The 70,960-nt window shown below is 46.4% G+C and overlaps 2 protein-coding genes and 1 non-coding gene across 6 annotated transcripts; 1 reads left to right on the forward strand and 2 right to left on the reverse strand.

Annotated features, from left to right (window-relative positions):
* Positions 1 to 3,492: 3,492 nt before the first annotated feature.
* On the reverse strand, positions 3,493 to 28,984 carry NSUN2 (NOP2/Sun RNA methyltransferase 2). 2 transcript variants are annotated; one of them, XM_074356019.1, is made up of 19 exons: positions 28,643 to 28,984; positions 28,379 to 28,536; positions 27,112 to 27,216; positions 22,295 to 22,400; positions 19,522 to 19,593; positions 18,681 to 18,765; positions 17,351 to 17,543; positions 15,441 to 15,515; positions 14,230 to 14,360; positions 11,270 to 11,343; positions 10,568 to 10,698; positions 10,152 to 10,248; positions 9,163 to 9,341; positions 8,731 to 8,823; positions 7,840 to 7,975; positions 7,038 to 7,118; positions 6,601 to 6,739; positions 5,571 to 5,610; positions 3,493 to 4,428 (listed from the first exon to the last, which is right to left on the reverse strand). In XM_074356019.1, the coding sequence occupies exons 1-19, from the start codon at positions 28,751 to 28,753 to the stop codon at positions 4,146 to 4,148; spliced, it is 2,289 nt and encodes a 762-aa protein (XP_074212120.1). In that variant the 5' UTR covers positions 28,754 to 28,984; the 3' UTR covers positions 3,493 to 4,145. The 2 variants fall into 2 exon arrangements, with proteins under 2 accessions (XP_074212120.1, XP_074212115.1); XM_074356014.1 differs by having other exon boundaries at positions 8,731 to 8,862.
* A 181-nt stretch (positions 28,985 to 29,165) lies between these two features.
* SRD5A1 (steroid 5 alpha-reductase 1) lies at positions 29,166 to 50,493 on the forward strand. 3 transcript variants are annotated; one of them, XR_836417.3, is made up of 6 exons: positions 29,166 to 29,647; positions 39,607 to 39,773; positions 43,074 to 43,175; positions 44,836 to 44,986; positions 48,781 to 48,919; positions 50,279 to 50,493. XR_836417.3 is itself a non-coding variant. In XM_045506910.2 (5 exons), the coding sequence occupies exons 1-4, from the start codon at positions 29,367 to 29,369 to the stop codon at positions 45,006 to 45,008; spliced, it is 723 nt and encodes a 240-aa protein (XP_045362866.1). In that variant the 5' UTR covers positions 29,166 to 29,366; the 3' UTR covers positions 45,009 to 45,050; positions 48,781 to 50,493. The 3 variants fall into 3 exon arrangements, 2 of the variants coding, with proteins under 2 accessions (XP_045362866.1, XP_010968668.1); XM_045506910.2 differs by having other exon boundaries at positions 44,836 to 45,050; positions 48,781 to 50,493; XM_010970366.3 differs by having other exon boundaries at positions 48,781 to 50,493.
* TRNAS-GGA (transfer RNA serine (anticodon GGA)) lies at positions 32,824 to 32,895 on the reverse strand. Its single transcript has one exon. It is a non-coding gene; the product is annotated as a tRNA-Ser (tRNA).
* Positions 50,494 to 70,960: the final 20,467 nt, after the last annotated feature.

Genomic DNA, 70,960 nt, shown 5'->3' on the forward strand with positions numbered 1-70,960 from the left:
GAAGGGGGGCTACAACAACCGTGTTGGGCTGAAATCAGAGGTGGTGGTGTGACATGTGTTAATTTACAGGTAACACATACAGGTGTATAAACGTAGCCTGTGCACACATACACCTTTTATTTCCTAGTAGCAGTGAGCACACCAAATGCCAGGTCTTGGCTTCTAACTACCAGGCTCCACAAAAAGGACCAGGGCTCCGGGGGTGACCTGAGGGCTGGAGCATCGCGCATGAAGTAGGATGGTGGGGACGTGCAGAAGGATGTTGGAACCAACCAGAAACAGCTCTCACCAGCCAAGTCTAGGACAATGAGGACCAGAAAACAAGTGACGGTAACAGACACTTTACTAAATAAAACAGGAACCCTTGAGTCCATATGATATAAATAACTGAATGAAGAAATGGAGCAGAGGGGAAAGCGCTTAATGTAGACGGCAAACCCGTAATGCAGAGGGGCAGTAAAATTGGAAATTAACATCTGGCAACTCTCATGGTAAACTGGTCCAGGCAAAAGTTGCCAAGAGATGCTAAAGCTGGTAGCTCAAGTTCGATAAGAGACATATATACACTCTAAAAGTGTCTCCCTGCAGAATACCTATTAAGCTTTAAGTGAAGGGATGTGGAGGCAGTTACACTTAAGTAGAGTTTCACTTCACTAGGAAGGTGACAAATCCACACCACGAGCCTCTCGATGTGCTCCAGTGAAACAGAGCTCACCACTGTAGCACCCTTGTCGAGATGTGTAAACCACGAGGACACATCAGATAAACCCAAACTGAAGAATGTTCCATAAAGTAATCGACCTGTCCTCCCCTGAATATGTCACAGATCACAAAGGACAGACTGAGAACTGCTTCAGTTGGGAGTGAACACAAACGCCATACAATGAAACACAGCTGACCTGTGAAGGGCACTGCTGGGCCACCTGGCAGAATGCGGTCGGTGGGTGGAGGGAGCCTTGTATCAATGCCTATACTTGGGCTGTGATTTCAGAAGAGGCGGGTTTCCAGCAAAGATACGCTGAAGTTACGGGATAATGAAACACGTCTGCAACTAACTCACGTGGTTCAGAAAAAAAATCAGTCACACACAGGAATTTAGGTGAAGGGTAAGAGTTCTTTATACTGAGTCAGGAAGTATTTCAAAATCAAGAGACTTAGGAGACAAATGAAGCAAACGCAATGTGTGGTCTGTTTGTCCAAACCAACTTAAAAAACAAATTGAGACTAATAAGCAAATGGAAATATTAACTAAGCTATTTGTGCGGGTTTGATCTTTATTTCCCGTCTCCTAGCAACCACTTTCCTACTCTTTCTGAGTTCAATTTTTCTTTTTTAGGTTCCACATATAAATGACACCATGCAGTATCTTTCTCTCTGCCTGGCTTATTTCTGTTAGCATATTTCCTCGAGGTCCATCCAGGCTCACAACGATAGGGTTCCCTTTTTATGGCTGAGTAATACCCCACTGCATATATACGTACCACATTTTCTTCATCGATCCACCTGTTGATGAACATTTAGATTTACCTGTTTCCATACCTGAGCTACTGTGAACAATGTTACGATGAATATGGGCATGCAGGTATGCCTCGGAGGTAAGTTTCACCCCCTTTGGATAAATACTCAGAGGTAGGATTGCTGGATGATCTGGTAATTCTACTTTTAACTTCTTGAAGAACCTCCAGACTATTTTCCATAGTGGCTGGACCAGTTTATATTCCCACTAACGATGTACAAGGGTTCTGTTCCCCACACCCTCACCAGCACTCGTCGTTTTGAGAAGGCACCCTAACAGGTTGTGAAGTGATGCCTTATTGTGGTTTTGATTTGCACTTCCCTGATGATAGTGTTTTCTTGTATCTGTTGACCATTTGCCTCCTTTGGAAAAGTGTCTATTTAGGTCCTTTGCCGTTTTTTTTTTTTTTTTTTTCCTTTCTTGTGAATTCAGTTGTACGAGTTTCTCGCATGTTTTCCATATTAAGCCCTTCTCAGATAGTGGTTTGCATTTTCTCCCAAACTATAGGTTGCCTTTTCATTTCGTTGGTTTCCTTTGCTGGGCAGCTTTTGTTTGAATGTAGTCTACCCTGTTTATTTTTGCTTGTGGTGCCTTTGCTTTTGTCGTCATGTCCAAAAAATCACTGCCAAGACCCATGCCAAGGAGCTTACCCTGTTTTCTTCCAGGAGTTTCATGGTTTCGGTCTTACCTTCAATGCTTTCAACTGCTTTGAGTTGATTTCCGTGTACAGGGTAAGAGAGGGGTCCAGTTTCATTCTTTTGCACGTGGCAATCCTGTTTTCCCAACACTATTGATTGACGAGAGCATCCTCTTCCCATTGTATACTCTCGGTTCCTTGGACAAAAACTGACCAAATACGCATGGGTTTGTTCCTGGGCTCTCTATTCGGTACTACTAACCTGTCTTGTTGTATACCAATAGCACACAGTCTTGATTGCTACAGCTTTTTAATATAATTTGAAATCAGGAAATAGAGTGCTTCTAGCTTTCTTCTTTTTCTCAAGATTCCTTTGGCTATTCTTGGCCTTTTATGTTTCCATACAAATTTTAGCATTTTTTTCCTATTTCTGTGAAAAATGCAATTGGAATTTTTATAGGGATTGCATTGACTCTGTAAGATCACTTTGAGCAGTACGGACATTTTAACAATATTAATTCCTACAATCTATGAGCACAACATATCTTTCCATTTATTTGTCTTCAATTTCTTTCACCCACGTCTTACAGTTTTCAGTGTACAGAATTTTCACGTAAGCTATTTGACACTAAGGAATTGTTACTGTTTTGGTGTGAAGTCACTGAGGTTATTTTTTGAAAAGAAAAAGGGTCCTTATCTTTTGAAATGTTACTGGATGCAATTTACTTCAAAACAATACAAAGAGATGGGTGGTGAAATGAGCAGGGCTATTAATCAGACTGTTAACTCTAAACGCCAAGTGACAGGGACAGGCTCACCATCCCACACTCTGCTCTTCTGACATTTGGAAACTGTCTTGGAAGCCGTGTCACCAGCACCCAGAGCCCTGCCTGGCACACAGCAGGGACTTAGTAAGTGATCAACTGAAGCGGCCCCGCAGGTCCTGCCTGAGGAGCACCACCCGCAGGTTCTCCAACAACAGTGCACGAGGGAGCCGGTTCAGCACTGGAGAGGGCTCTCAGATTGCTCAGGGAACCTTGCACCCACCCACATCTGCCTCACGGTAGCCGCGGCATCAACACCGCCCTCTAGAGGATCAAAGATGAACACACAAGACAGTCATTCAAGTGCTCTCACTGCTACCTACTCACTTTACTGGAGTAGAAACTGACACACTGTAAACGGACGATGCTTCAGCTTACAAGAGGGGAAAGGAGAAAAGCAGCTTTCACGTTCATGTTCCTTTCACCAGCTAATGCTTGACTACGAACATTTCCATTAAACCAAAAGTAAGTTTACTCCTTCTGACTTACAAAGAATAAAACAGGAGTCGTGCACGTAACGCGCTCTCACTAATTTTATTTCAACTTTCCAAGGATCCCAAACCCCATGTAAAAAATAAAATAGCAGAGCACTCCAATAAAAGCCCATAAAACCCTCATAATTAGTATCACAATTCATGATACAGCTCTTACTCTGAAAAAGTTTATTTTACCCTTTATTACAAAGGCACGGAAGTCATCTGAGACCTCAGATATCCACCCCACTGAGGATTACTGTTGCACTAACGTGCAACTAATGTAGGTATTAAAGCTGATAGTACAGTTTTCTATCAATTCGTGAGGAGTTATACATTCTCTCTATAAAGAATCCTTAGAAGAAATAGTGAGCCTTTAGACCAATGCAGGCAGAACAGGAGCCTGAACCCTTCTGTAAGGGCAGTTCTGTTTCTTGGCGGAGTAAGACTTTAAAGATGAAAGTCTATTCCCAGCAACGGGCACAGTGGGCCCAACTTTGCCAGAGAAACCAAGTAACACGAGCAACTTCTAACAAGCTGGTAAAGCCCCTCTCCGGAAGGCCTGCACGGAAGGAGTCCCGGGATCGCTCACGGCCCCTTCACCCGCCAGCCCCCGGTCTTCCCAGACACGTGCCTTCCGGGTCAGAAGCGGCCCTGGGTTTGGTCTCAGACCCCAAGGGGAGGCCCCGGCCCCCTCACCGGGGCGGGCCAGCCCCCGCTGGGTCACTGCTTGTGCTGGCGCCAGGGCTGGCGGGCTGCTCTGCTCCTGGTTCAGCAGCGGCCTCGCCATCCGGGGGCACAGGGCTGGCTGTGCTCTCGTCCATCTGAGCAGCCCCGTCTTTCTTCTTTTCTGCCGACACCTCCAGCCCCATCATCCTGAGATAGTGAAGCCGCTCATTCTTGGGCACAAAAGTTCGAATTGAGGCCTTTCCCCGCCATCCGCATAACACGATGGGGCACCGGAGCGTGTCTGGTTTCCTGCAAGGAGAACGGCTCTGCGTAGCATTCACAGTCCTCGGAACTGGCCCTAAAGAGCTGTAATACATACCCACTCCAAAAAACAGCCCCAACCTCCACGGGGAAGGCATTTTAGCCCTCGACCCTATGGCGGGTTTTCTCAAAGGAACCTCTTTCCTTCCTCATGCCCTGAATATTATCCACACCCTCAGGCTGGCCAGTTTCTCCTTCTAAAAGCTGACTGTGGAATAACACTCAAATTGGCAGCTTTCAAACCCTTTCAATGTCTGAATTTCCAAATACTTCCATCTTCTCAAATTTGAAGACCTCTCTATAAATTCCTAAAGCTGCCTTTTCTCTTGTACTTCAACTAGCAGAAACTCGTGAATGTGGAAAAGAGAATCCACATCTTAAAAAATAGTCTGCAGTTTTCTATGTGAGCCCCACAAGTACTGTCATTTTAAAACTCACCTGCTGTCTTGCTCTCAGCCCCACCCCCACACGAGCTGCTCTCTGCACGGCAGCCGAAGGCAGCTGGAGACCGCGAGGCCGAGGCCACGCGCCCCGCAGATGGGCAGGCTGCCTGGATGGACCTGCCCTCCTGCGCACAGCCCCACTCAGACTGCTTCTCAGCTTCCTCCTCGCCCTCAGGTTCAGCTCAAGTATCTTCCAGAGAAGCTGCCAAATCCCCCTCCAGCCCTGACTCGTTTCACTTCCTCCTTGGGAAACTGTTTTATTTGACAAAGAGGCGGCTGTTAAATGTAAAACCCGGGTCGGGTGCAAATCCTGCCTCTGCCTCTGCCTGGCTGGGGCGCTCTGGGCACCACCTGCGCTCGCTGTCCCATTCCTGGCAAGTGCTGACCGTGCAGGACATGCTCCCCAGGGAGGGGCAGCCCAGAACAGCGGTCACCTGGTGGCTGCCACCACCGGCAGGGCTCGAGGAACTCAACCTCTCTTCGCTGGTCTATCCTTACACTCACTCTGTTTGAGGCAGAAGTTAGAATTCGCTTTCTGAGGCCCAGGGAGTAGGACTGTGCACTGCATCCCGTGGTAAATAAGACTTCTCCTGGTCTGAGATCCCCACGGCCCCATCTGAGCCTGAGGCCACCCCCTGCACCCCGACGAGAACGCGGTGGCTCCGCGAGCAGGAGCAGCTCACTCACGTGGGGTCCGGCTCGTACTTCAGGACGACGCTGCCTTTGGCTGCAAGAGAAGCAGGGGCGCATCAGCCAAGCCCTCGGGGAGGTGGGGGGGGGGGGCTCTGCTGCACACGTTTATGAGCCCAGAGAACAATAATCCCTGCTCTTGGTCTCGGGGGTCTCGACAGAGAAAAGAGGCCTTTCTTTCTAAAACCACGACGCCATCGGCAGGCCCAGCCCCAAAAGGAGCAGTGGAGACGTGCGTAGGCTCGAGTCAGACCATTAGGGAGCTGGGTGAAGCTACTCAGCAAGTCTCTCAGACACAGGCAGGTGGGCATTAACTGCTGGTTAATTCTCAAAATTCAAGATGAAATAAATAATTTCTCCAACTCCCAGAAACAGCATGGAACAACACAGGAAAACTGTCAAAAACTATGTTGCCATCACCTAAATAAATGTGGGGTTAATGAAAGAAGAGAGCAAGGACAGGCAGCTCCTTCTCCTGGACAGGCCGGCGCAGCGGCCGCGGCCCCGCCGAGGGAGGCAGCCCATGCCGGCCCGTGCGGTCCGCTCCGGGTGCCAGCTGCAGGCACAGGACTCAAGAGTACACAACTTCAGGAACTGATGTGTGCGGTTTTCACCAAATTGAGCCAAAAACACTGAACAAGTTATAAAAAAAATAAACACTGAGAAGACAAGCAGAATTGGAAGCCTCGGTGGGGTTATTTCTGCTCTTAGGCGGAAACGTGACCAGAGTGACTCGAGGTGGCAGCTGATGGGACAGAACAGCAAGGACGCCTGTGTGGCTGGGACCCACACCCGCACCAACGGCCATGGGGTCTCACTGGGGGGAGCAGAGCAACCCCAGGGATGCCCCTGACCTTCAGGATACAGAGGTATCAGTTCTACCTCCACAAATACCTCTGAAAATTGACAGCTGGTAAAAAGCAAGCCTCACTGTACTGAAATGTAAAACTGAGAGATCCACCAAGCAGGAACGCCCCGTGTGCACGGTGTGTGCGAGGACAGGTTACAGGTCTACCGCACTGCTTACCCATGTCCTTGGCTTGGCTGTATGTCTCACTGCTGAGTTTTCTAAAAAATGGATTCTCCTGGGTTAACAGAATTTTAACATCTTCTATCGATACAGTGATGATTCTTGAATTAATAAATGGATACAATGTATATATTCCCTGTAGGGATAAAGAGAGAGGTCACCATTATGCACAGTAGCAACCACCCCTCATCCAGCAGGAAGCGAGCCCTGCCCTCCCCACCCCATGGCAGGCGGGGCACCGGGGATACACGTGGTATCTGTGAGCAAACACACCCCTCCCCAACCCCAGCAGGAACCCAGCGGGAGAGCTCGGTGGCAGAGTGCCCCAGCTGGAAGAAGCCAGCCCAGCTCCAGGCGGCCCGGACCTGCTGGGCCAGCTCAGAAACACCCATGTACGCCCCCGTGGCTGCGCTGTCCCGCTGGCTCGCCCTTACCTCCTGCGCCAACCGGAAAGCACAGTCAAACTCCTCCCCACTGTTATTGCGACACCAGACTTTAATCCCGGTGTTAATAACCTGGATGGGAAAATCTCAGATGAAACACACACACAACTGAAAGCCAGGATAATTGGTTAAAACACTCCCTTCTACTGTGAGGAGACAGAGCTACAAGCAGCTGCTGAAAAAAAGAAAAAAGGAAAGAAAAAGTGGAAAATACCCGAAGAGCCATCTGACTAAACTAGGGGGCCTCCTGGTCCCGGTTTATGCGGCTTACACTGACTAGCAGTTAGCGCAACAGACATTAAAGCCAGGAAAGCAGAGAAAGACCACGTAACACACACGCCACGGGCCCGCAGGAGCAAGGATGCTGTCACCCTGGGACCCCCAGTGGCAGCCAAGAGAGGACGACAAAGAGGCACCTAGTGTCTCAGTATTGTCCCGGTGATACTTCTGACCTCCAGACCACACGGAGATGCGCTGGGCGAACAGAAAGGCAAGGCGGTAAATGAGCTGGAAGAACAGTAAAGCAAATGAAAATCGGGGCCTGAAAGTGGAAAGAAATCTACAGAAAATGGAAAGGACAAATAAAACCAAGTGGCCACAGGAGCAGGAGGCAGACCCCCAGTCCCCCGACACAGCTGGAGCGAGCACAGTGGGGCAGAGGACACAGCCGGGCAGCCGGATCCCCTCTGCCCATCACCGACGCAGAGACCTGCACCAGGACCGGCTCCTCCCAACCGAACCCAAGCAGGCGACAGCAGCGCGCATGCCCCTGACCTCCCGTCGCCCGTGGTACCTTCATCCGCTCACTGTTGTTCAGCAGCACATTTCTGAGCTCCTTGGACACCATGTAGAGCTGCCGTTTCTTCCCTTCTGTGGTTCGTGTTAACAAATTCATCTTTGGGAACGAAGGATCCAAAGCATAAAATTTCCTGTAAAGAAGACAGCTGTTTATGAGAGACCAGTTCAATCACTGTCTCTAGCATCCCACTCTCCCCAAAAAGAACTCATTTCTCAAACTCAGTGTGGCTTAAAGGGCGCTGGAGCTCCGCTCGCTGGACATGGACTTCTGACTTCACCCACCCCACCCAAAACCTCCAGGAGTTCCATCTGAGCACAGCTAGGTCTGGGGTCTGCGTTAACAGGTGTGGCTTCCCCCTCAACTGCTGCTCTGATGACACAGCTGAGGACACCCACCTCTTCCAGAGACGTTTTAGGAGAGATTTTTACAAATGCAGGCAAGTACCAGTTATCCACAGGACAACGAAAGCGACCACTCTGGGGAACAGACACTGAATTTAACAAGCAAGGGATGAACCTGACACGCCATCCTGAGCACCTCTCCCCTATTCCACCTGGAAATCCCACCCAGACCCCCTGAGTCGGAAGCGAGGTGGGGAGCCCGGCCCCCGATCCTGAAGCTCAACTGAGTGGGCCACACTGGGGCTCACGGCCCAGAGCGCCCCATCCTCCCCACCTTTCCCTCTGGGTGGTCTTCCTTCTCTGGTTACCGGGCACCTGAAACGGAAGGGCTCAGCAAACACCTTCCGAAGTTCCACCCAGCTCTAACACGCACTTCAGAAGGAGCTAAATTAAAGACTATGGTTAAATGTGACCACGTGTGCACGTGGAACTCTACAGTAAACGTATCTAAATGAAGAATTTAAAAGGTTGAATTAATCCTTACTGGATGGGTGGAAACAATGGGTCGTCTTCAGGAATAAATACAAATGGATCTTCTTTGAATCCAAATAACTTCATTTTCTTAGATGGAGGAGGACTGAGGAGGGAGTGGGGATGACATAAATCAACCTGCAATCTGAGTAATAATGTTAAATTCCAGCAGCACGTCCCTCCTCCCGCCCGGCTCTGTGCAGCCCCAGGTTCCAGGCATGCAGGCTCTGTAGAGGGTGGGTGTCAAGTCTCTGCCCTCCAGACGACAGCCAGCAGCATCCACGATGCAGGTTCACAGGCACCGAACCGCATCCTACGCGGCAAGGACGCTCTCACCCAGGCCCGCCCCAGCCAAGGCACCACAGGGGCGCTCTGGGGTCCAACATAATCTACAGGTGCTAGGCGGACACGAGGACACCAGGATTGGGACACAACCGTTTCTTACCCACACACGCCATCTTTCTTACTTCCATTATTCTCCAAATTCCCAGTTCTTTCAGTCATTTCTGTGTCACTAGTTCCAGTTTTACCCTCCAGCTCCGAGGGGTCGGAGGTGCTCCCCACTGTGGGGTCTGAGGGGCTTGGCTGCAGGGGGGCCCTGGGGTCTGCAGACTCGCCCTGCGGCTGTGACGGAGACAAGCTCGTTTACACTCAGACTGCGACCCGCCCCACCCTGACGGCAGCTCACAAACTCCACCCGAGTGACGGCAGCATTTTATGTGTAAAAGAGAGACACCAGGACTTTTTTAAAGCAAGTATTTTAAATCTGTTTGCCAGTATAAGCAGAATTCATGGGCACTGAGTCTAGTTTTGCTTGCTTCTCCAAAGGTTAAGCATTATTTGTCCTCACTTTCAGGCACGAACCAGGAAGCAGGACAGACCTGCAGACCGACTGCGGGCCGGGCGGCACGGCCGTGGGTGCCGACGGCAGAGCGTGCAAGGTCCCCCGGCAGTTACAGCGGAGGGCAGCACGCTGGCGGCAACTGTGTCAAGACTCAGGCTCGATCACTCTGCTTTGTGGCCTCCCCCCACGTGATCCACGAGCCGCTGAGGCTTGTTATGCCAGGTCAGGCCAGGTCTGTGTCCCCTTCAGCCAGGCCTGGACAGCCTGTCACTCCCCCCACGGCCACAGGGAAGGAAGCAGAGCACAGGCGCCGGCTGGCGGAGGTGGGGGTGCCATTCTGATTCTGAGCAGCAGAGCAGTCTTTACATTTTTATTCAAGAACTGGACTTGAAATGTAGGAAGAATACACTTCCCAAACTGCTTTTTCCACTTGTTTCTCCCTCGTAAGAAATGGTTGGTTTTTGGAAAACTCAAAATTTAAATGAACCCCTCATCCCACACACACATTCTCGACCTGACCTCTGCCAGCTTTTGCCACAAATGCATGAAAAGACCGAATGGTGCGCTCAGTTGTTCTGGAAGACATTTACCTTTGGGGGACGTTTATTCCAAGGCATCGAACACTTTTTCACTAACACTGCCACGAAGAACCCTCCAGTGTTTTGATGATGGGGTAATATCCTAAGACTAAAAACAACACAAAAACCAAGAATCACTATTTACCCTTTTTACCTGATCCAAAACACAATCTTTCGCTGTAAAGAGTCATGCAACCCTCACTCACAGCATGGCCAACGTGTAATCTGTGAAAAGTGAATGTGGTGCTCTATTCTACGTATCACCATTTAGGTTCAAAGCACTTTCACTGTTTACAAATGTTTGATGCCAGCAGTTAACAGGCTGGAGAAATCTCCCCTGCTGGAAAGCTCACCTATTGGGTCGGCCATGGGCACAGCCAGGCCATGCAGGAATGCCAGGGGCCCCACTGCCTGCCCCCACAACTCACCAGTGCTCCAGGTGCATCGCCTGTAACTTTTCGGGGTCCCTGGGGGGGAACATGGTAGGCCGAATCTGGGTATGCCTGCCGCGAGGGACATCATCCCACTCTGCAAACCACTGCCCATCTTTCGTCATCACCTGCAGAACGAGAGGGTGGATGCTGAATTCCAGCACTGCCCGACGAGAGGGAGCGCCAGCGCGGCGGTGGAGACGCTCTCCCGCGTGGTGAGGGGCCGCTCCCATCCCCCTCCGAAGCCCAGCACGCTGTCTGCAGGGGCAAAAGCGAGGCAGTCCTTCCAGCAGCACAGCGCTTTCATTGTCCGCGTGGGTTTTTTCTTTTTCAAAACAAGCCTCGGATTTTTCCTGGTTTCAACAGAAAAGTGACTGGTTTCATATTGGAAACAGAGCTTGAATCCCAGCCAAATAAAAGGAAAAAAAGCAAAGCTATACTTATGGGATGAGAATAAACAAAGCTGCTTCTACCTGCAGAATGAAGACAGGAAAACTTTTCCACTGCCAGACAAAAATATTTATACAATCTTGCTAATTTGCCATTCAACAGAATTTTGAAGTTGATTCTAAGCCATATAACCCAATGTACTATTCACTCAAGTTACCCAAATGTGGACGCTTTAAAACTTCCACAATTCTAACAAGTCTACTTCAGCTGACCCGCTCTTCTGAGCCAGGGTCCTCACAGAAAGGTTACCTTCCACTGTGAGAGTCCAGGCATCCACTTCAGTCCCGGAAGTTCAGAGGACACATCCGCAAGCTCCAAAGCACCTGGCATCAAAAAGAACCTCACATCACGCCCAGCACAAGAGCCCGGCTACAGAAGACCACGAACGGCAGGATTCTGTTTACAGGAAGCGTCGGGGGAGGGCAGGCCCGTCAGACAGAGGGCAGACCCGCGGTTCCCAGGGCAAGGCGGACAGGGAGTGACTGCACGTGTGCACGGGAGCTTCCTGAGGGGATGGAAATGCTCTAAGACAGGGCCGTGGGGAGGGACACACGGCGACGCAGCGAAGTCACCAGCGCTCACCCAACTGCACACTTAGAACAAGTGAGCGTCATGGCCCATAAATGACAGCACGGTGGAGTAAAGCTGGTGAAGTGAGGGGCTGCACAGCCCCCCCAAGCACCCCAGAGAGGCTCCACAGCAAGGGCAGCCTGTCCACGACGCAGGGCGAGGGCCCCCAGAGCTCGGCCCCCCTTGGTTTCCAGACACACACCCGTGAGATGGTTTGTGTCTTCGTGCCTTTATGTCCAACATCCCAGAAGCAAAAAGCAACATTTAAAGTCAACTGTAGACATTTTTAAACATTCAGTTTTAGGCCCAAGTTAGCTTTCTATCAGGACTGCCCATCAGGACAATAGTCCTGTTTTAAAAACACTGGTCCACACTAGAACTATTACAAGAAGCTGTAAGCTGGGACCACTGCAGGAAATCTCTCAGATGAACGACCATCCACAGCCGCGGACAGAGCCGACAGCCTCGGGAGGAGGGAAATCCGACAAAGCTCCAAGCAAGCTGTGAAAAATGCAGGCGATCATGAAAGCAAAGCGCAAGAATCCCCAAGGTGGAGGCCCCACGGCGAGACACCCTCGACAGACACTCCCCTGACCGCCACTATTACACCCAAACAGTCTGGCTTTACACGCAGCACTAAGCAGCAGCCCAAGTGTCCAGAAGCTGGTCTCCTCCGCAGCACCGCCCGGCTCGGCGGTGCCTCCCTGCGGCACACGCGGGCCAGGAGCGGCTGGCGCTGGCCCAGCCTCCGCAGGCTGTGTATTGGCCACCCTTTCCCGGCTCCGCCCGAGGACTTCCAGGGGAGGACCACATTCCCTCCAGTCAAAATCCCCACAACCCAGAGGACAAGGCCCAGCAAAGGCCTACTCTCCGATGAAGCCGTGTCCACGCACGATGCCTCTGACAGAGGAGAGCTGAGGCATCTACAGTGCGGTCTGAACAACCACGTGCAGAGAGACAGCGGTGAGAGCAACACTCAAGACGGGAAAGCCACCTGCCCGGTAAGAAAATAATCAAAGAGCAGGACACTCGGGGTTACGTTCACTGTGAAATGACACCACCCACAGTCTCCCTCACGTGCCTTCAGGAATAAAGTGCCAGCAAAGACGTGGAGATTACGACCATCCAAAACACGTGATTCAGAAATCATGTCTGTGTAAGTACAGCAAAACCAACAACACATTAAACTCAGGTCTAAAGGATCCCACCAGTGCTAACAGTCAGAGGGCTGACGACACAGCACAGCTCGGTCAGCCGCGAGGAGAACCCCCCTGGAAGCCCAGATGGTCGTGGGTGCCGCCCCAGGAAATGCACACGTGTTTCAACTGTTACGTTTCAACTTGCTTCACACATAAGTAGAAAACTTTGTAGCATTCTATGCTGGAAACGTAGTTAGTTTGAAATTTCCCATTATTTGCTTTAAGACGAATTTGATAGAAAAGGTTAATTTCAGTGAAAACAAAAGGAGAAATAATACTGAACATCAAAACGTGAAAACTGCTGTTTCAGAACATTTCATACAATCTGGTCCCTCAGTACAGACAGTGTGATAAGAACTCACACCCACTAGGATGGCTACTACCAAACAAACAAACAGAAAACCAGCGCTGGTGTGGAGAAACTGGAACTCCTGTGCACTGTTGGTGGGAATGTAAATGGTGCAGCTGCTGTGGAAAACAGGAAGGTGGGCCCTCAAAAAGACAACACAGATATGCCAAAGGATGCAACAATTCCACTTGTGTATACCCCTGAAAGTCCCTGAGGGCAGGGACTCAAGGAGTCATCTGTGCACGTTCACAGCAGAGTTGCTCACAACAGCTAAAATGCGGGAGCAACCCAACTGTCCCTCGATAGATGAACGGATAAAGAAACCACGTTCTGTACAGACAGTGGAGTACTTCCAGCCTTCTTTAGAAAGGAAGGACATTCTGATACATGATATATGATATATGATACATGATATACGATACATGATATACATGATATAGAAAGGAAGGACATTCTGATACATGACATAATACGGATAAACCTCGAGGACGTTATCCTAAATGAAATGCGCTAGTCAGTCACAAAAAGACACACACTGCATGCTTCCACTCGTGCGAGACCCCTAGAGTGGTCAAACTCAGAGACAGAACACAGCGGTGCGGAGGGGATACTGGGGAGTTGTTCAACGGGTCCAGAATTGCAGTTCTGCAAGATGAAGAGCTCTGGAAATTGCCTACGCAACAATATGAATGTACTTAACACCGCTTAACTGTGTATTTAAAAATTGTTAAGATGGTAAATTTAAAGTTATGTGCATTTTACCATCAAATTTAGGAAAAAAAAACCAGTGCAATGAGGATCTGCTACAGTCTTTCAAGCTTAGAGAAGTAAAAAGGGCAAACCTTGTAATTCATGAAATACAACAAATACATTATATACATGTTTTAAATCAGGGATACCTCATTTTAGGGTTTATAGGCTAATCATATATGCAAATATGGAAGAGGTCTATAGGAAAATACATTAGAGCAATTTATAAAGGCATTTTCAACAAATGTGTCCCTAAAATGTACACAGTATTCAGTTTACTACTCTTGAATAAAGCCTCTGAGAAGCACAAGCTCTTATTAAAACAACCGTCACACACCGACCTTCACTCTTCTCCAGTAAGGATGCTATGACCGCCTCATCTTCGATGGGGTTCAGTGAACACGTGGAGTACACCATCCTACCGCCCTCCACCAGCTGCTCCGCGCCCCGGGTCGCGATCCGCAGCTGCAAGCTAAGGTCAGACACGAGGTTACCGAGACCGAGCACATCCACATGGCACGTACGTTACGGGCACCTATCACAGCATGTGTTTATCACAAATCCTATGACAGACTTAAGATATAAAATACTCCAGACAAAACAAGTCCCATGTTAAAAAAAAAAGAAAAAACAAAGCAAAACTTTAGGGTTCTAAACAAGTTAGAATAAACCTATACAAGATGTTCCACCTTAATTTTAAAAAAGCATCTATTTATATAAACACTGTTACTACTCTGTTAACCATTCCCAACACGTCAACAAGCAAAGCGTAAAGCTCATTAACAAGGAACTCAATATACTGGCTCAATTCCACTATTTAAAAGGCCTCCATACTTATAAAATATTTGATTTTTTTTCTATGAATAGTTTGTATCCTGTAGTAATTCTATCCTAAATGCCTCTGTTTCTTGAAAACAGTAGTTAAGTTTTTAACAGAGAAACAAAATTTCCTCCTAGAGTTATTTATGGTGAATATTCATTAGTACACGTTACATCACCCTGCCCTGAATTTGTATAATTTTAATGGTAAATGAGAAAAAAGAACACAGCTCTACAGACAGTACATTCAAAGCAGGTACTTTAAAAACCCCTGCACCCACAAAACACAGCAGCACACTAGAGGCATCACAGGAATTATCTTTGAGGTATAAGATTTTCTTTTCCCTTTAAACAAATTTTCTGTAAAGACAACCAAAAAATATTTCTAGGAGATCAAAATGTTGAGCAAAATAATTTAACACAAAATAATTAAACACGAAGTGGAGAAATATTAGTAAGAAATGATCATTTCATGGAAAGCATATTTGAAATGTTACAGGAAATTTTTATAAAAGGTGTTTTCAATAAATGTGTACCTAAAATGTACAGTCTTCAATTTACTACTCTTGAAAGGTTTTAGAAACAACTGACAAATAAGCAAACCCTCACGAAGGTGGCCACTGACTCTGTGGCTCGCGGTCGGGCAGCTGGAGTTCTGGGTGCTCAGGTAACCACCTTCAACCTTCGCCACCTCTCAGCCCGACAGCGCTGCCAGGCATGCGGCCGCACTCACCCGTGTAGCTGCAAGCTATTTAAGGTGGTCCACTTTTTCCAAACATCAATGTTTTTCCTCATAGTGCCATCTCCACTGAAAAGAAAGATATTTAAGAACTTAAAACTCGGCACAGGCAGACAATTAGCGCTCAACAAATATGTCATATTCCAGCTAACCCACAAAACAGGTGCTATTAGTAAAGAAAACAACCTAACTTCTCACAAACGACAATAAACTTTCTATTTCTGTTTTGGAGCCACTCTAATATACGTTAAACTTCCTAATTATACTTTGATTTCAATTCAGTAAGGAAATAAAGATTTGAGAAGGAAACCTCACTCAACACTTGAGAGAGTAACTTGCTTCTATTTGAAATACTAGCAAAACAAACCTACAGACCCAGGACAAGAACCACGAATACATACAAAGCATTTGATCCTGCTACTTAGAAACTCAGCTAACCAACAGCAGCGTTTTAATCAGAATTACATGAATGATGATAAACTTACAAGGGACTTCCACAGCAAATTCAATTAAGCCAATTTAATTTCTTTACCAAGATATTTGTATATATCACAGTTAAACATTCTTAAATTTCTGTTTTTATTTAAAGGGGTGATTATGTCCATATACATTATAACACAGAGTTGATCAATTAATTGTTCTGTCCATGTCTGATTTTATCTACTGAGATTTTTTGGAATAATTCCTGTGTCTGCTGCCTTTCTCTGTAAAAGTCAATTTTCCTTGATTTCTAGCCACATGTCCTGAAGCTGAAGGGCCTGCAGGACGAACTGCCCTATGAGACATGAGGGCTTTCAAACGGCACCCCTGCTTGTCCTGCTTGTGTGGTGGTGGCTGGAACTCTACCATAATTTGAGGAATTTCTTCACCTCACAACTCAGAGCTCATGAGGTCATGTCATTCTCACAATATATTTCTGATCAACAGAATATAGTAGTGGGAAATTATCTGATCCAAAGGAAAGTGAAAAAACTGCAATCTCAAAAGAACAGAACGTAGCTCATGACTTCATCTGATTTTTCTGTAATGGGGAGTTCTCCCAGGCAATCGACACGTGGTCACACTCAGTGCTGCCAGCTACGACTTTCAAACTGAGCTCTGCCACCAGCAGTAAACCTGCCCCTTGTTTAAATAAGATGGGATTTAATAACGATGGGTCAGATTTAAACCCTGGTTCATGTAACCAAGTCCTGTGGCAGCTCCTGTGCTACCGTCTCGACAAAGTCGTGTGTTCAGAAAGTATCAAACACTGCGACATCCCCGCCTACGCCACTGCCTCCAGGAACTTCACAGACGTCTTTAACATTCTTCTTTTCTTTTGGAAAAATTCAGCTATTCAGCTATGCCATGAAATTCTTTCATAGTTAAGCTATAAACATCCAAAATTAGTATGAAAAATTTAACAAAAGGTATGTGTACAAATACACGTGAGTTTTCCCAAGGTCTGACCTCCTGAACTGCACTGTGCCAAATAGCATGAGACCGACCATCAGAACCCAACGTGATCACGTATGAGTCATGGCCAAGCGCCGTCCATCCTCACTGCAAGTCCGACGATTACACTCCCCGGGACGAGCAGGTCACTGGCAGCACCGACACCAAGACGCCCCTGACCAGAGCGTACGATGCTACCTCCCCTCAGGTGTTTTCTTTCTCTCTCTTCTAAGACTATCAAAACCACCTCTTTCCGATCTCTTTGTTCTGTGTTGTCAGCTGTCCAGTTTATCACTGAAGCCCAGTGTCTGTCTTCTGATTTAGGCTCACAATATCTCTCTCTTCAAGTCAGTTGCCCCAAGATTCATACATGCAATTACCTGAGTGTTCTGTTCACGTGTAGCTTCATTTTAGACTATACCTGATTGGCTCTCAAGTGGATTTGGGGGTTTCTGGCCTCGTAGCCGTACCTGCAAGGGACGTCACACAGGATGCGGTCGTAGAAGAGAATCTCCTTCCTCCCGTTCACGTCCATCTGGAGCCTGGGGATGCAGGACGCGTCGTGGTTGACCACCATGATGCAGGGACTGCTCAGCCGCTTGGCCTGATGCACCAGCAGGTAGCAGCGCTTATTGTCCACGTCGTTGGCGATGACGAACCCCTCTGGGCGCAGAACACCGTGGTGTCAGGTGAAAGGCAGTGTGAGCGGAACAACTCCCTGAAGTACCTAACCTAGGTCGGCAGGTGAGAAGGGCAACCCACCAAACCTAAGACCGAGCTTAAGATTTACTATAACTACAGAAGCAGTCCAGAAGGAGCCAGGTGGCTCGGCGTGAATCTTACAGCCACTTAAAATTTCAAAACTTCAGAATTCATCTGTTCAACAATTATTCGCTTTGTACCAATTATTGTGCCAAAAATGACTTTTCTATTACTAGTAATAAGTAAAAAGGAGGGTGAAGAGAGAAAGATGTGGAAGACAACCGCATCAGTGACAAATGATTACAACAGTGCATGTGTGCTGGGCTCTGTCCTAGACGCCGTGCATCAGACCCACGGGGCGGGGCTGAGGCTCTGCGAGGCCCCGCGTCAGCCTGCTGGGGGTGGGGGGCGGGTCAGCACCCGGGCTAAGGGCACTGCTGGCAGGTTTGCTGAGCACCGCCTCCGTCACCACCAGTAAAAAGGCAGATGACAAACATGCCTAATAATGTTTTGATCAATAGGACTTTTCAAACAATATGAAACATAAAATATTAATAATAGGACGAAGCTCTCTTCTACCAATTCTGGAGAAAGCACTTAAAAGTAGGGAAGAATACAGAAAACTTTTTAGGAAAGATTTACCACAGTAAAGAGGACTTTTGAAAAAACACAGCCAATAAGCATTAAAGCAGAACTAGAGCAGCTGGCCGGAAAAAAAGGCAGCAGGAGGGGACAAGGGTAGACTGAAGCATTAGAAGACTAACGCCGCCACGAACAGCTACGCTCCTTACAAGGATCCCTAGAGGAGCATCAGCGGCACTGCCAGCTGCCGTTCCCTGAGCACTTCGCAACCTCACATGCTGTCCTGCAAGCTCAGGCCTGAGGCCCCACGTCACTACAACGAAGGCCCCCTCCCCACAGTGACGCGTGGCCCGAGTACGAGTGACGGGGCGCACAGCGTCCAGCTCTACCTTCAGAGACCGAAAACCCGCCTGCTTGACACAGGAGGCGCCAGGCCATGTTATGCCCGTTTCCTTGTCTACAACCCACCAGAAAGCCCCAGCAGGCCCACCCGCAAACCACCAGCGCCGCGTGTACCTGGGAAAGGGACGCGCATGTCAGCGTGCAGCATTTCGATTAACTGCGCGGTCTTTGATCCAGGCGCTGCGCACATGTCTAAAATCTGTTGAAAAGCGAGAAGATGGTTGATGTTTTTCTTTTAAATTTATAACAACTTAACATTATTTTTTCATTTCTATTTGAAGACTTAAATACATTTCTTCATACAATGAATTTAGAGCACGTTATACTTACCTTACAGGGCTCTCATGATATATAATGCCCCCAAACCACAGAAGGACAGATAGGGGACTCCATAGGGGACAGGAAGACAATGGCCCTTAATGGCCGATTAAGTGAACACAGGAAACCCAGGATGAGCACAGACAGCAAACGCGAGCAGCACGGTCACATAACACCAAGGCGCAGAGCTGGCTGGGCTCACGTCTCAGCTCAGCCTCGGACGACGAGCTCGGCACCCGAGGCCAGTTCCCTCCACTTTCCTCTGCCACCTTCACCCCATCTGGAAAAATGGGGACGGTGGCAGCATCTTCTCTCACAGGGATGTGCGCGTAATAAAGCGAACTCATTAGTCGAAAGAACCCAGAGCACTGCTCTCCATACATGTGATTTTCAACCTGACTTAGTCAATCAGGAACACTGAGGACAATCTGGGTAGTAGGTAAACAAATGAATAAACTTGAACAGCTATCTGAGTTGCAAAAATTGCAAAAGGAACTTAAATTAAATATGTATCACTCTCCATTATACCCAAAGCAAAAAGGGGCAAAAAAGATGATATTAAGGAAAAAAGGTCTCAACAAAACACAGACCCTGGCAGCAGCTTACCCACTGCGATTTTCTACTCAATCCACGGTACCTTATGGTGAGGGTGAGCGTTCAGCAGCAGCGGTGGAATCATGCTAACGGCTTCCTGACGGCTGATATTTCCCTTAGAAAAGAAAATGTTTTAAAAACCAGCTGTGACATTCAAAAAGGCGAAAATTTCAATACTGGGCATTATTTCCAACGCAATAGGAAAAAACCACAGAGTCATACACAGAACAGAACAGTCAGTACTGTCACACAAACAGTAAATAAGACAGATCTGTACACTTGTGGATAAACGGCTGCTGCCTAAAGGCTAAGTAAGGATGATGATGGATACCAAAACTTAGCATCAGAATGTTAGAAGTTCGAGTGTGACAACCAAGTTCTGTAAAAGAAAGTACAGCAGCTGGATGAGCATCTCAAGGGCAGGCGATGCTACTGAAACACCTTCAACCGCAGGGAGCAGCCCCAGGGGCCCAGCACAGAAGGTCACTGTCAGGGCGCTTTCCATCCTGGCTGAAGCCCTAACTTCTATTTGTAGTCTCCTGTTCCCGGGAACAGCTCATGCCTGCCTCCTGTTCCCGAGAAGTGCCTCTCAGAAGGATGAAGACATCAACCACTGCTCCTCTCCTTCCTCGTGGAGGACAAGCAGCACTGAACCGACCATCCTCCCCACCTTCACTGCAGGGTCAGCAGGTCTGTTAAAATGTACGACTGTTCAGATTCAGACAAATTTTCTTGGTGAAATCCAGCACTTGTCTCAACCACAACTCTATTTTAACAGCCTTAGGACTGAACATTTAAAAAAAAAAAAAGCTGTGAAAACCACCTGAACCACCAGGCTTCAGCTCTATTACAATCTGGGTCTCCTGCACTTGAACAGCCATCCAAGCCGCGTCACTCACCTGATACTTCGCAATTGGCTATCGGAACCTAAACACAGGCTTCCTTCCAGTCACACCCGTTAATTTTCACCTCATGGGTTTCTGGCCAGCAAAGCACCTTTGTGACGATTAAACTGTGATGGACTCGGCAGGCACTGATTCCAAGCTCTGGGTTATACTTGTGATTCTGATAAGCCTGCCTTCTGTTTTCACCCAAGTTTTCAATTAACGCATTAACGGGGGATGGGGCTGTTGGGCCCTTGGCTAGACACCCTGGCAGTCAGTCACTGCATTCATAAACGCTCTCTGCAGCCAGGTCTCAATAACCCAGAAAGTATCTCATCCTGCTGACTCCAGTCAAAAATCTGGACAGGTTCCCTATAACACACGTCCCAATGCTAAACTCCCGTGTCCTACACCTTTCAGAGCTGCCCCAACCTGGCTCTGCACAAGCTGCCCGACTATGCATGCCCCTGCCCTCTGCAAGCCGTCTGCTCTTTTGAAGTCCAAACCTAAACTGTTCTCCGACAGCTCACATATCCCTACCCGACCCTCCAACTAGTTGTAGAGCTGAGCCAGAGAACCCCTCCTGTGTGGGCCCAAGTACAGAGCCGCTGCGTGGAGGTGCTGAGGTCCGTTTATTCCTTACCTTGGGGAGGGGAGGGGAGGGGAGGCAGAAAACCGGGCAGAGGAGCCTGGAAAGCCACACCAAGCGGAAACGGCCGTGGACTGAGCAGACGTTAGACCTGAGTGAGGAGAGGGTCTCTAAGCTGGTTACTGTGTCAAGGGAAGGAAGGCGGGGAGCACACCAGTCCTGTTGGGGTGAAGACGGCAGCTCAGAGTGGGAAAGAAATTAAAGACTGCCTGGTGACACACAGAGGCTTCCTTGGCTAGGAAAAGGAGATCAGAGAACAGGAAGGGGGAGCTTCTGATTTTAAATATGAGACTATTAAGAATCCCCAAGAAAAGAAACTGCAAAGCTCACAACATCCAAACCTGACAGGCATTCATTCGATCATGTACCGCGTGAGGGGACAGTTACTTTGTTGGGGAAGATTTGATGCTAAAGGTGAGAAGTTCAGTGTCTGAACTGCAATCAAGGACTTTGTATGGCAAAGGAGTTGGGGTGAAGACAGATAATGGCTTTGTGAGAACCAAAGTTGTCACAATTGGGTGTTGTTTGTTTGGCAAAGGTGGAATTAGACAAGAGCAGGAAAAAACAGAAATGTTAAAAATGAGTTTAAGTCTCACTTTAATAAAACAACACAGCCCTAAAAATGTATTACTTTTTCTGCAGGAATGGCAGCCAGCCGGCAGGCGCACCTAACCGAAGGATGTGAGGGGGAAAGAGCAGCGGCTCCTCAGTGAGACCCCACCCAGCAGAGCACTGCTCCCACCTCAGGGCGGCAGTCACCCAAACCCAGACTGGCTAGAAACAAAAAGCCACACAGACAACTGTGATGGCGCCCTCCCGACATCTCATGATTAGATGAGCCAAACAAAAAACAGCTATGCAAATGATCAGAAGTGAGGGGCACACACACTCACAGGTGTATCTCTGCATGCCCTTATCTACCTAATTGCTCCCAGTGGCAAGTATGATCCAAATGAAACCATGACACTAGTGTGCATTTAAAGCTTCAAGGAAACCAGGGTGGGCAGGGATAAACTGGGAGGTCGGGGTTTGAAGAGACACACTAATATATACATAAAATAGATAAAACAACAGGGTCATACTATATAGCGCAAGAAACTATAACTAATACTTTGTAATGGCCTGTGATGAAAATGAATATGAAAAGGGATTATATATGCATAAATGAATCACTATGCTGTACACCAGAAATTAACACATTATAAATCAACTGTACTTCAATAAAAAAAATAAAATAAAATTAAGCTTCAAGGAAACCAACAAATCTAACGAAATCTACTCACAGACTCAGTTTCGCTAACCAGAAACTGGTGGAACTTTTCTAATTGCGGAGACTTTCTCAAGATTTTTCGACTTAAATTTGTGTGCCAGGCAAGTTCTTCAGGATACCTGAACAAAAACAAAGTAACACATTTATGGATTCTACATATAAAGTGGTCTCTTCACATCTTTTTGCTTATACAAGTCATAAACCAAGTGAGACACTCAAGTGTGTCCTGCCCACTGCCCCCTCAGCCCTCTCGAGCAGCCAGCAGCACTGAGTGATGTCACTGGGGCACAGGAGCAGGGTTCCGACTGTATCACGTATCTGCTGGGGGGTGGGGAGGGCAGAAACAGAGCCTGGGGGGTTATATGAGACATAAACACATGATATGACTGAGAAATTATAGTAATAAACGTTCAAGATCAGATGAAAAAGTGGAGACACCTCTGCTCTCCACTGTGGTAAGCTACCAGCATAGAGGTCAACAGGAGACATCAGATGACGAATTAAAGTGCAGATCACACAGAATCAAAGCAGTGCCATAGGGCAGGTGTCAGAATGTCTGACAAACACCTGCCTGCAATCTCTGTTACTACATTTTTCACTATTTCCAAAGCAAACCAGTCCAGCCACGTATTGAAACATTTTACACACCAAAAAACCCTGCAAATCATCAATGTACTAACTTGAGCTCCAAGGTTGCTGTTTATACACAAAGCATCTCCTGTCATTTCTGTGACTTTATCTGAACTTTATAAATGATGACGTCACTGATTAGGAAATGTGTGCTTGCATCTGTCCTCTGGGCTCCACCTGCACATGCAGCATACTGACAGGACACACGGGCCCACGCCGAGCATCCCATGGCACTCGGTGACAAATCTCACTGCCCCTATTGTTAAGCCTGAGGTTTGACGGTGAGCTCAATTTAACAATGCAAGGTCACCATGTTTCCACGTGCTAAGGGGACATCCATAAAAATGAAACCAGAACGTTTGAAAAATACACATCTGACTGCTCTGAAAGTTTGAGTGACTGACAGAAACAAACTCAGGTTTAAGATGTGAAGACATGCTCGACTGTCATGATGTTACAAGATACATCTGAAAAGTGCTTTCTACCAAATAATGATGGTTAAACTGGCTGAATCTGCTAACGGCTACCCTCCAACTGTCCCAGAGCTTTTAACTGGTTCCCTCTTCAATATTTAACCTGTTTCAAAATTACAAAATCAAAATGCAATCACAGTTATCAGGCAATTAAAGAGTGTCACTTTAAATACTCGCTTTGGCCTCACTAAAGGTGAATGGCTCCAGCTGCAGGGCTGCGAGGAGCCCGGCGTCCAGATGCAACCTTTGCTGACAAACACCTGCTTTTATCTGATACCTGGCAACCTTGGACTGTCTGTGACCAAAGACAGCACACATGGGGTCACTACCTTCCCAAACCAGCACAACACCTTAATTTGAATGTCACCTATGATTATTTACTGCACCTCCCTCGATTTTCATTTTCAAATACAGACAGCAGTCTAAGATATAACTTGAGCCAACAGTTCCATAGATGCCTTACAGGTTGAATTTCTAGGAGCTAAAATGTAAACTTTCTATTATAAGATTAAAATTCTATTGTAAGTTGTTATGATTGTGAAAGCTGTTAATCTTTTGAAAAAATATCTGAGAACTTTCAAACAGTTAAATACAAATACAGGCTGATAGGTAAAATAGAAAAGTGTATTTCTTATGCAGCTTTACGAGTAAGTTTTGAGCTAACAAATGTTTAATAAAATCTCTGCAGGTTTAAACATCAAATAATCTTTAAAAAACTATGTTTATAGTTACATAATTCAAATTTAGCTCTTGAGCTTTAAAATCCTATTTGGAAACTTGTCATGTCTTTCAAGAATAAATTAAAAGCACCACTGTCACCTTTAAACCTCAAAAATTATGGGAAAAAAGTCTTTCTAAGTATATACAGCATCTATGACAAACCATCTTCAATCCGAAAATTAAAAAGAACTTAAACAGAACGACAGTAAGGTTATGTTCTCAACAACTGATTGTCAAAACAAGGCCTTTAAAACATGCTTTAGGGTAGTTTTCTTACAGATCCTAGTCTATTGAAAGTAAGAAAAAAAACGAAATCTTCCCAAGTTATGAGTCCTATACGTAACATTCCTTCTAGAAAACATGGTTCCCAAAAAATATTTCTCCTGTATTATATTCTGCTAGGTATCAAAAGTTTAAAAGAATATTATGTGACCTAGTTCTGTTTTGAACAATACAGAAAACCACTATAGGTCTTCAGTTTCTGCTTTACTTGCTCACTGATTTATGGGTAGCCTACACTTGACTAGTGAATTTGACTGAATAAATGTTTATAGAATAAAACCATCACATGATTGTCACAGATAATGGGAACAGGTGAGTATTAGGGACCCAAATCATACAATCTGTTGCTCCCACACTTCAGCTGTGTGTTCAGAAAATTAAAGCAACAGTAACGTGCAGAGAATGACCGGCCACTGGAGAGATTCACCGGCAGTCTTCAACCACGAACACCCGCAGGGCCTTTCCAAGAGGTCCGGGAGTTGACCTGTTCTGTACCCAGACCCAAAGTTCACTCAAGAGGGAAAAATAGCTGTAAAATGAGATGAATAAACCAAAGTTTAACTGTAATTTGAAGAACAATAAAAACAGTGAGACCAATATCCAAATTTGTTGGAAACCCACAAAAGAAAATTCCACAGGGACGCTCCCAGAGAGGCACCTCCTTCCCACAGGAGGCATGTTTCCAGCTCCTCCCCCTGCTCAGATGCAGAGGATGGTCAGAGACTCCCCTCACTGGAAAAGCCATCCTTCCGGACCCAAGGTCTAAGGAATAAATGTTCTCAGGTGACAGTGTGAGGCGGCAAACAGAAGCAAGAGTATTAGAAATGGAAATGTGCACCAAGACAGCCTCAAACCTACTTCTGAAAATATCAGACGATCACTACTTCAAGTGCCAGCACCACCAATCAAATCTCCAAAACATGGCCTGGGAGAGGTGCTCAGCCTATAACCCGGTTACCCTGGGGGGAAGCGGCTCACCACGTGAGGGCTGCCTCACCTGGCACGGCTGCAAGCACAGCAGCTGGAAAGGTCTCTTCCTTCCCCCCGGTCTCAGCACAGCGGAGACGCGGCGCGTGGCCACCAGGAGCCGCCTAGCACCTCAGTCATTTTCCTGCGCTCTAACGATTAAGCTTTTAAAACCTAGCTAAAATGTTTGACCAAAAAAAAAAAAAAAAAACCATCATGAAATTTTTCGGCTCAATACTGCAGACTTATTCCTTCTCCAGAAATGCATTCTACAATGGGACATCTGGCCTTTGAGCATTCATTCAAAACGTGTATGCTATACACATCTGATACGGACACTGCAATTCAAATAGCCAACAAAAGAATGAAAAGCAAGCAAAGCTATAACCCACATTAATGAGAACCTGACCTTGGTCTATGATCACTAACGGGTATCCAAAGAGGACACACAGCATCAAACACTTGAATAGTCAAAACCTCCAAAGCTGCCAGGAAATGCTGGTTAAATCCACCTTTTACAGCAATCACTTGAAATACTTTGTTGTTGTTTTGTGAGGACTCTCAATACCTCAAAGTTGATATACCGAAATGTGGAACTAAAACAATTTACTTTAATGACTTCTCTATTTATAAATTAACCCAGGGCTTGACATGTCTTTGGTTTGTGCTTGACTATGCCAAGCCTTTTACAAGACAGAAGAGGCTGCCTTCACACAACTGAGACCTGAATCGGACCATGAAAAACAAGCAACCCACGGGACACTTACTGGACAGTAAAAAATAAAAAGGGGGGTTAGCCGGGAGGGCAGGAGTATGCCCGGGCCCTGGGGACAGTAGACAGAATTGGCTGAAGCAGCCCTGGTGACTCTTTGCCAGGTTAAGGGCTGCGAACTGATTTTTAATCAAGCGATTCCTACTCATCTCAAATGACTTTAGGCTACGTTAAGTAGTTCGAAATGGAGTGGCCGAAGTTCGTGAACCGCCGTGATGACCGTTTGGAACAGAAGGGGCAACTGATAGAAAAAAGACCCCCGGGTGTAACCAATTACACTCACTGATGGACTCTAAGACACTGAGGCAAGGCTTGAAGGCTCAGTCACAAGACCTGATCCTGGGAGGCCAAGGAGCTGCTCCAGATAGACAGATGCTGCTGGAGGCACTGTTGGAGCAGGCTTCCCACTCACACCTGCCTCCAGACCCAGTACAGGACAGGGGATCAGCACTTATGCCAAGACGTCTCCTTCCCAGATGCCTCTTCAGAATGGCTCGTCACTTCCTTTCCTTTTCCTATTTCTGGGACTAACCTCTGCTGTATTGGGTGGGGGCGTGCAATAAACCAAGTGATTCGTAAATTCAATGCTGGCTGCACTCTGTTTCCCACCCCAGGACCCTTACGGCCTTACTGCCAGGCCCTGCAACAAAACATTAAATCTCCAGCAGTTCCGATGTGAAGACACGGGGTTTAAATGGAAATGGTGGAAATGGTAACATCCAGGAAGGAAAGAGGCTGGATTGACTTGGAAAAATTAACTGAACCCAAGACTTTACATAGAGTGCTGCAAATCACATATGAAAACTTGCACCCCAGAGTGAAGTAACAGCAATAAAAATCACTGGGAAAAAAGAACAAGAGAATGTCTGGAAAGTATATTTAGGTCCTTTCATGTCAATGTTAAACACATTACCAAGAAATATATTCAAGTGCCAAAATTAAAATCCCACAGAAATATCGAGAAGGATGAAGCCTTGTTATACTCACCAACTCAGGGGCTGTGGAACTTCAACTTTCTGACCATCTACTTCCAGGTCCTCCAATTCCTTGAAATACTTGTTCTTTAAGCAATGGAGAATCTCTTTTGCATGGCTATTTAAAAAGAAGCAAGTTTTAAATCAACCTGAAAAGCTAATTTAATATTTTATTTTTTTGTAAATTTAAATTTTTAAGCATTTTAAAACTAAAACCATCTCTGTGTGCAGAGAAAACATTCTTCAATCTCTGCTCTTTTACTCTATTCGCTCACAGCTTAAACAACCTTCCTTTTTCGATCACTAAAAGGTGATAAGCTAAATACTGTCCTACTGCATTTCTTCCCTCCTGACCATTCCAAGCGTCATTTTTACTTGCAGGTCATTTTTAGAAGACATAACTGAAAGCATACACTGTAACTTACACATTCAAGACCCAGAAGGCAGAAACAAAGTGACTAACCAAGACCCCCAAAGCTTGCTCTGCAGAAGCCCAGGGGAACCACAGATGTGGAAACAATATGTTAATGGCCCCTTTGCATTTAAGGGACTGAAATAACCCAAAGTAAACTTCACAGATGTCACAGACTGAAAATACACTGCATGTACCAGACAGAACTCTCCATCCCGAATTTGCACATGTAACCCATGAAGAGACCTGAAGGACAGCCATGCCTGAACAGAGAACTCCTGAAACTTACCTTTACTTCCCACCCATCATTTCAGAGCCCACTCCACCTCTTACTATCTACTTCCCTGATAAGTACCCCACTCAACAGCTGATGAGAAGACAGATCTGGGCATTGCCTCCTGCCTCCTTGCTTGGTTGCCCTGCAAAAGAAAAGCCTCTTCTCTTTCTGCAAAACAGTATTGGTATTTGGCCTTTCCCTTGGGAAGCAGACAACAAGCCCACTTGCCCAGTTACATGAGTACAAAAACATTTTTAAGGAGAGAACACCAGAAGTTTTTAAGCAGGCTTGTAATGTTACAAATTTTCACGTGCTCCAAAGGCTGAGCACCTTCAACTCACAAATCCTCAGGTGTCACCTTTCAGATTACATTTTCGTTTCTTATTCTGGCCTCCAAACTTGCAGTACCTCCCTGACCTATTCCGTTGGACCCTGTGCTCCCTCTCAGTGCTTCCAGACTCTAGAATCCACACCGCTGACATACAGAGGTTCTCCAGCACTGTAACACTTCTTGGGGAAAACATTCTCGTTTTTAACCATGCGCATCCTAACCCCAACTTTAGAGTTAACACTCAAGGCACGGCCCCCTACCTTTTGTAACCAGTAATTCTTAAAGTGGCCGGGAGAGGCTCCCTGAGCGCTGCCATGAACTGGTCCCACTCGCCTTCGGGCACGATCTTGAGCTCCTGATAGTAGTGCTCGAACAGCTTGTTCTCCTTGATGATCTCGGGGTAGCCGCCTTCCCAGCCCTGAGGAAGGAGAGGGACGTCTACTCAGACGCTGGAGCCGCGCCGTAGGCCTCGGGGTCGGGGAGGCCCACGCAGCGCCCTGGCCCGCCCTCACCCTGGCCCCTACCGCGTCATTGCGCTTCCCGCCGCCCTCGGCGCTGTCCTCCGCACCCCCGGGCCGCTGCTGCTGCTGCTGCTGCTGCTGCTGGAGCCGCCGGCCCCGCGACCGCCGCCCCATGGCCCACGCGGCCGCGCACGCCGCCCTCACACACCGACCCGCCACCGTCGGCCGCGCGAGCACTTCCGGGCTGCAGCTTGAGGACCCCGCGGGTCTGCGCCTGCGCCTCACTCGGATCCGCAGTAACCTTCAAGAAACAAGCCGAAAGCCCCGCGACCCGTGCTCCCGGAAAGAAACCAGCGAGAGGAACCGCTGACAGCCGTGAGTGGGAAAGGGGCTCCAGAGAGCAGGCCGAAAGGCGCCTGCACGCCGAGCGCCCGGGTTTCCCGCGCGGGCTCAGGCAGCGGTGCGGACAGCTCGAAGTCGCGCGTGCGCTCTGCGGCGAAGGGCGGGGCGGTGGGTGGGTGGGGCGGTGCGGCCCCGGAGCGGGCGGGACTCCAGTCGCGTGGGAGGGCGGGGACGTCTGCAGGCCCTCCCGCGCCCCGCCCCCGGGGCCGCGGCGCGCAGCCGGACTGGTCCAACGGGTCGCATCCGCGCATCCGGTTTCCATACCCCGGCTTTCGCAGCGGGCACCGACCTCGTATAACCGCGCCTCCCGCCCCCTCGCCGCCTGTGCCCTATATGTGGCCCGCCGCGGCTGGCAGGACATGGAGCTCGCCTGCCGTCCCCCGCCATGGCTCTGGCCGAACAGTTCCTGCTGGACGCGCTCGCCTACCTGGAGTGCGCCCTGGGCTTCGTGAGCTACGTGCTGCTCAGGGTGGTGGGCTCGCCCTACGGGCGCTACGCGTCGCCGCAGTCCGCCTTTCCGGTGCCGGCGCGGGCCGCCTGGGTCCTGCAGGAGCTGCCCTCGCTGGCGCTGCCGCTCCTCGCGTGCGCCGGCGCGCGGGCCGAGCGCCTTAACCGTTGGCCCAACTGCATCCTCCTGGGTATGTTCCTCATCCACTACGCGCAAAGGTAAGGACCGGCTGCCCCGCGCCTCTCCCTGCCCCACCTGGTTCCCTGCCCTCTGCCTGTGCACCAGGGCCTGGCGCCCTCTCCTTGCGCCCGTGTTCCCTCTCGCAGGATCCCTTCTTACTTCTCTACAGTTTAAACTTTGGTCTCTTTGTTGTGGATGAAGGAGCTGTTTTCGCCCAGCCAGGAGGTCATCTGCAACTTGGAAACCGGTTTCCTACAACTGCCTGTGATTTCCCCTTTACATGGCACTGACTCTATGGGCTTGAATGGATCACATTCAGAATTTCACCTCCACTTTTGGCAAGGGCCCCACAAATGCGGAAGCGGTTTTCCAAGAAATCACCTTAAATACACATAACGTTTTCAAGGTTACTTCCAGATGTTTTGCTTTGGTGAAGAGTGTTAAATGGCAGTGTCGGAACACCTCGGGCCTTGTAGTGAGATGGGGCTCCCTCCAGCTCTCAGGCTTTGACTTTCACACAGCTAAACCAAGTGGCCCAACGAACGTTTAAAATCAACACTTAAAATTTTTCATTCAGATTTCCAAAGGCTGCCCAGTTAAAAGGAGTGTTATCTGCCTGTGAGGGAGCTGTGCCGCTCTCTCTGGGCAGGTTACGTGACCTCTCTGATTTGTGGTCCCACGTTACTACACCCAATTCATAGAGGAGTAGAAGTCGGTGATTGTCTCTAAACCGCTCTTGAGTTTCTGGTGCAGCATGTGTCCTCGTCTGCTTTTATTGAAATGGGCAGAGCCCACGTTCCACAAAGGCTCACTGAGCCCGTGCTCCTGACACTCCCGGGTTTGTCCAATAAGCAAAGTTGTTGCCAGGCTGCTAGATGTTTTGTAATGTGATTGAGTGTCAGGAGAATTCTTGTATCTGTATACATTTCTCCAGAAACATGCCAGAACCTGTGCCTCTCTGTTTCTGTAAAGGCTGAGCGCAAGCTCTGGAGACAGACTGCTTGGTATTACCCAAGCCCATCCCTGGTGAGGTGCCGTGGGATGAGTCACTGAGCTGCCTGCAACAGGCCTCCCCATCAGTTAACAGACATAGCAAAGGCACCAGCCTGCGGGATCGGCATGTGTGTTAAATAAAGACAATTCCATGAAATGCCTGTGTGGTTCTGACACAGCTGAGGGCTCAGTGATGACAAATGACACCACTTTCAATTTGCCATGCAAACGGGCACATCCAGGTACATGCTCTGCGTGACATTCATGCTCACTGCTGCTGGCTTCGAGTGCCAATAAGAAACTTCTGAGGACAAGGCAGTGGGAAGACGTAAAGGGAGCACTTTGCAGAGTTTTGTCTAAAAGCTGGGAGTTGAAGCTTTTTACCCTGAGATGTATGTGTCGCTGCGTCTCGGATCTCTAGGGGGAGACCGGATGCTGCCTCCCAGAGGGCTGAGTCACTTCTAGAGACAGAACGTGAATAGATCGTTTCATACAGAGGAGGCCACTGAGCCACAGAATTCACTTAAGGTTGCTGGACAAGAGGGTGCTCGGACTAAGTCCCCCAGTTTCTAGACCAGTGGCTTTAAAATTTCTGCTCCCAAGGATTTGTGGGTCAGGTGTAGTTTTTTTTAACTGCTGGGCTCTTTCTTTTTCGAGTCATACATATTACGGTACACGTGGCCCGTGTGGTTTGGGGACATTCCAGTTTTCCAGATAGAAACGATAAACATCTTCCATTCTACCCAAGCAACTAATTTATTAAACGGTCATTTGACGTAAGTCAGTGAGCACTTGGAAGAGAGCAGAAGTGCAGAGAGCATTCAGCACCTGTTCGAATCCAGCCAGCTGACCCAGGAGACGTTTATGCAGCCCCCTCCTTGTCCGGGCTCCGCGGACCATTCAAGGCAGGGTGAGAAATGAGGTGTGAGTGCAAGCCCGAGGCAGGCTGGTGGCAGGAGAAACGCCAACCAGAGGACGCACTCAGGAGACACGGACAAGGCTGAGGGGTAGCAGCTACGGGGCTGGGCAAAGCTGGGGAGGACACAGGAGGGGACAGGGCCCTGCCTTCGGGGAGTTTTAGCCTCTTGAGGGAGTGATAAGGACCGAGGCCACTTGGAGGGGCTTCCCAGGGTCTGCGGGAAGGGAGTATTTGCTTGTGTCTTTTTATGTCTTCATTTGGGTCGCATTTCCTAAGGACTGATTCACCTACCTGGTGCTAGACTCGTTATCAGAGCTACAGAGAGACAAGGTATTCCCTTAAAGAATCAAGACATACAAAGCAGGCTCTGGAGAATCAACAGGATCTTTTGGGCAGAAGAGCCAGGGATGGGCAGGAAAGCCAGCCGAGGAGGGGAAGAAGGGACAGCTGCGGGACAGACACCAGGGCCCTGACCAGCCCCCCCAAGGATGGTGAAGGACATTTGTAGGAATGTCTTTTAATCCATGGCCAACAGCATGGTTGTCCCATGAGCTGCCCCTGCAGTTACAGCGTCCCCTGTGTCCCTTCTGCACAAAGGGCCCCTCCTGTCCATCTCAGGGCTTCCCGAGGCCTGGCGGCATCTTCTCACAGCGCCCTGGGACTTGTGTGCATAGAGCGGTGTCTGACGGCTTACCTCCTCACCTGAGGCAGGTGCATGCTAGAAATCACAGATTCCTGCTGTCACCACCACCAGCTCAGGGCTGCTCTGCGTTTGTCAGAGGCCCCGGGCGTGGCTCCCTCCATGGCTGTTCACCTCATGTTCTGCTGCTCTCTGCCCTGCCTAGCAGAGTTCTCTACTACCTGAACTCAGGGTCCCCGTGTCACAGGTTTTCCCTTCCCATTCAGCAGTGAGTGAGTGTGTCATTGATTATTTCTTCATCTGCTTCCCCATTTAACATTAGTTACAAACCCAAGTCCCACTTAAGCACGGAGTCATTTACCACTGGGCGGCCCCAGTGACCTCCTTTATCTTGAGGCCATGGAGGAAGGATGCCAGATGCACCTCCGCCTCACCAGAGTGCAGACTTTCCATCACCCGTCCCAGAGTCTGTGCTCAGCCAAAGCTGTGGCCTCGTGGCACGGTGATTCTGCCATCCCTGATGGCACTGCCTCAGAGAGCCTCCCCCACTTCAGATCCATCGTGTCTCCTGCAGGGGTCTCTTAATGGTCCTTGGGGAGAGCTTGGCCCAGCGTCTCTCTCATTTATTTTTAAAAATTTCATCTCATTTTTTCTCCCCTTATTGGAGGCACTGGGGATTGAACCCAGGACCTCGTGCACTCCAAACACGTGCTCTACTACCGAGCTATACCTCCCCACCCCAGCCTCTCTTTTGAATGTGCCATTTGGTGTGTGTAACATTAAGACACAGCAGAGAACTGGAGAGGCTGAAGGATACTCCAGAACCTTGGCCCTGGGCTCGTGGATTCAAGTGATTTAAGAAAAGGAAAACTTTTACACAAAGTAAAGCATGGTAAGTGAAATATTCATGTGTTGGTGAACTTGTCTTGAAAGGGCAGAGTGCTTATTTAAGTGTGCGGCTTTATTGCAATATAATCATCATAGTCAAAAAGTCTCTTTTTAAAAATTTTTGTACGGTTTTTAGTGAAAGAGACTTTTACAGAAGGACAGACAAGCAAAAGGAACTGATCCAAACCTAAGAAGTGCTGTAGATTTCAATAATGTCAAATAGCTGAGAAAAAAAAGTAATAAAGTCAGTTATTAAAAATTAACCACTCTCAATTTTAAACATTTAAAAATAGTACATCTGCCATTGCCTGAATGACGGCCAAATCACCAGGTTAGCTATTTCGTGTCCCCAGCGTGGGTGTGTGACCTCACAGGCCATCTTGGGAGAGGATGCCCAGTTGCTTTGATGTGGGGAGTCAGAGCTTTTACTGGATGATTGCATTATTTCTCATTGCAAGGAAGCTGGAATGTTATTACTGTTGGGAAAATCTTTTAAGAGATAACTCTTGTTTACTGTGTGGCTTACGTGGCCATGGAGCTTGTGTCTGGGATTCCAGAAATTGAAACGTTACTTTCAGTGATGAAGGAGGAGTCCTCCAGTGGCTGCCTGCCTGAGCTGATCACATCTGGCAGATGGGCACGGTGGCTCTTTGCCAGTGACTTGGGTTTCCTGTAGGCATTAAGCCTGCTGGCTCGAATGGTCCGAGAAACCACATGGGAATGACACGGGAGGGTGAGAAGCCTGGAGCTCTGGGTGCCACTCTGCAGGCAGAGAGGAGGACATGTGGCTAGCTCTGGGGACTTTTGTTCTTCTTGGTTATCCGATTTCCTTCATGGTGCTTACAGGACACTTTCTTTTTTTCTTAAAATTCAGAAAGTGCCCCACAGATACTCTGTGGTTTGCTCATTTGTTCATTTTGCCTGATTCTCTCTGAGCCTTTCCAATAAGCAACTGCAGGTCTTCGGCCCAAGAAAGCAAATCAAATCAAGCAGACCTCACTCATCGGGTCTGTTCTGAATGTATTAGGTGTCAAGGCTTAAAATACATGTCAGCATATTGGGTGAGGGCAAGGCAGTGTGTGAGAAGGGCTTCTGAATGTGTGTGCCTGTCATGACCAAGCCTGGGCCCGAGCCTGGGTCGTGATGGCAAGGTGTCCATCCAGCAGGTGTGCCCTGGATCCTTCACCCTGATAAACTGCCAGGGTCCACCGCCATCCTTGAGCTGCTCTTGACCCCCCAGAGTCCATGTGAGAGCTCGGATGAAAGCCATGCCCAGAAGCCCCCCTGCCTGACCCCATGCTGGTTCCTAATTGGCCCAAGTCAAAGGAAAATATTTCCGACCACAGCTGCATGGATTTCCAAGAAACAGACGTAAAGCTAAAGGGAATAACCCAAAGGGAGAAAGATAATCCAAAAGATGCCAAGCAAGAACAGAGCACTGCCCTCTGGAAGCCATGTTGCTTCTGGACGTCCGGCTGCAGAGGACCTCAGCCAGCAGGTCCTCGGAGTTAGGGTGCCTGGTCCCCGAGGGCATGCTCAGCCTCTGGGGAAGGAGAGGACGGGAAGGAAGATCTTAGCTCCCTCCTTAAGAGGTGGCCTTGACCGAGACAGCTTGTTCTCCTCCTGACCTCAGTGGTCTTATGTCCAGGCCTGTAGACATTGGGGCCACAGCTGTCCCTTCCAAGGGCAGAGATCAGAAAACAACAGAATGGACCATGTCAGCCTTTCGAAGGCCCTGTTTCCAGCCCTTGCCCTTTCCCTGACATTCACTTAAGACCAAAGAGAGCCCGATCTTCCCTCCACGACGTCTGGGAACATTTTCCCCAGACTCTCCCGGGGCGCGTGCAGGAACTGGAGCAGAAGTCAGTACGACTGTCCTTCCCATTTGGTAACTGAGGACACAGGTACACACAGTCCCCGCCACCCACACCACCCACTGGGAGCCCCAGACGGCAGCGGCTGCCCACAGTCCAAGTGCCCAGGCCTCTGAGAAAGTCAAAGTGATGTTTCCAGAATAGAATTCCTACTTTAACCTAGACCAAGGGCTGCAAACTTTTTGGAAAGGGCCCGGTGGTGCCCATGTTAAGTTTTGGAGCCAAAGGACAGAATAAGTTACATTGTGTAAGTATTTACAACAAAAGAGAAAGCAATTTTTCACAGAAATTGTATTGACAAAATTCAAAGTATGGTACCTTATTGTAGTTCTTATAATACAGGTATAATAGGAATGTAATTTTTTTTTTTAGGGTACCTTCTCATCAAAAGCTGTTGTGTCTACCTCTTAGTGTTGATCTGCAAGGAAGTTTTATCTTTAAAAATCTCTTCACACGTGCAGGGACTGCCAAATATAGATCCCAGTCCACAAGTTTATGGTTTTAATTTCACATAATCCTGCCTTGAAAGGCTTTTATGGAATTCTGTTGCGTTCTGCCTTTGGCATTTGCCTTTCAGAATGTCATGACGTCGTAGATTAATGTCTCTCAATTGAAAACTAGATGGCAGCTCCTCAATTACACAATTAAGTGGCTTTTGAAATATTGAAACCAAGGTTTAAAAAAACACTGGTGGAACTGTAGCCTGAGCTTAGAAATTTGTCTACAGCAAACTAACGTGAGAATGGAGATCTTGCTGCTTTTAATTTTAGTAGCATAGAAAGTATATCAATAGCATTTGACATAACTTGTGATTCAAACAGTGTCAGTTGTCGAAATGACTATCACAGTATAAATTTTGCATGTAAGTGATTTTTGTCTTACAATTTTAGGTGGATTCACTAAGAAACATTATCAAGTCTGCAACAAAAGCTGATTTCCAATGCCCTTTAAAACTCAATAACAGTGGTTGAGGACAGTTTTTCTCAGTGAGAAAATTTGGCTTGAGCTCAAAATAGTGGTCAAGTCCACAGAGGGAATGTCAAATTCACTGTTCGCACTGTTGGTTCAGACACGCACAATATAATTTTTTTTTTTTTGCAAAGTACCTGCTGGTATAGGAAATAGCTTTAAACACCTTACATTTTCACAAGCTTTGTAAATTTGTAATTTGTCTGTGTCTGTTGCACACATTTTTTACCACCACAAGTTATAACAGCTTAGCAGATGCCACTGTAGATTGTACTGAAGTAGTGTTTCCTCAGCTTCTCTGGAAACAGCCTCACCTTTGGTTGTTCCACGCAGACTGTTTAGAAAGCCTGATTCCTCGGTCACTTCAGCCTTAATATTTGATTCCTAGGTTAGACACCTGAGCAGCAGCAGCAAACCTGGGGACACCAAAAGCCAGGGCTGCCCGCCTCCTCCACCTTCTGCCTGGCTTTTTAACTGACTATCAGCATCATTCCTGTCGCCCTGACTCCTCCAGCAAGTGTTTTCGATGAAAGGCTAACCGTGTTAAACAAGTTTATGTTTCCTGGACGTTTCTTTAGCTGCCGCAATTAATTAACTCACCGCAGGTGTATGGTTTCCCTTGCTTGGCTGACAAAATGAGCTGCTTCGTAGCTTCCTGTGGTTGTAGCCTTGTTTTCATTTCTTTTGCAAAGAAATTCAGTAATGGGGTTGTGTTTCAGATTCTCTAATTTTTTGTTTCCTATGAGCTGAGGACGCCACGACGACGGCTCAGTCTGCTAGCGCGGATCTCAGTTAACAGTCTTCTTCTGGTGCAGCTGGTGTCACGCGTCCCAAAGGATGCTTTGTCATCTGATGCAGTGGCAAAATAGCCCGCACTCCGCCATACCTTCAGAGCATGGAGCATGCCCTCTACCTGTTCTGACGTGATGGGTGTGCGCTGAGCACCTGTGGCCCAGTGATACGCAGGGCACTCAGACCACTGCATCACGGTGATGGGCAGTGCCCCGAGCAGCAGTGCAAAGAGATGCAATTGCCAGCCCGCGGGCTCTGTCAGACAGCGTGTAAACAGGGGACCGTGCCCATGTTTCAGTACCGCTTTATTGATGGATGCTGAAACTTGAATTTCATGTAATTTTCATGTGTCTTGAAATATTCTTTTGATTCCCCCCGCCTCTCCATTTAAAAATATAAAAACCTTTCTTAGCTATCACAGGCTATACCGAAACAGGTGGTAGCCTGGATTTGGCCCCAGGACTGTGTTTGCTGACACCTAATCCAGATGTATGTTGATATCGCGGGCATAACATTAGTGACGGCTGAGGAGCATCCGAGAAAGCCAGACAAGAGGGAGGTTTGGGTTTCACCTTTACGAGGTGCCAGCCAGTGTTTACCAGCTCACAATTCAGCCCTGAGCTTGAAACCAGGTTGGGAGAAAGCCATCAAGTGTCTGCCGCAGCTGCAGGAGGTTTCCTCAGAGTTGCTGCTTCCACACTTCATGCATCTGTAACTTAGGAATTTGTGACATCTAGCGTTGAAGCTTTCCTTCAATCTTTTTAGTAAGAGCTATTTTTCATATTTCAAGCTTCTGATTTTTCCTCCCCTGACCCTTCCTGTGAGCCTGCGTTGAAGTCAGCATGGGTTCCCTTCAGGTCATCAGTCCCAGTCTCTTAGGAACTGAGCATTCTGCATTTTAACAGGCATCTTTCTAAACCACGCCCAGCGCCTGCATCCTCGACAAGTCATTTCCTGAGCTTTTTTCCCTGTATTTCTTCAAACTTGGAATTCTAACACTTTCTCAGTTCGGTCCTGCAATTTGCCACCCAGAAAAGTCCTTGAGACCATAACTCCCTGAAAGTTTTCTCTCAGCTTTCTCCCCACACTGTCCCCTTTCTACTTTCCCATGGCTAGAGAATCCGTAAGCTGCTCACTGTTGGTGCGTCTCCAGTCTGCCTTCAGGGGCAGGGTGAGAACCGTCTTGTCTTCTGCCATTGACTGTTTCTTCCGAGTCTAACACAAGGCCCTCTGCCCTGGCTGAGAAACAGGGAGGGGCAGAAAGTCACCATGACAGCAGTGCCTGATCACAGCGCTTCCAATCTCTGCCTGTTTCTAAGGGAGCCTGTGCTGGTCCAAGACTCGCCCTTGTACCCCAATCAAGACCAAAGCCTGGTCTCGCTCGCGGTTTGAGCATGTGCAGTTAGCCTGCACCCCAGAGGCCAGCCCGCTGCACCCACTGTCTGCTCAGGAGTGAATCATGTTTCCACGATGAAGAGAGAAATGGCTGAGAGTCCCTGTTCTTTCTGAGGTGCTGGTCAACACTGTAGCTTCCACGCAAATTACCACCTCACTGATGACGTCACAGCCAAATGGATGCTTAACATCCAACTCATGCTTTGCCCTAAGCTTGTGTATCTCCTTTGGGGGAACGGGGCTGAACAAGCTGAGAACCTTGGGGACTGCTTTTCAGTCACATGCGTGTTCTCCCAAGATGCTGAGTGAGACTGCTGCGGGGAGAGTGCCTTGAGGACGCACAGCCAACGCTATCGTGCTGTTACTATTACTGCTAACGATCAATTATGTTTTTGCCCTAGAGTAGCTGGCCGAAATGGAAGCAAGTAATAACTTTTTACATGTTTTCCCTGTTTTAAGCTGTAATTCTCATAAATAAAGTTCACTCATTAGAAGTCTACGGTTTGACCGTTTTGATGATTGGATGCAGTTGTGGAGTCACTGCCTCAAGTGAGATACCGAACAGTTGTGTCCCCGTAAACATCCCTCGTGCCTCTTTGCCGTCAGCCCCTTCTGGCTCTAGTCTTGCCTCTCCTAGAATATCCTACGTCTAAATTCAGCTTCTTTCATTGATAGGATTCAAGTTGTCAGTTTGTTCTTCGGTCAGTTTTGGTCGCCTGTGTCTTTTAAGGATTTTGTCTGTTTCATTCAGGTTGTTGAGTTTATTGGCATGAAGTTGACACTAGTTTCTTATCCCCTTAAGGGCTGTAGGATATGTAGTGATGCCCGCTCTTTACGTGTATTACACGTTGAAAGAGAAAATTCAAACACAGAATAAAATTTTGTACCCTGTTTTCTCCATACATTTCTAGTTTCTTGTCCTTATATTTTCTCTCTTTAAACTTTTAGTAACGTGCATCTAAACTAGTGTCATATAACAGAAAAACATGATCTTCTAATTACCCAGATTTACACTTAAACTCAGCCACTGACCAGCCCTGTGACCTTGAGCAGATTCCTTAGCTACTCTGTCTTAATCTTGTCCTGGGTCAAGTGTGTGTAGCAGTGTCTCCTGCCCAGGTAGCTGGGGGGCCTTGCTGGTGACGGGCGCCCGGTGAGTGAGAGCCACTGCGTTGGCGATGGGCAGTGTGATGGTGTCCCCCAAATCGCACTGCTCAGACTAGACCTTGTTACTGGTTTTAGGATGGTGGAAGCTTTGAGAGCTTCTTAAAGCCTTCAGCTTACTCCAATTCACATTCTGTATAGTTAGAATCCTGAGTTTGTGCACTATGGTGTACGTTACTGAAACACGGTTGATTCTTTAACTAGAAATCCTGCTTTTAACAGATGTGGTAAATCTGTGCAAGAAGTACTAAGAAAGACTTTTATACAGAAAGCGAGATTAAAAACACAAGGTGCTTAGAATTGCAGGAATTAGATTCTTTACCATTGTTGCTTTGAAAACAAAAATGTTTCTTGTTTCCTGAGGACCTTGATTTTCTCGCTTCTGATCCGAGGAGGGAAGCCCACGCCGCTCTACTCGTTTGTCCTGGCCTTCGTGTTCTGCACCTACAACGGCTACCTGCAGAGCCGCTACCTGAGCCAGTACGCCGTGTACTCAGACGACTGGGTCACCGACCCCCGATTCCTAACAGGTGAAGGTCCTTAGTGATGCCTGCCACCATTCTAATGATAACTTCAATTTTCATGTTCCAATCATTTCTAGTTAGGAAACACACATTTCCGGAGAGAACACAGGGTCTAAAGGTTGATGACTGACCTGGCCGGGGAGGCGGGAGGGAACAGCAGCGCTGGCTTGGGCGGCAGGGAGTCAGGCTGTCCCGGGGCCGCATCAGCAGCCCGAGCTGATACAGGTGCTGGCACCCTCGCCCACTCAAGGGCTGGAAGTGCAAATACCTGTTCTTCAGGTGCACCTAAAAATAGCAGCAGGCCCCAGCAGGGTGGGCAGTGGACTAAAACAGAGGAGGCTCGGGCACTAATCGGCCGTGTAATCTAAGATAGGCATTAAACCTCCTGCAGTTTCTTCTGGAAAATGACAGGGCGTCAGGTTAGGTCATCTTCCCACAAGGCAATCAGGCTGTTACGGTTAGACTAACTCGAGTGCGCTGTTAGGTTTGTGAAGTTCTCAAAGTGTTTTTATTTTTATCCATTAGTGTAAATTAATATACATTTTTCAAGTTCTCATTAGAACAAAGTTCTAACCTGAACAAAAATGATCATAAAACATTAGCCATCAAAAATATTTGCAAAATACCTCCTAAATTAACATGGTAAATCAACTGCACTTCAGTAAAAAACAAAAGTTAAAAAAAATTTTGCAAGAATGTTGCTAAATACATAATTTGGGGCATCTTATTTTTAAGGAAAGATCTCCTATAATGTTTACCCTCAGAGCGTCTGGAAATTCTAGCACATTCAGAGAGCACTTGCTCCCGTGGGAGCGTACTAAGAGTCTGAAATTGGACCATCAGATTTTCAAACTGCCCCACTTCCTTTACCTTAAGCTCCATAAAGTGACCTTCCATTTCATTTGGCTTTTTCCCCATGTGTATCAATTTGTAGAAGTAGATAAGAGAAAACTAACATTTTGAGAAGTACTTTGTTGTTGACGAAGCCCTTTCACATTTCTCAGTCATACATTTTCTGTGAATTGAAGCTGTGTTCCCAGGGCAGTGTCCTCGTCATACCTGAGAATTGTCACAACAAGGGGTCTGCCTCCTTATCCATTCAAAGGAAGGATGGATGCAAACATTTTCAGGATCCTTCTCCAGCTTCACAAATCTCTGCCTCTGTGAAACACGAGACCAAATTGTTTTGCTTGGACACTGCCCCAAACATCATCTTGATTTACCAGCTCTTTGACTATCTGATTTTCTTCTGCCCCCGCTATCAGGAGGAGGAGAGGGAACAGGCTCGGCCACCTGCCGGGAGCTGCACACATACCTTCTGCCTCCCAAGGTCCAGGAAAGGGCAGAACTTAGATTCTGTTCCCACGAGGAAGGAAAGGTCAGAATGTTAAGCAGCTGGCCCAAGATCTAAATCGAGTAATAGCAGAGTGATGGTTTACACCAGCTCATCACATGGACCTACAGAAGCAGGCAGTGGGGGACAGAGAAAGGGGGTTGATTTTCAACTAAAAGATAAAGATTTTAAGTGTTTACTTGAGATTCTCATGGGAATCATTTCTGTGTTTGGATACTTTTTGATGAACGTCAACAAAACCAAAGAGTTCTTTTGGTCTGTGAGTTTAACTGTCATTCAGCTAGACCATGTTACCTGTAGGTGCCTCTGTGAAGCTGGTGTAAAATTTAAGGCATCAGTAAATTGTACACAGACTTCCTGCCTCTCTCCCATTGAACAGAAGAAACCGAAAATGAAGAAAAAAGAAAATGCCAATTGAAAAAACAAATGAGGTTACTTTGTTGGGTATTATCTTTATCTCATAAAGTTTATAGCTTTTGTAATTACATGAATAATTCTTGAAATCACATAAATAATTCATTATATTTACAGTAGTTACCACTAAAAGCTAAGCAAATAGGCATCAAATCCTAACAAGAAGTCTTCCAGAGCAGTAACAGCAGTTAATCTAAAAGAATTTGTACAGAGATGTTAAGATCCCTAACTGTTGAATTAAACGTTTAGCTCAGATGAGCACAAATATTAATGTCCTTACTAATCTGTGCAACAAAGGAAGCTTGCCTCCTAGAAGAGAAATAAAATAAGCATGAAATGTTGAGAATGCGATTTTTTCTGGAACCTCACGCTGGGGGCCAGGTCACCTGGGAGTGGCGTACTGAGACTCAAAGGAGGGAGCGGGTCAGCTATCAATTGATGGGTCCAGCAAGGGGGTCATAAAACATATCACAAAACAAAACTGGGTACGAACTGTTTAGAGAGTGAGCTGCCGAGGAAAGTCAGAAGTAAGGAACCCCGAAACCCTCACTGTAACCTGAACGGGATTTACACGTCCCTGTTCTGACCATGGAAAACCGTTTGATGCCACTGGCATAACTGACGAATAATCCATAATGTTACTCCAAGTGTACGTTTCTGTGATACAGAATCGAATGCCGCCATTACGCGCCATCTGCCTTTCACATTTTTTAAATATCTCAGGACAATCAAATTAACACTGTTTTGACATTTTGCCTTTTCTTGTTGGAATTCATTGATATGGTCCTACGAAGTCTCCTCAAGGTGATGAAAAACCTCTGAAGACTTTTATGAATGGAAGAGAAGATGTTCAGATGCTATGGGATGTCTAGTAAGAGCCGGACAGCCGGCAGTGGAAGATTTTCTTGGGAGCTGAAATGGACAGACCCAGGAATACCAATGGACGAGTGAGCAGGAAATCGCGGTGGGGGATGCCATGGATACGCATTAAACTGTTCAGATGAGATGATTGAAGAAGAAGAGAAGAGAACCAGGGATTAGCTCCTTGGAACCACCCCCCAAGGGGCCTGAAGGCAGCTATGTGCTGGGACTTCACCTCCTTGTCTGCCCAACGGAGAGGCGGCAGGCTTCAGACGCGGTTTTAGGGAAGACAGATAAATCCCATGGGCTGACTCACTGGTGATAGTAATGCCTTGTCCTAGAAGAGAGCCTTGGGCCAAAGTCACAAGTCATATTTCTAATCATACTAATCATCCTGAAAACACAGACTGTGGCCACCTGGTCAAAGCATTTTGAATATATTAGATCATGTGTTAGTATTATTAGGAGAGCAAAGCGCTATCTAGCATGCCTGGAGCAGCGTTATAAATCATCTTTCTGAGCAAAGGACAGTATTTGTCACAATGATTTTTCCTGCCAGTTACGGCTAATGTGTTACACCACTGACGGTAGTATGAAGGATTCCAGTCCTACTGTTCAGTTTGTGAACCTGGTGGTTTATTTAGCCATAACACTCTTGAGTAATGTATTTTCTTTAGGTTTCGTCTTGTGGTTGGCTGGCCTTCTGATAAACATCCACTCAGATCATGTCCTAAGGAACCTCAGGAAACCAGGGGAGACTGGATATAAAATACCAAGGGGTATGTACGGAAAATGAGGAATTTATCCTCAAACTGCACTGAATGCCTTGCTGTTTCAGTTTTGCCAGCTCTCATAGCTGAAGTATTTATTTATTGCACATTTTCAGTGAGAATCACTATTATTAGTAGCAATGACCAGGATTATTGTTTTATTAAAATGATAAGCAATTCTGACTAACTGAATGGTTATTAAGCAAAAAGGAAACTCTAGTTATATCTGTATTTGGAAAGAAAGTATGAGTAGGAATTTACAGTTTACAAGGGGTGTCCAGTGCTTCATTTGTGGCAGGATACTTTGACCCTCCCCCTGAAAACAGTTAAAAATATGGGGTGAAATTTTTAAATGCATCAGAATGGTGTCAGGAAAGGGAGTTATCATTAGAGGGCAAAGTCTTAAGTGAGTGTGAGAGCCCGGCGTGCCCTCGGGAGAGCCTGGAGCCACTCTCGGACCCTCACACTGGTTTGTAGCCCAAATCTGTGCTGCTCGCCTGGTCTGAAACACGTCCGGACATGAATTATGCTCCACGTGGTCCTGGGGGTGGTGCGCTCCCACCTGCGGCCAGTGACAGCCCAGGTCCCCAGGGAACCTGCCCTCAACGCAGGCCGAGAGCCCAGCGGGCCACACACCACAGAGTAAGGGCCACAGTCCAAAGTTGGGGACCCACGAGGAAACGGCACCGTGAACGAGAGCGAGTGCAGATCTTAGCGTTCATAGAAACAGGTTATACGGTGAATACTCCGATGGTTAAAAAAGCTAAGAGGAATTGAACTTATGAGTAAAGGAGTAACGTGCGAAAAAGAGAACTAAGTGGATGTAAGCTGGAAAACAATGGGGCGTCTAAAAATTTAAAAAAAATTCAGTGGGTAAAATTAAAACTGGAGGGGAAGTGGGAGGGTGCAGGAGCGCTGAGTTTGGAATCCTTCCGCTTAACCTCCTGGAGACCACGCAGGAATAACAGCTACAGATGACCAGAACCCTGTCAACCTCACGTGACTTCAGTCGTGGTTACCCTCGGAGTGTGTGGCTCTGCTCTCCAGCCCGACCACTGCCCGCGCCCCGACCTCCCTCCTGCCCAGCCCGACTTCCCCTCCCGGCCTGCCCTCCTCTGGCCTTGAGTCCTCTGCACCCTCCCTGGGGTGTAATGGCCCAGATGTGGGGGAGGGGTCTCGCCCACGGTGCACCCCACGTGCTTAGAGCAGGGTCTGCCCCATAATGTAGATTTGATGAATCTGAAGCCTTGATGAGTGAATGAATGAGTGAGTCTGTCCTTGGAAATTAGTATTGTCTTCAGTTTTTGCCTAGGGGCCCATGTAGGTCCATTTTACCAAACTAGTTCATTGACTTGTTCCATGTTCCCTGTCCTCACTTAGGTTTTGTCAGCTGGGCCCATTAACTAGTGAAGTGATACATTAGAATGTGTTAAAGCCATGGCAGCTGGTAGTCAGATGAGCAGGTAGGTGTTGACACAGGCACATCGCCGTGATATGAAATAGTGAAACTGGTCACGTTGGGTGTGTTTCATTGATGGAAATTCTGTGAAGGTTGTATTTTCCCATAGTCAACTTTCATGTTCTCCGAGTATTACCGGTGTCTCTGAAGTCAGGGTTTTGTTCGGCATCGTTCTGTGGTAAACGCCCTGCTGTCTCTGTTTTCTCCTAGGCGGCTTGTTTGAGTACATCTCTGCAGCCAACTACTTCGGGGAGGTGGTGGAGTGGTGCGGCTACGCGCTGGCGTCCTGGTCCATCCAGGGCTGGGCGTTCGCCCTCTTCACGTTCTGCACCCTGGTCACCAGGGCTCAGCAGCATCACCAGTACGTTTTAAAACACTTCTAGCATTTTCCATCTGTCCTCTGACATCAGTATACCAATTTTCAGGTTAGAGTTTGGACGCGTTATTGCCTTATCCCAGTTTATACCAAGTTTTAGCTAAATGAGTCCAAAACCAATCGCTGGGCCACAGGCAGAGGCAGAGAGGACCTTGAGGTCCTCAGTTTTCTCCTCTGCTGGACGGCTTCCCCAAATCTCAGGCTGTTTTTCTGTGAATCATTTTTCTCAGAACCAGAAAGATTCATACACAAAACAAGCTTGACTGATATAATACTAAGCTATTACCGCTGTAGACTAAAAATATCTAACAAAGTCCTAGAAAATGAATAAAACCAAACTAGATTCATGTAAGGGCAGTGATGACAACAGCCAGCTGTCTCCTCCCTCCCCCTCCTGCCCACTCCGCCTCCTCTCCTCCCCCTCCCTCCACCTCTTCCTCCCCCTCCCCCTCCCCTTCCTCCCCTCCCCCTCCCCTTCCTCCCCTCCCCCTCCCTCTCCCCTTCCTCCCCTCCCCCCTCCCCTTCCTCCCCTCCCCCCTCCCCCCAGCACCTGCCCACACAGCCCAGTACAGGGGGCCCAAGGTCAACTTCTCAGGCTCCTGTCGCCTCTAGGAGAAGATGCTATTCCTGTACCTTTGTTATCTTCGATATTAAAAAGCGAATATTGGTTAGTTTCTAATAATAAAAACAAGTGAGAGAATCCTGATGGTTTAAGAGACTGGAACAGAGGCAGACTGAAGAAGAGCATGCCAAGCCAGTAGTAGAGATGTTTTCTCGAATGAAAACAGGAAAATCCCTCTCACCATTTGAATGTGAAACATATAGTAATAAAAAATAAATAATTCTGTTTTCCAGACAAAAGCCTTTGTTAAAAACAACCCAAAGGTGCTCTTTGCAGAATGATTCGTGGGTCGAAAGGGCTCTTTTTCATTCATTTGCTATTTAAATTGATGTCAGGTTGAAATCAATTTTAATTAATTCAGTTGACTGGAAGTATGTTCAGAAATGTTGGATTTACAAGCTGAGAACAAAATAAAAACTATCCTTTTTTTTTTTTTTAGAATCTAGTGAACCCAACTGATGAAACTATCAGATAAATTGATTCCAAAAGGAAACAGTCTGTGAGGCTAGTCCTTGAACTATATTTGACTTATTAACAATGTTCTCAAAGCAGTGTTTCATTATAATGAATTTCGTTCTATGAGAACTAGACATGAAGTGTTTAAATTCATCAATGACTAGCATATTGGTAGGTAAAGCTGCAGGTCAGAAGCTTCGGGTCAGTTGTGCCAAGTAGCTAACAGATCCTGTGTTTTGAGGGCAAGGAGTGTCGGGGGGGAAGGTTTCACACCGTTTTCTCCAGCAGCCACGCCTGTGGTTTTGCACACGACTTGGCAGCTGTCTGTGGGCGAGTGGGCTCAGGTGTGGTTGTTCACCCCAGATACTGGAAGCTGGAGGCAAACCTCAAGGACAGTGTTCAAGGGGAGACTCCTGTTGAAATAAAAAATCATTCCATGCTTATCTGTTTGTTAACTTTAATGTCACCTAAAAAAATGAACTCAGTGTGTCTTCAAGACACCATGGTTGATGATGCAGTGATTTGAAAAAAAAAGACCCACCAGAATATGAGCTGTTGCCATATTGTCACAGCCTGTTTCATCAGACTTGAGTACATAGCCGTTGTGAACTCTTGCAAAGTGTTTACTCAGCTGTCGGGACCCATCCCCGCAGAGGAAAACTTCCCTGAGAGAGGCTGGGAACACAAAGCTGTTTGTGAGCCAGAAACACGGCGACTGCTTTGAAGAGTAATTCAAAGAATTACCTCAGATTTAGCATAATCTGAACATGGGGAAGTGGGCATCCCTCGGAGAGAAGTTATTTTACATCCAACAGAAAGGCAACAGGACGTTAACTCAGGCTCAACAGTGGTAAAATCAAGACCAAAACTTGGTATCCAGCCCTGGTCAGTGTCCCGTAAGTGACAGCTTTGATACTAGGGTTAGAAAAATGAATGAGAAAGAAAACAGAAAGATGCCGCCTGTCCTTTTAGGAACACGTATGCACACGCACATGTGCATAAATCAGAGAGTGTATTTGCTTGGGGTGGATCTGTGGTCTCGGTGATCAGACAAGCAGGAACTCTGTGCTGCACCACTGCACTGCCCTTCCACCGCCCCGGGGAGGCCGGGTGACTGTCAGCTCCCACTTGTTGACGCTGTCACTTGTCTGCGGCCGGCAGGCCCTCGTCCTCGGGCAGTTTCGGGACAGGAGCTTGCCTCCTGCCTCTGCTCATGCAGCGTCCGCTCCCCTGACCCATCGGGAGGTCTTAGGAGCTGCTCCTGGTCCGAGCCCTGGATCCCGAGCAGGCTGTCTTAGTCAGTGCTGGCTGCTGTAACAAGCACGCCGTAGACTGGGTAGCTCATTCACAACAGACGTTTGTTTATTCCTCGCAGTTCTGGTGGCTGGAAATCCGAGATCAGGGTGCCAACCCGGCCGTTTCTGGGTTGCAGACGGTGCCACCTCCCTGTAACCTCAGAGGGTGGAAAGGGCAGGGAGGTGCGGGGCCGCTCTAATCGGGCACTAACCCCATTCTTGCCTAAGTTCCTCATGACCTGATCACCTCCCAGAGGCCTCACTTCTAATACGGTCCTCACCTCGGGCACGAGGTTTTCAGCGAGGCTCTGGGGGTGCCCTCTGGACGGCAGCGCCGGCCCGCGTGAGTCGGTGCTCGGATTGTGCTCCTACGCGCTTGGCACCAGCACCCTCCACTGTCCCTCTCGCCTCAGGCCCGTCGCTGACCTGGAAGGTCTGCTGTCACTGCGCCAGGGGAGGTGATGCTTCACCCGCAGGTCTGCCGACCACCTTCCAGGGGTTTTTCTCATTACGGGCCTCTTGGGGAATACAGATCAGCACGTGAGAGTTGACACGGCCATCCGATACGCAGCGGTTCTGTATTTGTGGTGACGTTGCACCTGTCGAAAAATCAGGATTTTGCCAACTCGTTTTCAGTTTGTTGTTTTCGTATATATCTGCCATCTTAACAGATCGCTAATTACTTTAAATCATGTTTTTTAGTCTGTTTAGCGCTCTTTTGTGCTGATGGAAGCTCCCTTTTTCTGCCTATTTCCTCATCTTGGCAAATTTTAATTTTTATTCCATCCACTTAGTCACCACCCTCCTCAGCTAGCTGTCCCCTCCACCCCAACGCACGAGTGTGCCTTGGCTCGTATAATTTATATCAAAACTGAGAATAGCTGTTTGTGTAAGTGCAGGGCCAAGTTGTGAACGACCCACGTTGCATTTTCCCGGGTTTGTGTGAGCGTCGCCTGGCAAGTCGCCGGGCGTCCTTGCCACAGGCCCTGGGTCTGGAGCAGCGGTTCTCTCTGGGGACAGGAGAAAACTCTGGGAGTCACCAGGAGGTACTCAGGACACACTGCTCGCGCCCCCCCGCCCCCCTAGACCTGCATGCTGTGGGCCTGCAGACCGCTCCCCAGTGGGCAGAGCAGCTTCTCAGCCACGTGCCTGTGATTTTCCTTGACACTATAGCGGTGAATTACATGGGTTACATCTTCATGAATCACACTTTATAACCAGATATGTTTATTCACAATACAGACAAAAGTCAAACTAAGTTTCTAAGATGCCAGAATTTTTAGTATGACTTTCAGAAAGCTCAGCATCCCTTTACAATGAAAAATACTGTCCCTGTTGTTAGCATCTCTTAAATGTTTCAGTGAGAAAATTAACCTCTTTTAATGTGTTTTTTTTTCTTGTTTCAGGTGGTACCTTGACAAATTTGAAGATTATCCAAAATTCAGAAAAGCTATGATTCCGTTCTTGTTCTGAGTTCCTGGCAGTGGAATTCTCTTCGACTTGAAGCCCCTGGACGGTGCTCCTCCGGGGATGATGTAAATGAATGTACGTCTCCGTGATTTTTCTGCTGCTTCATCCTTGTCAAGATTTGCTCTGGGATTTTGTGTCTGCCGGCAGACCTGTAAGCTACCTAATAACAGGCCAGCTAAATTGATACGCAGGTTGAAGTGTGACGCCGCGCAGGTCAGGAGTCAGGAACTCTGTAATGGCGGCTGGCCTCCTCCGATTTTGAATTTGCCTCTGTGGACCAAAACATTTCTCTACCCCTTATACAACCCCTGCAGCAATCGGTTTAAGGGCAAAGGTGATATTGCCCCTCCCCCCACAGAGGCATGTCCTGTCCTCACATCCCTCTCCTCCCACTAGGTCAGAGGGGCCTGGCGACCCACGCTGTACCCACGCCTCTCGCTGGCCAGGGGAGAAGCTGGGCATAGAGGAGGGAGAGGCCCAGCGGAGGCCGGTGCAAAGGCCTCTGGCACCTGCTCCAGCCTGGCCCACAGGTGACTTCACTAGCAGGACAAGGCACTGACAATGTTAAGGAGCAAGCCGTGTCCCCCAGGAAGGGCCCTTGGCTGGGAGCATGAAGGCGCCGCAGGGCAGCCCTCCCATCTCAGGTCACTGGCCATGAGATGGATGTTCTTCCTCCTCCTAGGTAGAATTAGAATTTTTTTAAGGCATCTTTTTTTTTAAAGTCCCTCCCAATATTGCAAAACCATAACTGGAAACAATTTCTTATTCAAATACACTTGAAACTCCACGGACATCAATGGCAGTAATTAAATGCACTACTCATTGCCAGATGGTTTAAAAGAAACCCCTTGGGCCCTCTGTAAACCTCTAGGGAACACGTGGTGCAGACCCTCCCTGTCCTGGGACATGGCTGCCTCCCTTTGCTGCCGCCTTGCAGAGGTGGAAGCGGAGGGAGCAGTGGGAGTGGAGTCTGTGTTCACTTTGATCGCTGACCATGCTCAGTGGCAGGGTCGTCCTGGGCACCCCATCAGCCCCCTCCCCCGTCTCCTGCTTCACCTTCTGACCAGGGCTTGTCTCCCTCGTATTTCCACATGGAAGCTGTACTCTCGGTGTTTGTGCTTTTTAGGGCCTCTTGGGGTTTTAAAATTACACGGAAAACTTTTCCTGAGGTGGCTAGGCTTCATTTTCACTAGAAAATGGGATGCTTTTACAGGGAAACTTTATGATCAAATAAACTTTTTCTAACTAAATAATTACTTGAAATCATAAAACAATAAATATTTCAGATCTCCAGAAAACTCAGAAATTTGGCCAAGTCTTGACTGGTTTGGGCCCCTGCGCTCTGGAAGGCGTTCCTGGCCGGGAAGATGCTTGTCTGAGAGCCAAAAGCTCATTGTGAACTTTACTTCTGTTTGTGCTTCTTTTTTATTTAAGTGACTGTGGGTGCAAAAGTTGGGTTAACTCAGGCCTTGACGCACTGTTCCTGCTTCACCCTCCGGCTCTGGATAGATGATCCACATAGGAAGAGATCCTGCTCTGTCTAGTCTGGCTGTCTTCTGCTTGCTGAAAACTGTAACTTAGCAAATCATCATCAGTCATTATTAATTACAATAATTAAGGAGTTTAATAAAATTACTTTTTAAAGTTTGGTCGTTTTGTTAGGCTTCTATCTGGACAATTGTTCACGCTCGACATTCAGACGGTAGCGTTATTTTCAGCCCTGAAATCCTCATCCCACATGTTAACATTTCATCGTGCCAAATACTCTTTTCTGTCTCTGGGAAGATCTGTGTACTGTTCTTATAAATCTTGTGCATTTCTGCTAAGGTTATTTTTAGATGCTTGATTTTTTTTTTTATTGTGAGTAAGAATGTTTCCCCAAATACATTTCATAACCAGGATGAGTCAAAGCTCTTGATGTCTGTACGTTTCCACAACCAGCCATGCTGCTGAGATTATGTCATGAGTTCCAGGTTTTGTTGTTATTCTCAGGCTTTCTAGCCTTGCAGTCCCACCATTCTCAAACATCTCAGGTTCTTGTTTTGCAGTATTTGAAGCTGTTGCTTTTGTTAATTGTTCGCTTCTTAAATTAGCAAGAAATCCAAGAGCAGTATTGAACAATAGAGGTGATTATTAGGGTTCTCGAGTAGTTTCAACAGGAATGTCTAATTTGAGATTGCTGTGTTGAGCACTCTTATTTCCTTGCGTGGTTATTGATCTGTGTTCTACTTTAGCCATTGGGATCAATTCTTTGCTTTTTTTTCTTAATCATCTATTTTATTTATTTTGAGATTTTGACTCCATACAGATCAGAAATGAAGATGAGTGTTTGCCAACAGGGTTAGAGGAAATGGCAAGATAAAACTGACATTCTGATCTTGTAGGTTACTTTCTTTACTAGATATTCTCAAAGCTTCTCTTTTTTGTTTGTTTTACTTTTATTATGGTAACTTCCTCTGTATTTCCTAGTTTATTAGTATCTTCCCTGATCTGATTTTCACTGTTCTAATTTGGGGAAAAATTTTGCTGTATTCATAACTACTTAGAAGGAGTACTTTTTCTTCTCAGCAAGAGTGTTTTTAGCTTTTAAGACTGTAATATTGACACATTTCCTTAAGTTTAATCGTGTTCCTGTAATTATGATTCTAAATAGTCTCAGCTGCATTTCTTAGGTTTACTTCGAACTAAATATTTTAGGGAAACTAATTTTTGTTTGGAATGGTGCCTTTTACTGTTACGGAAATGACAGGCCTGCCAAGAAACAAGCACCACTCGAAGGGTTGGAGTACTCAGATTTATTACGCCGGCAGGCTCAGAGGGGCTTCTGCTCTGAAGCTCTGAGCACCTCCGAGATGTGTGCGTGGGGTTTTATAGGGTTAATTACAAGCTTGGGGCTATTAGCCAATAAGGCTCGAACAGCAAAACCAGGGAATCAGTACACTGGAACTTATCTATTAGGAACAGATCACGTTACTGACACTTGCTGAGCTTGGATTTTTGAGTTAGCTTGTTAGCCCAGTAGACTGACATTAAACTTCAGGTTTACGAGTTAGCCCAGCAGAACTTAGATCAGTCAACCGTCACTTACTACACTTAGATTTATGAGTTACCCTGTTAGCCCAGCCTGGCTTCTCCTTCACATTACAACCATTTGGGGGGATTTTATTTAGCTTTTTGTTTTGTCACATGTGTGGGTATGGTAGAGATCATTTTCTGTGAGATTTCTTCTCTGTGGAGTTCAAGTTTTCCTTCGTAGCCTCAAACCTTTTATAACAGTAACAACACCATTTTTAAAGTTTATGCTGTTTGGTCTATAGTTTGTTAATCAGACATTAATTGTATTGTTAAAGTTCTCTGCAACTGTTTCTAACATGTCAGATTTTCCTTTTACTTCTAGTATGTGGGTTCTGCCCAGCAGAGGTCCCACCGAGATGGAGTGAGTGACTCGAGCCTCTGTGGAAAGTCAAGAGAGGGAGAGGGAGTCGGGGACCAACTCCTCGAGCCTCTCAAACACTCTCATGTTTATTGTGTGCAATCAAAGAAAAGATCACAAACAATTGTGTCATGGAATGCAGGAGCTTAAGGAAAAACAGGATCGGGTCGAGATCATAAAATCCACAATGAGTACAAAGGCTTAATTTATCTTCAGGGCAGTCGTGGGGGGAGGGCGACAAGGTACATTCTTCAGATATAAGAAGTTGACTACAAAACAGACCACCAGACCAGCCAGTTCCTTGTCTTGGGGCTTACAGAAAGCACACCCAGTGTTTATAGCATTTATAGCAAGGGAGACACAATGGCTTTGCCATTGGAAGCAGCCCTAGGCTAAAACCGCAACTATGCAAGCAGGGCGTTGTCTCTGCTTTTTATGGCAAGGAGACAGACGTGCAGATGCACAGGTGCCTGCTAGCGAAGCAGGTGCTAAGTACGTTTGTTCCTCCTAAAGGTCCCAAGCAGCGGGGGTCTGTTACAGTGTATCAACCCGGGCATGGGCTCCCACACTAGTAGGTTTTGCTTTATGTTTTGATGCTGTTTCTCACAAGTTTCCACCTTACAGTCTGGACTTGTTATCTATCTAAGATACTCTTCCTCCTGAGTGCCTTTTGCCTTGAATTTGATTCTTTGATAAGAAGATTGACACAGTGCTTTTTTTAGTCAATAAATTCATCTGGCATTTCTTTGCCCGTCTTCTCATTCCAAAGTTTTAAATATTATTCCTTTTAGTTGTCTTTATCAACATAATAAATGGACTTTGCCACTTAATAAGTTAGATCAAATTTTGTTACTAATTGCTACACTGAAATGTAGCATTTATCACATTTTCTGTTATTATTTGTTTGCAGCTTCCTTTGTTTACTTTCCATAGTGATTTGGAAAGAGGCATCCCCACCTCCGCTTTTTTTTCTTAAGCATCATCGGGAGTTGGTTTATGTTTTTAGGAGCACACTTAGGGGTGCACTTAGGAGTACACTAGGGGTACACTGAAGGGTACACTTAGAAGCTTCTGGTTAAACAGGATGAACTTAACATGTGCCCTTACGTCTCTGCTCCCCGTCCTGCCCTTCATTACAGGCACTGTGAAGGAATTTAAGGATGGGGGATGGCCCCATAAAGGGAATGAGAGCGAGTCATCACTGCAGGGTAACCACAGCACCCGTGGGAGCGGAGGCAGGTGAGGCCGGCAGAGGTGTGGTGATGATGGGGAGAGCCCACAGTGCGCCCGCCAAGAGGGGAGTTCCTAAATGCCAGGGCTGACACAAGGGCGGGAATGAAACACACACTGCAGGGCCGCCTGGAAGCACTCAGGCCATTCCTGCTCCCCACCAAGAGCATGCAAAGCCCCGAAGTCAGCTGTACGGCCCTTCCCAGGGAACATCACAGTGAGGGCAGGGCGGAGGCCTTCCATTAACAGAAATTAGCTCTCGGGGGGAGCACCAGAGCAACCAGACATCAGCATCCCAGGAAAAAATTCTCCACGTTTTGGTCTTTGGGGACCCTCTGTATGGTGGTAGATCACCTTTCGTTTTGTGCTGCTCGGAGACTGGGGGGGGGGGGGCATCGCCCCTCAGTTACAGGCTCCTACTGCGCTTTCCTGGTGCTTTTGACAAAATGTGAACTGATCCCCCAGAATCACTGGATACCTAGAAAAGTCTACATCGTGAAAAGTAAAACAAACGCCTCTAGAGAAAACATCCTTCTGGAGCAAAAGGAAAATGTCCTTAAAAAATTGTAACACCTGGGCAATCTGGTGCCAACGGGTGAGTGGACACCTGCCGGGCGTCATGCACAGGAGCAAGACCCAGCAGTGTGGAGGGGCAGGCTACTGAGGAGGCTTACAGATCACATCTGATAAAGGTTTTGTATCCAGATGTGTAAAGACCTCTCAAATTTCAATAACAAATATTTTAAAACATTTTTATTCACCAAAGAATACCTGCAAATGGCAAATAAGCACACACAAGGAGTCTTACCATCTTTACTCATTAGGGAAACACCAATCAAACCACAATGAGATACCAGCACCCATCTCTTAGAATAACTAAAATTAAAAAGAACAGCCCACCCAAGACTCAGCAAGAATATGGAGTCACTGAAACTCCCACACACCGCTAGTGGGAACGTGGAATTGTTAGAGCAGGCAGATAACTAAATATGAGCAGAGAAAGGGGGACACAGACCAAATGACAGGAATTGGGCAGAAAGGAGGGGCACAGGCCAAATGCAGGAAACCATACATCATGTAAGCACCAGGGGTCTCTGGACAGAGAAAGAAAAGCAGGAACCTTTGGGTTGATAAGGGGTCACAACTTTTAGGGTGATGAGTGGCCTGGGGACCAACAAAGAAAGGTGAGAAAAGGCAGGAATTTCCAATGTCCGAATGTAAACTTTTGCTCATTATGTCCTCATTTCAATAAACAGCCTTGCAGATCAGAAGTACCCATCATGCACCGACACCATGACACTTCCGATCCAGACTAAATAAAGACAAAAATCCTTCCTCCCTTTGGGAAGGTGGAGTTGGGATGATAACCAGGGAATATGACCCCAAGCCCTTCCCTCCCCAGTGAATATTCCGGCCATTCATTTTTACACCTTGTGTAACTAATTTGCCAAAGAAACACAGGGCAGCCACTCACCTGAGCCCGCTCTTCCCTTGAGAGTGTACTATCCATCCTTTAATAAATCCTCACTTTACTTTTTTAACCACTACGTCTTCTCTCTGAATTCTTCCTGGGACAGGACAAGAACCTGGAACACCAGTTGCATCTACTGGCAACAGAATGATCCAACCAATTTAGAAAACACTTTGACAGTTTCCTAAGAAGTTAAACATACACTTATTATATGACCCAGACATTTCACTCCTAGGCGTTTACCCAAGAAAATGAAAGCATATGTCTATACAAAAACTTTTATATGAATGTTTATAGCAGTTTTATTTACAATAGCCAAAAACCAAGAGGTGAATGACTAAACTAAACATGTTGTGTGATATCCATACAATGGAATACTACTCTGCAATAAAAAAGAATAAACTATGAATCCCAGCAGCAACATGAATGTATCTCTAAATCATTACACTGACTGAAAGAAGCTGGTCAGAAAAGAGAGAATGCAGTATTGTGCGCAGGTAAGCATTTGCCTGGGAATGAGGGCAAGGAAGGAGGGGTCGTATTACAAAAGGGCACAAGGAAGCATTTGGGGTTGTTGGGTTGTTGTATATTATCTTGGTTGTATAAAAGTTTCATGGCAGTATGCATTAAGTTATACAGTTTAGATATATGCAGTTCATTGTATGTCCATTCTTTTTTTTAAGTAATTTTTATGTATTATTTTTTAAACTTTTTTTTTAATGGAAGTACTGGGGATTGAACCCAAGACCTCATACATGCTAAGCACACACTCTACCACTGAGTTATACCATCCCTACCTCGGAATGTCCTGTCTCAAGCTTTTTTTTTTTCTTAAAGAAAATATAAGTTATTACACTCACAAAACAATAGGATGCAATGAAAATGAAATTCTCTGAGAACAATGAATCTAGGAACTTAGAAAACAAAAACTTGATAGAAGAGGTAGAAGGTAAAATCAAGATTGTCCTAGAAAATATAACAAAAGATCAAGAATGAGGAAACATAGGACCAAGTAGGAGGTCCCACATTTAATGTGCAGGCGTTGCAGGAAAGCATTCTCTCCAATCCTGGAACCTGGATGATTTCAGGAAACTCTCTCCACAGAAGGTGATCAGAGGTTTGCTTCAAGATGACCCTTGAAACCAGGTGGGCTCAGATGAGACAGGAAGACCTGGTTGGCTTTCTGGTGAAGGAAGGGGGCAACTCCCTGGAGAATAACAGTGTTTGGTACTAGAAAGGGAAACACAAAGCAATACCACCTGTGGGGGCGTGTGTGTCAAAGTATAAACGCAGGGATTGGATACACAGAAGTCCTTGATTGCGGTTGGCTTTGAAGGTGAGAGGAGACTGGAACTGAGGAAGGGAATCTAGGAGACATTAGCGTTCCGGGGTGGGTATTTGTTCCCATCTTGTTTCCTTTAAAGATCTAAAGCAAATATATCAAATCTATTTTTTCAAATATCAACATTTATGCTGGGTAGTTATACTTTGTAGTTTTATGTATTTTTAAATTTTTGATTAAAAAAAGAAAAGAATACAGAGATGAACAGTGGCGTTTAGACGGCGAGGAAAGGGAAGCCAGGATGCTGTAAATAGGAAAGGAGAAAAGAAATGGGCGATGAGCAAAGCATACGTGTCTTGAATCCACACAGACATTCAGAGGGAAACTCACAGGACCATGGAGAGCTCCACACAGGCCGCTGCCATGTGCTCAGGTCGGAGGGTCTCCCTGTCTCCTCCTTGTCAGTGCTGTCGGGGGACTGCAGGCAGCACAAGGAGGCCGTGAGCCCTGCTGAGATTTGATGACAGTTCCTGCACCCTGAATGAGATAGTGTAACAGAGGATAGATACTGCACCCCCTAAGTCCTGTATCGCCGGGGGAAATGCTGGGTCGGGCTACTCAGCACACTTCTGGAGTAACCTGTGGTCCACTGTGCCAGGCACAGTATCAGAGGAGAAGAAGAACAGGCAAAATACAGTTTGCCCCTAGTAGATCTGGGGTCTAGCTTAGAGAAAGACGTACACAGAAGGAAAATACAATACAATGTTTGCCTAACGGGAAGTGAAAAAGACAGAAGGCCCTCAATCTGCTCAGAAGATGCAGTATTTTTACAATTCGGGGAGAAATAGTCTGGGCAGAGGATGGAAGAGTGAAGGGCAAGGAGGCTTCCTGGGACCAAACTGAGTCCAAAGTTGGTGAAGATCAAGTAAGAAAGGGGGACGGGAGAGCCTAGGATAAAACTGGCAGGTGAGAAGCATGTGAGGAAGGCACCCAAGTGACAGCCAAAGGATAGAAAGTCCCGTGGTTCAGGGCCCACAGGAGACGTCTGAGCGGGAGAGCGACCATGTCAGACCTAGAGGCTACAGCGGTGTCTCTGGGAGTGATGAGCGAGACGCAGATGAGTGAGCTGCCTCTCAAGAAAGGGAGGCTGGTGGGGAACCAGGAGAAGACGGGCCGGAGAGGTGAGAATGACACACTGGGGACTGGATGTTGAAAGGCTGTATTTCGAAAGGAGCAAAGGATTTGAATGGATGCTTCACTAAGGAAAATATACTCATGGCAAGTAAGCCCATGAAAAGACATTCAACATCCTGAGTCCTTAGGAAAATGCGTCGACATCAGAAACACATCACCACGCATGAGATAGACTGGTTCAGATCAAAGGGCTGACCATACTGTTGGTGAGGACGTGAAGCAACTCAAAGTCATACATGTTACTGGTGGGAATGGAAAACAGTAAGACTGCTTTGGAAAACTAGCAATTTTCTACCTTTCCTTTCTCTCTTTCTCTCTTCCTTCCTCCCCTCCTTTCTTTGTTTCTTCTTTTCATTCTTATGTTCTTTCACTCTCTCTCTTTCTCTCTTTTCCTTTTTTTTTTTTTTTTGGAGTTGCCAAATTTTTTAAAACATTTTTATTGATTTATAATCACTTTACAATGTTGTGTCAAATTCCAGTGTAGAGCACAATTTTTCAGTTATACACGAACATATATATGTTCATTGTCACATTTTTTTTCTCTGTGAGCTACCAAAAGATCTTGTGTATATTTCCCTGTGCTATACAGTATAATGTTGTTTATCTATTCTACAATTTTGAAATCCCGTCTATCTTGAGTTGCCAAATTTTTAATGCTGATTAAAAGCCAGATAATTCATGGTCTTTCATTTTTATCACTGTTTGATCATGAACAGCAGACACTGTTGGTCTACAATGTATCATCCATCTATACACAAGAACATCATAACATATTCTTACTCTTGAATTCTGAGTTTGAAAGTTAAGATGAGTTTCTATTGAAACTTAGGAAATTGTAACTATAAACAGTGATTGAATTTCTGAAAATGTTTGCTTGTTCTTTGAAGACAATTCACAGTGTAAATTTAATAAGTACCCCACTGCAATTTTAGGAGATACATTCCTAATATTTATCTTTCTCCTGGACTTAAAATTCCTGAAAGCTTCCCTTCATTGTCAAAGCTCAGAAGTATTTATTCCGTGGCACACTGAATTAGAAATGTGATATCAGAGGATTTGGAAACAGTTTATGACATGCCAAGTAGAGACTGTAATATCGTAAGAGATTCCAGTTCAAGTTGGCAGGCAAAACGTAATTTAAACATAAAGTGCTATATTTAAAAAGCAAACAAAATTTCAATTTGGATAAATAAAAATAATTCCATTTTCAAACGTCAGCATCACAAAGAATGGAATGCACACAAAAGAATCATCACTGCAGAGATGTCCCTCTGCTTTTCCTAGAGATGAAGCTGGTCAAGTGGTGATGAAGGACGAGCAGCCTCCTGAGTGACATGCAAGAGGCATAACGTACTCACTGGCCTCCCCTAAACGTTGTTACATTGACTCCAAATAGTATGAAAACTACAGGTCTGCTCAAAATGGAGGTTCTCTAAGCACAGTGCTAACCAGTTTGACCAGAAAAAAAGCCAGCGTTAACTAGGTATACAATCTTTATTGACTATATTTTTTTCATTTAAAAAAAAAAAAAAAGCTAGTCCAAAAATGTCCTCATCCTCTAAAGATGTGTCTCTTCCAAATACAGTGGAACAGACGTGACCACATGCCTTAGATTTCCTTACAGAATCACTCCCGGACACAACCAGCCCAGCATTTGCAGGTTGTGTTTGGTGATGAGAGTGTAAGAGGCTGTCAGACCCATTTCAACAAAGCCAGGAGGCTGATTGTTAACATGTTAAAATGATTCAGACATCCAATGGTTGATTGTATGCTAATTATTTATGTAGAGCATTGATTCACTAACATAAAAAACAAATGACAGCAGCCAGACAACCACCTCATTCAGTATCCAGAGGGTTAATTCTCCTTCCTATTTCTGCAGGCAAGTCCTTCTATGACCAAAATCGTGTGGCTTCCACAAATGACACATGCTGGGGAGGGTGTGGAGAAAAGGTGGGAATGCTGGTGGGAATGCAGTTTGATGCAACCATTATGGAAAACAGTATGGAGTGTCCTCAAAAAACTAAAAATAGACTTACCCTATGATCCAGCAATCCCTCTCCTGGGCATATATCTGGAGGGAACTCTAATTCAAAAAAATACATGCTCCCCACTGTTCATAGCAGCACTATTTACAATAGCCAAGACATGAAAATAACCTAAATGTCCATCGACAGAAGAATGGATAAACAAGCTGAAGTATATTTATATAGTGGAATACTACTCAGCTGTAAAAATAATAAAATAATACCGTTTGCAGCAACATGGAGAGCATCCTTCTAAGTGAAGGAAGCCAGAAAGAGAGGAAAATACCATGTGATATCACTCATATGTGGAATCTAAGAAGAGAAGAAAGAAGACTCTAATGAACTCATCTTCAAAACAAACAGATTCACAGACATAGTAAATAATCTTACGGTTACCAGGGGGAAAGAGGGTGGGAAAGTATAAATTTGGGAGCTCAAGATTTGCAAATATTAGCTACTATATATAAAAATAGATTTAAAAATTGTTCTTCTGTATAGCACAGGGAAATACGGTCCATACCTTGTAATAAACTTTACTGTAGAAGACTATGAAAGCAAATATATATGTATATATATGTATGGCTGGGACATCAGACTGTACACCAGAGATTGAGACATTGTAACTGACTATATGCCAATTAAAAAGAAAAAAGACATCTTGTGGCTTCCTATGATAGAAGTCTCTAGCACTTTACAAAGTGATCGTCTGAACAGCATGCTAACAGCCATCATAAACAGACGTGAATGCCAATGTTCCATTCACCCATCACCCAGGCTGATCAGTGCCCAGGAGGCTGGGCGCCAAGGATTAGCTGTGAGCACATCCTGGCCCTTGCGGCTTACATTGTACCCCTCCTGGACAGCGCTGCCCAAGACTCTGTCCGCTGAAGGCCACTTGATGACCTGATAGGGAACCTGGGACATGGTCAGGGCTCAAAGCACACTTATTAAACAAAAAACTGACTTCCACACTGCTTCTCACTTAATGAGAAGACCAAGGAAGGACAGCGCCAGGCTTCAGAAAAAGCCTGGACAGGACAACATGGGCCGAGATTCCGGATCCTGAGATAAGTGTCCTGTAGGGAGTTGGTGGCTTTCATGAGGACGAAGGGGACAACTGTGCCTGTTGCTGCTTCTGGCTGGAGGGCATTCAAATCCACCACCAAACCCAACTGAACTGTATATTTTCAGACCCATAACAGTCTTGGAACTAAGCAAGTTAGTGGGCGCACAAGGTGGCCTGTGGGTGTGTCCCCTGGGAACTCCTCTTTGCCAGAAGCAACTTCGAGAAGCTAACACCCTTCCCCAGGCCAGTTTGGGGCCCTCCACATCTGCCTCTTCGCTCTTATTTGACCTTATTCTCAAAGCACTGACTTAGCCCCAACTAGCACCACTGAAGATGAAATTTGGGGGTACCCGTGGGCTATGATGATGTCCAAGATTGCCAAGTAAGTCGTGACTTTAGAACCAGTAGCTCAAGTGTGATTCAAGGCTGGTTTTCCTCCAGCCTTCTTCTATGTCCCTGGGGAGGGCCCACTGTCTGTGTTTTCACATCTGAATACATGTACCCCCACCACTGGGGACCAGCTCTTCTCTAGGATTCAGCGTGAGACTCCAGTGCTGTCCGCCACCCCAGGCAGCAGCCGGCCCACGGGGCCACCGGTCTGCAGCTTCTCTTAGGGGGGCTGCTGCCCTAGCCTCTCCTGGTGGCCAGGGCAGCTCTCCCTCACGGTTCAGTATCCCTGGGGAAACAGGTGCATCCAGATGCCGAGCCCACAGGCCCTCACCCAGCCAGGGCTGTAAGGCACTGGCCGCCCATCCACAGATCCGCTTCCTTCTGAGCCGCCCCGCGGCATCTACAGGCTCCTGTGAGCCTCCCGCTTGCCCAACCCTGCACTCTCGCTGCCAAAATGACTCTGCCGTGGCCATCTTGTGGCTGGGACAGAGGCCAAAGCCCTGGCCCACAATATTCTCCTGGCTCATCTGCCCATCTCCGCCCCAGAGGGCAGGTCTGTGAATTTCTCCTTCCCTCATCACTGTGCCCAGGGCTTCCGACTGTGTCCTCTCCTGCGAACTGGGCCTGCCTTCCACCCTCAGACCTTGTAGTTAAGCCTCCATGCTGCTCAAGCTGCAGGACAGAACGAGGGACTGGTTTAGTGCGCAGGGGCTGAAGTCAGGCAGTCTTCCAGAAGCTCCAGGCTTCTCACAGTTGCCAGCTGCCTTATTTGTTTTAACCCCACACGATCTTCGCTCCGCTCTGACACACAGTCCCTGCCCCTGACGGACTCAGGGTCCCTTCAGCAACCCCCAGGGCTCGGTTCTCAGGCTTGTCCCGGCCTGACCTGGCAGCAGCTGGCGTTCTCTCTGCCAAAGGCTTTCCTCTCTCCCTTTTACCTGCTTCTCATCCGAACCCTCTGCCTCCCTGGCTTCTCCCTCCCATGACTGTGCACAGCCTCAGTCACACGCTACCTGCTGTCCTCTCAGTCCGCTGCTGTCTGTGGGAAAACAACCCGCTGGCTGTCCTGGCCAAAGCCGAAATTCAGCAAAGCAGAGAGCTTACTGAACCATGTCCTCGTCAAAGGACACTTCTCCAAGGCTAGGCTTCATTATGGCATCTCCCTTCTCAAACTCCTCCTATGATTTCCACCTCTGCTGCATCCAGAGGGTTTTCTGCCCTGGGTCCCAAGGCACAGCAGTTTGAATCACCACAGATTCCATTCCTAGAAACGTCTGTTTAATTTGATAGGACTTTCTTGACATCACATCTTAGAGAATAGAAATGCCAAAGGGGCTTGTTATCCAGTGGGCCAGCTCACTGGGGAAGCCATCTCCGGTGGGCAGCCTCACTCCCCCCTGGCAAGCCCAGGGTCGAGGGCAGCTTCTGCAGATCAAGCCCACTTCTCATACACACTTGCAACCCATGAGATTTGCAGTGACTCTTGGGAGCTGGAGAAAAGACTTTCAGCTCTAAAACACTCATTTGAATCAAGCTTTCACAAAATTTAGAACCGAATCGATAGTTTTAAGTCAATACCATGATTGCAATAGCTTTGTAATATAGTTTAAAGTCAGGGAGCATGATGCCTCCAACTTTGTTCTTTATCAAGATTTCTCTGGCTATTGGGAGTGCCGTACAAATTTTAAGGTTATTTGTTCAATTTCTGCAAAAAATGCTGTTGGAATTTTGATAGGGATTGCATTGAATCTGTAGATTGCTTTGGGGAGTATGGACATTTTAATATTGATTCTTCCAGTCCATGAGCACAAAATATCTTTCTATTTATTTGTGTCTTTCTCAATTTCTTTCACTAATGTTTCCTAGTATTCAATATACAAGTCTTTCACTTCCTTGGTTAAATTTATTTTTAGGTAGTCTATTCTTTTTGATGCAATTGTAAATCAGATTTTTTTCTTAATTTCTCTTCCTGATAGCTTATTAGTATATAGAAACAAAACAGATTTTTGTGTATTGATTTTGTATCCTTCAGCTTTACTGAATTTGTTTATTAATTCTAATAGTTTTTTGATGGAGTCTGAAGGCCTTCCTATACTTAATACCATGTCATCTGCAAATAATGACAGTTTTACTTCCTCCTTTCCAGTTTTGATGCCTTTTATTTCTTTTTCTTGCCAAATTGCTCTGGCTAGGACTTTGAATACTATGTTGAATAAAAGTGGCTAGAATGGTCATTCTTGTCTTGTTCTTGATCTTAGAGGAAAAGATTCTCACCACTGAATATGATGCCAACTGTGGACTTGTCATATATGGCTTTTATTATGTTGAGGTATGTTCCCTCTATACATGCTTTGTTGAGAAAACTAAACTATGCTATTGAATGGAATGTTATATATGTATCGGTTAAGTCCATTTGACCTAATGTCTTATTTAAGGCCAATGTTTTATCATTGATTTTCTGTCTAGATAATCTATCCATTGATGTAAGTGGGGTATTAAAGTCATCTAATATTATTGTATTGCTGTTTATTTCACCCTTTAGGTTCTATTAATATATGCTCCATATATTTAGGTGCTCCTACATTAAATGCATAAATATTTATAAATGTTATTATATCCTCTTGTTGGACTGACCACTTTATCATTATGTAATACCCATCTTTTCTCTTATTACAGTCTTTGTTTGAAAGTCTATTTTGTCTGATAAAAATATAGCTACTCTGGTTTTCTTTTGGTTTCCATTTGCATGGGTTATCTTGTGGTTTTTTATTTTATTTTATTTTATTTTATTTTAAATTTCTTATTGATTTGTAATCATTTTACAATGTTGTGTCAAATTCCAGTATAGAGCACAATTTTTCAGTCATACATGAACATACATATATTCATTGAGACATTTTTTTCCTCTGTGAGCTTCCATAAGATCTTGTGTATATTCCCCTGTGCTATACAGTATAATCTTGTTTATCTATTCTACAGTTTTGAAATCCTGTCTATCCCTTCCCACCCCCCACCCCTTTGGCAACCACAAGTTTGTATTCTATGTCTATGAGTATATTTTTGTTTTATATTTATGTTTTGTTTTTGTTTTTCTTTTTTTCTATTTTTTTTTTTTTTTAGATTCCACATATGAGTGATCTCATATGGTATTTTTCTTTCTCTTTCTGGCTTACTTCACTTAGAATGACATTCTCCAGGAGCATCCATGTTGCTGCAAATGGTGTTATGTTGTCGGTTTTTATGGCTGAGTAGTATTCCATTGTATAAATATACCACCCTCTTCTTTATCCAGTCATCTGTTGATGGACATTTAGGCTGTCTCCATCTCTTGGCTATTGTAAATAGTGCTGCTGTGAACATTGGGGTGCAGGTGTCTTTTTGAAGTAGGGTTCCTTTTGGATATATGCCCAGGAGCAGGATTCCTGGGTCATACGGTAAGTCTATTTCTAGTCTTTTGAGTAATCTCCATACTGTTTTCCACAGTGGCTTCACCAAACTGCATTCCTACCAGCAGTGTAGGAGGGTTCCCCTTTCTCCACAGCCTCTCCAGCATTTGTCATTTGTGGATTTTTGAATGATGGCCATTCTGACCGGTGTGAGGTGATACCTCATTGTAGTTTTGATTTGCATTTCTCTGATAATTAGTGACACTGAACATTTTTTTCATGTGCCTATTGATCATTTGTATGTCTTCCTTGGAGAATTGCTTGTTTAGGTCTTTTGCCCATTTTTGGATTGGGTTGTTTGTTCCTTATTAAGTCGTATGAGCTGCTTATATATTCTGGAGATCAAACCTTTGTTGGTTTCATTTGCAAAAATTTTCTCCCTTTCCATAGGTTGTCTTTTTGTTTTACTTATGGTTTCCTTTTCTGTGCAGAAGCTTGTAAGTTTCATTAGGTGCCATTCATTTGTTCTTGCTTTTATTTCTATTGCTTGAGTAGACTTTTCTAGGAGGACATTTTTGAGATGTATGTCAGGTAATGTTTTGCCTATATTTTCTTCTAGGAGGTTTATTGTATATTGTCTTATGTTTAAGTCTTTGATCCATCTTGAGTTGATTTTTGTGTAGGGTGTAAGGGAGTGCTCTAGCTTCATTGTTTTACATGCTGCTATCCAGTTTTCCCAACACCATTTGCTGAAGAGACTGTCTTTATTCCATTGTATATTCTTGCCTCCTTTGCCAAAGATGAGTTGACCAAAAGTTTGTGGGTTCACTATCTTGTATTTTTAAAGTGACATTTTTCTATATATAAGCACAAGCTTTAATAATTTTATAAAATGTATTATTGTAACAGCTTGGGTCTACAGTGGCTTCATGATCCATACCCCCTAGTGTTCACAATCTCATGTGATCCCTTCCTGTATTAGAGTCTTCCAGAGAACCAGAACCAACGAATCCAATAGAAATACATATATACACACACACACACATATATATAAATTTATTATAAGGAATTGGGTCACACAATTATGGAGGCTAAGAAGTCCCACAACCTGCCATTGGCAACCTGGAAACTCAGGAAAACCTGGTATTTCCAGGTTGAGTCTGAAATCCTGAGAGCCAGGAGATCTGATAGTGTAAGTTCTAGTCCAACGGAGGAGAAGACCAATGTATCAGCTCAAGAACAGTCAGGTAGTGGGGGTAAATTCCTTCCTATTCAGGCTTTTATTCAATTCAGGCCTTCAACTAATTAGATGTGGCCCACCCAAACTGGGGAGGGTAATCTGCTTTACTCAGTCTACTGATTCAAATGCTATCTCACCTGGAAATGCCCTCACAGAATAATGGTTAATTAAATATCTGGGTGCTCCACATCCCAGTCAAGTTAACATATAAAATTAACTACCACACCTCTAATGGCAAAGGTATAGGAGGTATATGAATATGAGTATGTGATTATAACACGTAAGACAGTTAACACCCATCTTGTGAGATGCTCCCTTGATGAATCTGAAGAAGCCAGCTGCCATGATGGAAACTGGCCCTTGGAGAGGATCACATGGCATGGAGCTGACAATGGCCTTCAGCTGACTCACAGCAAGAAGCTGAAGCCCTCAGTCTGACAACTACAGGAACTGATTGCTGTCAACAACCACATGAGCTTAGAAGGAGATGCTTTCTCACTGGAGTCTCTGATGGGACCCCCGCCCACCTGACAGCTCGACTGCAGCCTGATGAGACCCTGTGCAAAGGTCTCAGTAAGCTGTGCCCAGAGCCCCAACCCTCAGAAACTCTGAGATCGTAAGTGCGAAGTTCTACACCTCTAAGTTTGTGGCAGTATTGATATGTAGCAGCAGACGACTAGTAAAATCATAGAAGTATGACAGCTTGCTCTTTGTGAAGGTCGAAAGTGACTGGGAGATAGACAACTTTTCAGAGCAGCTAAGACAAATATACATGTGTCTTCTTAACCTCATAGAAACCAGAGCATTTTGTAAGAGTGTCTTTTGTGTGTCTATTTGGTCTAACATCAAGTTTGGTCGCAATGTCCTTGCTTCTTTAAGTCATTTCAAAGCTCAACTTGTCACAAGAAAATAAATGGAACTGTTAAGTTGGTAAAATGGTTTTCTGAACTTCTAGGACCTTGTCCACAGAATGATGGAATCTAAGTTACACTATCAATCAACTATGAACCAGTTTAAAAACTGTTGAAAGCAGACCACTTTCCCAGGTTTTCTTTTTTTTTAAATGACATTCTCCACTTTCCCCTGAAGAAAATGGAACTGGAAAGTCATATTTTTATTGCTGCTGACCAATGGAATTCAAAGGTAATATTTCACAATGTTCCCCCTCATTTGTAAAAACCTCATCTCTGTCAAATACAATACAAGTGAAATATTAGGTTGTTACTTCTTCAATTTCTGGGTCTCCAAAAGCATTCAGTTTTTACATAAATGAATATATGTCTAATGAAGCAGCATAAACGTCCCTCGGCACTTAGCGCTCTACCTAGAGATCTGCTGGCAAGCGGACAGGTGTCTGTCTACGGGGCAGAATATGAAGGCTTAAACACTATTCACCTGCATTCAGGATGGATGGTGGGACTCTCTATCCCACCAGAAATGAAACAAGATGGGTTCACAGGGCTGGAGCATGGAGCATTGACGGGGTGGCAGGAGGGCTCAGCATGAGGCTGAGGACTCGGAGTCTACACCATTTGTGCAGCTGGTCTCATGGTGAGTGTCCTTGCTACTCCAAATGGAAACGGGGAGGTGGTATCTCTCGAACACTGTGCATATGCAGCCCTCCTGTTGAAGGGGAGACCTGTTCTTTGCCAGAGTACCTCCCTAACTTTACATTTCCTCTGGGAAGATGCTGGAAATCCAGCTGCTTTACGGATTACACTGGAAGAATGGGTTCCTCAATATTTATGAATGAGCCGGCTGAGAAAGAATGAATGAGATTGTTAACACTCTGTTTTGGAGGGCATATTTGGAAAGTTTTATGTAATATCCAGAGCTGAGTGAAAACCATGGTAAATGAAGGGTCCTTGGGCTAAAGACAAAGCCCAGTGGTGCTGAAGACATTTTACTTCCCGTCTAGCTTCACAGAGTGCTGCCCGTCAGAGCTTGGCCAGGATGCAACAGGATGCAAGCTCACAGTAAGCTCCGCCAGTTTGGGTGCATTTAGGAAAGTCTGGCCTGGATTCCCGGGAACACTGACTTAGACATTCCAGAGAACTGACGGCTCATTATTCCCCAAAGCTTATGGAGGAAAAACCAAGCTGTGAGTCAGGGGCCTTTAGGAACCATGGTGCCCACACATTGATCATTGCAGGACCCACTGAGGATCTCAGACTGACAGCCACCAGGCATCCCCGCTTCACACAGCTAACCCCTCTCCAAGCCGGGGCCTGGACTGGCGGGATGGGGCCAGTTGTAAAAAGGCGCCCTCCCTCAGGACGCTTCACGTCTACTCGTCGGAAAACTGTCAGCATGTCCTGATTGTTTTAGAACAAGGCACTTCCCTTTGCTGGAAAACCGTCCAGAAAATACAAACCTGCAGCGTCCGCCCCATCTGACGGCGCCCCCTAGAGGTCGCGCCCTCCCCTCCCCACCAGCACCACAGACGTGGCTCCTGAACATCCCTCCTGGGGGCAGGGCTTCCTCTGTCCGCAGGGAAGCTTCCTTGTCCACGCTATCTAGCCCTCGCCTGGGGGCCGAGAGGCATGGCGAGGAGTCCAGAATCCCTTCTTGCAGACTCATCAAGAGCCCTTTGTTTCTTAGGTGAATAGCAAACAAATGGGTTATTATTCTGCATTTCTATGTATTTCATCAGTTAATTGGAGACACGGTTCTGCCTGACTAGGAAGGTTTTCAATCTTGGGCTCCTTGAGTTGGAAACCTTGAGGCACAGTCTTGAACCTTCAGGGACAGATTTCACTTCCAACACCTTCCCGATACTGAGTGGCGACGTGGGTCCTGAGAATGCCCAATGCCCATATTTTACAGGCTTTTCTTTCTATGACAAGTAATAATCTAATTCAGAGTGAGAGATGTTATTCACAGAAACAAATAATAGCCTCTACTAAGAGTGTTCATCGTGTTGAGAATAACGCACTGGGAAGTGCAAGACTGCAGAGTGCACGCCCAGGATGGCGGGGGTGGGGGACAACTTTCCCTCTTGAATAAATGAAAAGGAACACAATATTACTTCCATTTTTATTAGGAAATACATCCTGCAATAACTCCCCGTTCTTCTCTTTCTAGTAGAGAAGCCCCGTCTTTCTCAGACTCTCTCAGACGTGGAAGGGACAGACTCAACGTCTGCTCTTAGCTGGGTCTCCCTCGGTTTCAACATCCCCTTGGCCAGCCCTCATCCAGCCCTTGCCTGGAGCCAGGCAGAGCATCAGGCTCAGGTGCCACAGAGGTGAAAACAGGATGGTTTCTCAACCTTAAGGGACTCATTACCTGATGAGTCAATAAAATAATTGTTAACACAACATGTTAAGTGTCTGATACAAATTATATTCAGGACTCGTGTAAAGGGAAGGGGAGATGCTTGGTTCTGCAAAGACATCAGGTGACCTTTCAGACTGGTCTTTGGGAGAAAAAATTCTGCTTATTATCAACCACTTAATTCTTTCCCTGTGGACCCAGGAGGATGGCATCACCAGCCCCATTTCTCCAAGTGGGACCCCGAAACTAATGCCTACTGGTGAAATGTAAGCCCGTGGGATGGATAACACTTCCAGGCTGGCCCGTGAAATATCTCACACACCCGATCCTCTCCCCTCTTCTTCGATGGCAAGTTTGAAGCCCTGTGTTGGACATGGCAGCATCCCAAGATGGAAGGAGCCAGGAGGGCCGAGTTACTGCCTTCAGGTAGGTGCCCTTCTAGGAGGAGCCCTGACTACAAAATACATATTGGATATCAGGTGAGGGAGAAACTGTTCCCTTGTTGAGCCACTGAAATTTGGGGTCACTTACAACAACTAGCGTGGCTCAGTTAACACCAAGGAGATCGGTGCTCTGTAGTGAGCTGTTGTCGCAGCAAAAAGGATGTGGCTGTTCTCTGAGCAGTCAAGCAAGGGACGGTGAAGGAACCGCATGCTGGGTACATTACATAATAATAAGACATTTGACAAAATGGTCACCTGCAGAGACTTGGAAGTCAGAACCCCATCAGTGTCGGCTCTGGGGGGTGTCATTGGAAAATGGAATGTTAGAAATGTGTTTTAATTGGAATTGGCTCTGTTCTGGAAGGCAATACAAGAGAGAGCTGAGTTCAGTAAATAATTGGTTGTTTTGTCAACGGAAAATGAAAGGTGATATAGAGTCCAGAAATTCAAGAACTTGCAGGGCTGTGGAAGGTGACTTCTTCTAGTCCCCAAACAGTAAAATATGGGAATAAAATAATTTGAGCTGCTAGAGTGAAGGTGAACTTTCTGAGCGAAGTAACATGACTCAGGGCACAGGTGTAAGTCAGTGTGTGGACGTCCCCTTCAAGCCCGATGCCTCAAGGAGGCTGCTGTTATATTGAGAGAGAGAGGGAGAGAGAGTCACAGAAGAGAGGAGGCCAGAAAACAAAGGGGACTCCAGAACAATGGAACGATGTTTAGGAAAGGACTTTTGATGCAGTCACAGGTACATGGAATTGACTGGAGGCGAGTAGATCAGCAGTCACTAAGTTTTTGAGATGATTACACTGCCAAGAATACCATGAGTCTGGGTCAAAGAGCTCTTTGATTACTTGGGGACTTGGAAACAGACTTTGAGCCCTCAGTCTTTGCTAAACAGGAATTGAGCTCCCAATGGAGAACACGCAACCTAAAGTCCACTCTTCTGTGGACGTGGTGAGAAAGACCAAGCAGGGGCGCCAGAGGGTGGATGGAACCTGGGACGGTAACCATGGGGCCCTGGGGAGCAAACGCAGGGTCTGAGCAGAGTTTCCCAGCATCCGGGGCGGGGAAGCACCACCACGCCCGTCCTGCGGGACTAAAGTACAGCCATGGCTCAGTGACGGGTATGACTTCTCCTGTCCTACTTTTTTCCAAGTTCTCCCGTCCTGATCCAGCACTGTAGATTGGAAATCAGGGAGGTGGATGGCAGATAACTTACCCCTCAGATCACAGGGGGCCACATCAAAAGGAGCTTCTCCTCTCTTCAGGAAGTGGCTCACACCCTTGAGAGAGCCTGGGCTCTGAATTGGATGCTGTAACTGGACGGGTGGGCGTCTGAGTTCTCTTTCTTGGGAAGGTGAGCAAGTTGTATTCTGTGAAAAGAAAAATAAAGCAATTTGGTGACCAAAAGGGTGGTCAGCAGCAGAGATAATACTATCACCTTATTGAGTTGTTTTATATTCCTCCTGGAGTCCAGGAAACCACATTTCCTTACTCTTTTGCCTATGGGTGTGATCATACAGTTAGTTTTGACCAATGCAATATGAGCAGAAGTGATGGGCGCCTGTATTGGCTTGTGCTGTTTAAAAAAACAAAACCAAAACAAAAACCTTCCATGTATACTTTTTCTTCCCTTCCGTGGTGATCTTAGAGGCTATTTGCTGAGAATGGCGGTATCTCA

Source organism: Camelus bactrianus, chromosome 3 (genome assembly GCF_048773025.1).
Source record: "Camelus bactrianus isolate YW-2024 breed Bactrian camel chromosome 3, ASM4877302v1, whole genome shotgun sequence".
Lineage (NCBI taxonomy): Eukaryota > Metazoa > Chordata > Mammalia > Artiodactyla > Camelidae > Camelus > Camelus bactrianus.

Coding starts and splice junctions, on each gene's coding strand:
- NSUN2 (XM_074356014.1), bottom strand. CDS start 28,753: ATGGGGCGGCGGTCGCGGGGCCGGCGGCTCCAGCAGCAGCAGCAGCAG. Junction 22,401..27,111: donor GTTCCACAGCCCCTGAGTTG/GTGAGTATAACA, acceptor GTTTTTGTTCAG/GTATCCTGAAGAACTTGCCT. Junction 19,594..22,294: donor TGGTTAGCGAAACTGAGTCT/GTGAGTAGATTT, acceptor TTCTTTTCTAAG/GGAAATATCAGCCGTCAGGA.
- SRD5A1 (XM_010970366.3), top strand. CDS start 29,367: ATGGCTCTGGCCGAACAGTTCCTGCTGGACGCGCTCGCCTACCTGGAG. Junction 29,648..39,606: donor CTCATCCACTACGCGCAAAG/GTAAGGACCGGC, acceptor TTGTTTCCTGAG/GACCTTGATTTTCTCGCTTC. Junction 44,987..48,780: donor AGGGCTCAGCAGCATCACCA/GTACGTTTTAAA, acceptor TTCTTGTTTCAG/GTGGTACCTTGACAAATTTG.